Source organism: Lycium barbarum, chromosome 1 (assembly GCF_019175385.1).
Source record: "Lycium barbarum isolate Lr01 chromosome 1, ASM1917538v2, whole genome shotgun sequence".
Lineage (NCBI taxonomy): Eukaryota > Viridiplantae > Streptophyta > Magnoliopsida > Solanales > Solanaceae > Lycium > Lycium barbarum.
The window spans coordinates 132,073,956-132,146,044 of NC_083337.1; the positions used below are offsets into that span (position 1 = coordinate 132,073,956).

The window sequence follows — 72,089 nt, forward strand, 5'->3', positions numbered from 1 at the left end:
GAAATCTTAAAACTGGCCTACTTTTCATTGTATTGTTTGTTTGCTCGCTTATTTTTTCTCTTAAAGTTTATTTAGTTGTTGCTCCTAATGGAAAAACCATATATTCTTAAGCATCAGGATGAGACAGATTCTTACGTTTTCAGTGCTAAGCTCTCGTGTGCAAAGTTTTTTTTTTTTATATATATTTTTTTTATGCTCTATATGGTACAAGGAACACATCTAGTCCACAATTCTTTTTTTTTCCTTACTTCAATGGAGGAGCATGAGTATCATGAGACAACTTTGGAATGGAAAGGAAAAAGTTTATCATGCGTATTGATAAGAAGAAAATAAAGTACACAGAGATGCTTCAGCTGTCAGTAGGCGTTTGGCCACGAAAATCAACATATAGCAAAATGTAGCAGAAAACTCAGCTCTACATATAGCCAAAAACTCAGCCTTTTATGCTTGGCAATTACAGATCAAATACATGACATCAGGGACTTCAAAAGTAACAGCATCAAACCAACAGTCTTGTATAAACGTGCAGCCACAAGTTGGCTCAATGTGGCACCAGTATCTTAAAGTCATATGTTGCAGCAACCAGCAACCAAGTAGCAGTACTAGTTTAACTAAAAAAAATGGCTATGATGCAACATAATCTAGAAGTTTCAAAGTGTGGCATCTCAAAGGCAGTGGAAACTTTGCCCCAATTGTAGTAGACTCATGCCAATACATCAACAAATAGCAGTGGCAATCCTTCTTAGTTCAAGTGCAGCAACCACTGGATCAAAATACAACAATAGCAAACCAATCATAGCACTAGCCTTAACTTCCCAAATGCAGCCAACAGGTAGCTCAAATTCAGCCATATGCTTTACCTAAAGTAAGGCAACAATGACCTCTCATAATGATAATCACAAACCAAGCAGCAATAAAATATATCTTGAAAAGAAACATCAGCAGATTCTCAGATAAAACAGCAACAAACAGTAGCCTCAACTCAAAGGTGCATTGGCATTTATATGCCTTATCTGCTTCTCAGAGAACCATGGCAGCAGCAGTTGCCTCAAGGGATATGAGATCATTTGAGTTTTGAGATATCCCCTCGGGTCATGCAAAGAAAGAGGGGTGAAGAATGAGCATCCACAGATGGATTCCCAGCAAAACAGTAGCAAAATCAAATAAAAGTATAATTGCCTAGTCTTGGTTCAAAATAGGGCAGAATGACAAAGAGCTTGAGTTCCCAGGAAAAGATAAGCGCTTGAAAATTTAGTTTTAGCTTAACAAACATTATCTCAATCATGTTTTAAATCAAATCAGTGGGATTTTCACCAAGTATAGCAGTCTGTTCACTTTAAACTTAAAGGCCTCAAATACGCAATAAATAGTAGCAATAAGCAGCCATAGTGCGTAGCAGAACAACAATATTTCAAAAACAACTCAGCTCATTTGAGGAGAAGCAGAACAACAACAATATTTCAAAAACACCCACACACAGCCGTAGTTGTTTTCCTCGAAATGTCTCATGAATGCTACTCTTTTAAACCTCAAAAGTTCAGCAGCTTATCCTTTGAAAGGTCGAGAGACTTTCATCTTTTAGCCCTAAAAAATGCAGCAACCATTTGCCAATAGTGCAGCAGTTCAACAAAAAATAAATATTAGCAGTTCACCCTCAAAAGAGGCAGCAGAAACACAACAGGCAATAGCTAAAGTGTGACAGCAAACTGTCTCTGAAATAGCAGCTCAAGTTCAGTATTTGTTCACTTCTTTTTCATTTCTGCCTCAAGCCCAAATCTCAACATACTGCAAAACAACTCGTTAAGATTGCAGTAGCAAATCGAGTGCAGTACTGTTCTTTGCACCGCACCTGCATTGCTTTATCATTTTCAAATGCCCTGCATATGCTCGCAGACGCATTGCACCGCATCTGCATTGCTTTATTATTTTCAAATGCCCTGCGTATGCTCGCAGACGCATTGCACCGCACCTGCATTGCTTTATTATTTTCAAATGCTCTGCGTATGCTCACAGACGCATTGCACCGCACCTGCATTGCTTTATTATTTTCAAATGCCCTGCGTATGCTGACAGACGCACTGCACTGCACCGCACCTGCATTGCTTGACTATTTTCAAATACCTTGCGAATGCTCGCATGTACATTGCACTATTACTTTCAACTGCCCTACAAACGCATCACATCATGCCGGCTTAGAAAGCCCCATTTCTCATAAATCACTCGGCTTAAATAGCCCATCCGATTTAAGGCCTCATTAATCATCACCCAAAAGGCCATCATTCTCTTGAATCATCGGCCTAGAACATCATTTGCGTTAGCCTCAGCAAAGGCTATCATTTATTTTAATCATTGCAGTTTTATGGGTTTATTTTACACCGCTTTATTTCGATATTTATTTTACTGACTATTTTTATCTAGTTTAAAGTTTCGCAGGAGCTTTAGCGCAACGTGGAACTATTTTTTCGACAGCGAACTGGGGCAATGCGTCGGGAAGGAAAGCAGACTTTCCGACAAGGGTCAAAGATCTACCTCGAACACTCGGCTCCAACTCCAAACATCCCGCTCACATTCCAGCAGAATTTTCAAGTTGTACCATAATACCCAGTGTCATCATAATTCGACACTGGGACAATATTTTGCAAAGATTCGCACCAATCGGGATTTGTTATTCATAGGGGTCGTAGTCATCCCAGAACTACACACGGCCTGATTCTTGTGCAGCCTGAGATATGTACGCGACTCGGAGACCGGAGTTCGGCCGTAATTTTCTTTACCCTTAGTCCTCCAAAATCCTTTAGCCGGGACAAAATAGGCTACTAAGTCAACGTCTTTGCCCAAAAATTCTTTCATCATTACCGGGCAAAGAGGGACAAGTTGTTGACACCCAATTTTGTCCCACCTTTCCTCCGAAATACCTATTTTCGCTTCCAATATTTTGGCAACTTTAAAAAAAAAAATCATTTTTTTTACTATAATTATTAGCTTTTATTAATACCGGCATTTCATTATCCTGTCATTATCTTTTACTACCATTATTATTATTACTATTATTATTATTATTATTATTATTATTATTATTTGTTATTATTATTATTATTACCAGTATTATCATAATTTGCGCTTCAACATTTTTACCACCTTATGCATACGCATCGCATTTATTTCGCACAATTAAATAATAGCGTTTATTTATTTTTCAAAATATTATTGCACGGCTATTACAACGTCATATAATTTTATTACCTGAGCACTAATAATTACATATTTCATTAAGTAGCACACTTAGTATACAATTAATTAAAATGAGTCTTTTATTTGAAATTTAACCCAAAACAATTTTTCATAGCCCACTACCCATTTTAATTCACCCCAGCCCACATTTAAAATCGACCCAGTCCATTAAATCATTTGACCCGACCCAATTCTAATTAAACAAAAAGGAACCACTAGGGTTCCTTTCATATTTTCCTTCTCATCCGCCGCACACCCCCATCCCCATCTCCCCTGTTCTCTCTCTTTCCCTTCCTCTCCTTCTCTCTCTCGTCTCTCCCTCACTCGCCCCATCCTTCCTATTCCCCATGCCTCTGCCACATCCACTCCTCATGTTCCCCACGTTGTCACCGCACACCCCCATTCCCTTTGTCCCCCCGCTCCTCTCTCTCTTCTTCACAAACGAAAAACCTATAAATCTTGGTTCTCTATAATAGAAATGGGTCCTCTTTTTTTAGCCGCCGGAAAACTCCATAGAATTTAGAAGCTTTTTTTTTGTTTTAGCCGCATAAAATTCCAAAAAGTTTTAATGCTCCGTGGTGGTAGCAGTTTCTGAATCGAGTGAAAAAAATCCGAGCATCGCAAGCTCATATTTAATGGTCTTCGAGTGTAGATCGGAGATTCGAGGCACCTACTTCGCTGCGCCCGAAGAAGCAAACGGAGTCTTAATTCGGGACTTTATCAAAACAAAGTCTCAAGATGAGACTCGGCATACCCGTCCATAGAGTCATCTCATTTCGCAATTCTTAAATCACCTCGGGCAGGCGAAACTCGCTAGAGATCTCCTATAACATTTTATTCTTTTTTTCCGTTATCATTCATTTCCTCTCATCCATCTTTTACGATTGCTAATTTGTCTGTTTTTTGGATTGTGTGTGGTTTAAAATTAGGTGCAGAACCTATGATTCATGTGGGATTAGAAAGGGGTAGATTTCATCATTTAGGATTACCGCTCTGAACATTAAGTACTTATTTTCACCATATAGAGTGCATCATTCATATAATAACATTTTAAACTTTGTTAGTTATAAGTCATTATTTTTTTTTCAAAGCTATTTTCTTAAATTTTAAACCTTAATTAATTAACCTAAGCTTGGCCGGATAACCGTAGTTAACGGATTCTAAATGATGCCTAATCCCTTCCCTTTAGGATAATATAGAACCCTTTCCTAGAATCACTGATTAAGCAGACTATTAACGGAGGTTTAGTTAGCTTTACCTTAGTTAATAATTAGGTGCCCTAATTCACCTTAAAATAAATTAGGTGGCAACTCCTTAAAATAAAACAAATAGGAATCACCAAAATGTTGTACTCCGCTTTAACCCGGTTAAAATGCGGTATGACATCATACAGGAGCAATGGGGCACGGCATAGAAGAGTGCCACATATTCAAGCTCAAACTTGAACACAAGATCAGTACATGAGAGATCTTGGTCATCTTACCACCACAGTACAGAGAAGGAAGGAGAACGAGAAAGAGCGAGTTCGTAAGGACAGCGACTCGCAGAACTATATTATTGGGTAGATAATAGGTGTCCCCATTTTTGTATATAAAAAGTTACCCCCTTTCCCCATAAATATTGTAAGGAACTGCGCCGACATGATGTCCCTATGGGGGGATACGCAGGAAGCCCTAGCCGAGCCTGGTCTGGGGATGTCTTTAGTTAGGTTTAGCTTAAAGGATATTTAAGAAAGATATATGTCCTTCTTTTGTAAAACGAACTACCATAGGGCCTGATTTCTCCTGGTAGGATACGTAGGCAATCTACGTAAGACTCGGCCCCTACATAATATAAATTACAATCTCCTCCCCCCATTTGGTTAACAAGGAAGGTTTGCTAGAGTAAGTCAGTCATAAAGCCCATTGAATCAATATCTACCCAAACATCAAAAGCCCATAAACACTTGAACCTTTAGAACAAAGGATCAAGAGTGTTCAAGCTTAATATATGACTTTATGTGCTATGTGCGCTTTGAATATCAATATGTGATATCTTGTTTTTATACTTTATGTCAAGTAACTAACTTTGTCTACCGTTGAGTTATTCTTGTCTTATAGAACGAGGCCGATTAGTGCAGTACTGAAAGCTGACATACTTCACAAGATCCAAAGTCTCGTGAGCATCCTTAGCAGACAAAGGCAAAGAGAAGATGACTGGTACCCCCGAGAACGGAACTGAGCTCGTTCTCCGTGATGGAGATGCCCAAGACCCACAAAAGGTATCATCTCAAGAAGATATGATTGCGACACTACTGACTGCCGTTACGGCTCTATAAGAAAAGGTAGCCAGGAATGAGGCAACAAATATGGGCAAGGATGCCTCAACATAGGAAAGAAGGCCTCCCCCTCCATTCCCTTCCCTGAGCTCACCAATGCCCTATCACTTACCTATATACCCACCAGGAACCATCCCACCTCCTTTAAGATCTACCAACCCAATCCACGTTAGTCCCTCTTACTGCACTCCTCCTCCAACAAAGTACACTTAAATCCCAGGGACCACTCACTCAGTTCCTTCTTACTAGGTTCCTCATCCCGTTATCATTAACTCGGCAAGCCAATTACGTGGTCCAGCTCCACCAGCTGGGCAAATCACCACTGCCCCGCTCAACCATACCACCCACCAAGTCTCGTTCTTCACTTCTAACGCCCCCAGCGAATGCTTTCTGAGGCATAAGGAACTAGACCATTATAAAGAAATGGAAAGGGCCTAAAGAGTCGAACAGGATAAGCGGGAAAGAGATATGGAGAAAAAGATGGAGGAATAATTGGAGAAATCTAAAAGATTTGCAACAAAGGCTACAGGCCTGAGATATGATGATCGGTGCATGCATCCGTATCTGGACCTACCTGAAGGGTTCAAGATCCCACAATTTGAGATGTTCAATAGAGCAGGGAATCGCAAGGCACACCTCTAATCCTACTGTGACCAATTGGTCGAAGTAAAGAAAATGAACCTCTAATCATGCGATTATTCAGTTGTAGCCTGACCGAAGAAGCCGTTGAATGGTTCGCAACTCAAGATATGCGTCAATGGCACACCTGGGAAGACATGGCAGAGTCCTTCATGGAAAGATTCCCGCTTTAATAACGAAATAGTACCAAACTACAGGAAGTTTACCAGTAGGTGAAGGGCCGAGGTAGCCCGCGTGCAGCCACCAATGTGTGAAAGAGAACTAGCCTCTGTGTTCATCAGATCCCAGGAGGCTGATTTTTACGATAGGATGCTATCTATGGCTGGAAAACCGTTTGTTGAGTTGGTCAAAATAGGAGAGGAAATAGAAGATGGTCTCAAATCCGGGAAAATAGTTAGTGTCTTTAACAAGGCATCAGGACAAGCTACTGTGGGAATCTTCCGCAAGAAGAAAGAGGACGTAGCAAGCATATCCCACATTCCACACCCAAGCCCAAAAGAACCACAATCCACCCACATAACTACACCCCTCATGAATTATCCAACATCGGTGTATTATGCACAACCAAGCTTTAGCACCACTGTACCAGCTTACACGGCTCCGTCTAGTGTCCATGTGTCCGCTCCCACTTACCAAGCATCACCCCAACAAAATTAACACCTAAATAACCCACCACAAGCATATCAACCACCCCAGAATTACATAAATCAACCACCGCCCCCAACATATAATGCTTCACATCCTGATTTCGAGACGAGGCCAGTAAGGGAATTCACCACGCTCCTCGAGCCTAGGGCTTGGTTCTTCGAAAGGCTATTGGCCGCAGGCTTGATTTAGAATCTCCCGCGAAAACCAACACAATCGGGAAATAGATTTTACAGGGCTGATCAGACTTATGCCTATCATTCAGGAGGAAATGGGCACAGCACAAAGGACTGCATAAATCTCAAGCACAAAATTCAAGATCTGATTGACAAAAGAGAAATCATTTTGGAAACTGCAGCTCCCAATGTGAACACAAACCCGTTGCCTAACCATGGAAACTATGGAGTCCACATGATTGAGAGGAATGAGGACTGGAAAGCTTGCAGAGCATTGATCCCCAGAGTAGTCAAATCCCTGGAACACACAGTCACCTCTCTCATACTCTAGAAGAATCCAAATTTCAAGGTTCTGGTCCCAGCACCAGGAGCCACGAAAGCAACATCGAGATTCAAAACCTCGACTCCAGCACCCAGGGTAGCCAGGTGGCACAACAAATTACGCCCAACAAGCCAGTCATTGCACAAGCAGCCATGACACAGGGCATGACCCGCTCAGGGAGGTGTTACACTCCCGAAGAGTTAGCTCAGAATTCTATAAGAAAAGAAATCACCCAAAAGAGGGCAATAACTGAAGGAGAAGCTGAGGATTTCTGGCGGCGCATGCAGCCGAAAGACTACTCCATCATTGAGCATTTGAAGAAAACATTGGCGTAAATATCGGTGTTGTCCTTACAAGCCAGCTTCCTATCACACAGGCAGGCCCTCATGAGAGTGTTGGATGATGTGCACGTACAAGATAGTACAAGTAGCGAGGATTTAGCTGGATTGGTAACCCATATCATCGGAGAATACAAAATATATTTCTCGAATAAAGATTTGCCAGCAGAAGTAACTTCCCACAACAGAGCCCTTAACATCACCGTGGAATGCCATGGTAAAGCAATAGGGAGGGTGCTGGTGGACAATGGATCAAGCATTAATATTTGCCCTATCACCACATTAACCGAGCTTGGCTGCGACATAGGAAAGATTCGCAAAATGGAACAAACGTCATAGGATTTGATGGATCTCTAAGTGATTCCCTTGGGGAGATAGACCTACAGATCTAGGTTGGGCCTGCCACTTTCACAGCAGAATTCCAGGTCATGGCAATGGCCGCCAACTATAATATGCTCTTGGGAAGACCCTGGATATACTCCGCCGGTGCAATCAAGTCAGCTCTGCGCCAAGCCATGAAATTTGAATAGGAAGGAGAGGAAATTGTGGTGGCAGCTGAGAAGGATATTCAGAACTATCCTTACAACATCGTTCCTGTGATCGAAGGGAGCCCTCACTTACAAAACTTTCATGTAGTGGAATACGTTTGGGCCACTCATGTGGAGGAAGAGGTTAGTAAGCCTATGCTATCAGTCTACAGAATGATTGCCTCCACTATGCTGAGGAATGGTTTTGAAATAGGAAAAGGTCTACGAAGAGACCTCGGAGGGATAACAGAGCTTGTCTTAATCCCGAAGAAAAATTACCACATCATTCTAGGGTATACTTCTAGCAAAGAAGTGCTCACAAGGGCGATAAAGAGAGAGCCCAGAAAAGGGAACTTGTTTCATCCAATTCCGGGTCTGCACCAGTCATTCCCAAGAAAGATGCCGATGCTGAACGAAGAAGAAACTGATGGGAGTCTCGAGTCGCTATTCCAAGGAGAGGGGTGCTACGTGGTCATTAAAGTAAATCAGGAGACACCCAACATACGTAGTTTGAGGCCAGGAGAGCGCCTGAGCAATTGGACATCCACCCCTCTCTTGGCTCGTCGGTATAGAGATGGATTTTCCTTAAAACCTTTTGCTACAAACAGCGACATCGACTGAGGCCCGAATGATCGCCTTTTCTAAATTACTTCGTAATGTTTAAAAATGGAAATGGTCTGACGTTGTTCCGAACCATGACCACAGTTGCATTCAATTGTTCTTGAATTAATGAAAAGCCTCGATATATGTAACAACCCGTTTGGTCGTTATAGTCTTTCCAGCATTTTTGTCCTTCTTCGAGCTTGGTTAGCTCACTTTTGACTTGAGAAAATAGTTTTCACGCTTTTCGAGATGTTTAGATTTGATTCAGGTGACTTTATGTGGAAATTGAGCTTAAAGCGAAAAATAGGTTACTCAAAGTTGACTTTTGGGTAAACGGACCTTTTCGAAAATCGCCGATTCTGAGAGATTCGGATGGTCGTTGGAACTTATGTGCATATTTGGTTCGGTTCCTAATGCACTCGGATGCATTTTGGGACTTGGGTTGGAAAATTAAAATTAAGGTATAGGGGGTTGACTCGGTCAACGAGACCTCCGTTAGGAATTCTGAGGCCACGGGCTCGTTCGTAGCATGTTTTTATGTGTGTCTATGTGTGTGGTGTGTGAGCAGATGACCTCGAAAATTAGTCGAAAAATCGGATTGAATTGTGAAACTTGGGTGGAATTCTGGTGTCTGGTGCCCACTTTGGCGGCACCAGCACCGCGGCAGCGGTACCGCTGGAGTGGTCCAAGCCAACTAAGCTTGAGTGTTGTAGTGGTCAAGGAACCTCTGGGGCGGCACCGCTGAAGCGGTCTGGGTGACCGCGGAAACGGTGATCGGGCAGTAACTAGGATATTTAAATGATATAAAACCCCAAGTCTTTTCATTCATTGTTGTTCTGAAGGTGGTTCATATTGGGAGCATTTCTAGAGGATTCTTAGAGGAGGTTCTCGGTGGTAAGTTCTCTTAATCCTTGTGCTATATCATTAATCCTAATCATCTTACGATTCCTCTTCCCTTATCAATTCCTTAGTTATGGAAGATAAAAAGTTGGTTTTGATGAATTTTCTATATAGGCTTATTAATAATGAAATTGATGGAGTTTATGCTAGATTTTGATGATCTAAGGTTGTTAATCATTTATCTTCCATTATTAGAGTTGAATTCTTGAATCAAAGAGTTAGGGTTTATACCCAAAATTGGGGGTTTTGCTTTAATTTCGAAATTAGGGGAATCCATGAGTTAAATTAGCAATTAGTTGTTGGGTTATGATCATCTAGTGCTTAATTTGACATTTTACTCTTGAATTTTCTGTTTTGACCTTGTGGGGCCCGTTTTCCAAAATTCTAGGGCGGGATTTGACCTAAATTGAATGATAGCGATATTTGTATCGATCTTCATGATTTCTAATCTAGATTTCGAATATGCCTAGACTTCTTTGATCTTGAGGCTCAACAGAAGGGGAAAGAGAATGAGTGATTGTTGGTGTTTGATATTCGGCCATCTAGGTAGGTTATGGCTTACCCTTGGTGCGACATCGTATAGCGAAACATATATTTAGATTATATCATCAGATAAAGCATGTAAACCTTCGGGTATGTAGTTGGGTTGGATATTGTCTTAGGTTGGGCCATGTTGCGTGATTGCGGCTAGCCACCCCGTTGTGTTATCACTTGATTGTTATTATGGTGGTTTGATGCCACGTGATGTTAGTATTTATTAGAACTTGTTGTTCCATATTGATTGTGACATTGTTCGCATACCCACCGTGGTACTTGTGAGTTCTTCATATTGTTGGCGTACCCACCATAGTACTTGTGAGTTCTACATGTTGTTGGTGTACCCATGTTAGTACTTGTGACACTTATATATTCTTGGCGTACCCATGTTGGTACTTGTAACATTGATATATTATTGGCGTACCCATGTTGGTACTTGTGATATTGATTAGATTATTGATGTTGACACATGCATTGCACGTATTCTCACCAATTCATGATACACTATTGATACCTTGATGATACTTGATGAAACAAGGTGATGAGCTGGGATCGATTTTAACTTGAGTGATGTGAGAGTTCGATAACTGATGTTCGTCCCGGAATCGTGGATTGAGTGAATTGATACTTGGTGAAAACTCTTTTTACTTGAGTGACGTGAGAGTCCGATATCTGATTTTCATTCCAGAATCGTTAATTGAGTGAGTACATGGACTTCGCGGGTCCCCCAGGGTGGTGCCCGTGAGAACCCCCCGTTGGCAAAGATCCGGGGTCTCGTCTGTCTGTTGGGCAAAGATCTGGGATGAGTGTCACTTAGACTTCGCGAGTCACCTTGGGTTGTGCTACCGAGATCGATATTTTCATCCAGAGTACATATTTACACAGCATTTGCATGGCATTGCATTGCATTCATACATTATCGCATTGCATTGCATTGCCTTTGGCTTATATTGTGATGATTTAGTGTTGTTCTTCTGTTATTTGATTTTCGGATTATATATATACTGAGACTTGACATACTTGGGTTTAGATGCTTCGACGTAGGTGATGATGGATACTTGATTTTGATTGTGTTTTGACTAATACTTGTTGATTTATCTGCTTATCCTGCTTTATTGTCTAAATTATGTTATCTATACTTAATCAGCCGATCATACCTACCAGTATTGTTGTTTTGGAGTGACTTACGCTTGTTGTATTCTTTTTTGGATACAGAGTATTAGACAAGTTCCACTCTTTTCCCTCGTGGTTGATTGGCGAGGCTGCTGTAGAGTCATTCCACGGTGAGCATGATGACGGCACTGCTCAGATGTTGTTTCCTTTATTTACTTGTCTTACTCTTATTTCGAGATAGTTGTATTACGAGACTTTATCATCTTTCAGATTTGTAGTATTTAGTTAGTGCTCTTGTATGAAATAGACCAGATCTATGGGGTTGTATCTAGTATTTTTGCATTGTATCTTATATGGATGATTTGAGATTTATTGTTTATTTATTTCTTCTGTCTTTACTTAAATTGGTTATATTGGGTTAAGGGTTCGCCGATCGCGGCGGGAATGATAGGTGCCCGCACGTCAGCCGTGACAAGTTACTATCAGAGCCCTAGGTTATCCGGTCTATAATACAAGAGTGTGTCTAGTAGATTCTTGTGGATCGGTACGATAAGCTTTATACTTATCTGCGAGAGGCTATAAGACATTTAGGAAACTTTGAATTCTTTCATTCTCTAATGCGACTTTATTCAATTTGGTATCTATTTGATTCCAATTGGAATCTGAATTTTCTTATCTTAATCACCCGCGGAGGATGGACACTCGTTCTTAAATTTTTATGCGAATGGTTGATCTATGACGTGTGGTGGCTGGGTGCGAGATGTGTTATTCTGATTCGGGAAGGTGGTCAAGTTCAGTCTCTAGTTATGGCCTGAGTTTTCGATTGTGTGGAGTCGTTATTAGACTCCGTTACTAGGTGGAGTCGCGATTAATCTCGTTTATTGTGAGAGTTCATGAGAAATGGGAAGATAGTTCAGAGGGTTACAGGTCATTATGTTTCAGCGTTTGGTTGCTCGGGAGTGACAAAGTGCAATTATGGCTTAACAATAGTGGGTTGTTCGATGATATGATCAGTTTGACTTCAGCTTCATCAGGGCCTTATGATGGTGTGTGTGACACTGGTGAACCAATGGCGGGTCAACGATTTAACAATGGTAGAGTATTAGACTTCGGTGTGTGAGAACGAGTGTAAGTTTAGTGATGACCAACGAATGTTGACAACGGATTATGATCGCGTGTAATAGAGAAAGGAAGTTGACAATAAGGACATGAAAGAAGGCTTTAGTGGAAAACGCGTAGCAAGGTAAGACTTCATAGAATATCTTGGATATGGGTACTTTTGAGAGATTGGGAAGGGAAAAAATGGTGTATGGCATGGTTGTCAGGATAAGGTTGCCACTGGTGCTAAAGGTTATTTTTGATATGAGTTAGTTGATATTAAAAGACTACTCTGTTAGTAAGTGAATGCTATGGTCACATCGTTTGGTTGGTAAATTTTACTGGGTTGTAGGCTTCTGAGAGGCTGGTGAACGACTAATGAAAATGATTTCAAATATGGGCGTATGCGATAAGTTAATGACTTGAGGAGTTATGTGATGCTCACTTAGATGGGAGGAGAAGTATTGATTTTGTTTTATGGTTCGTCGGGCTTAAATGGTGATTGATTTAGAGGATCGAGTGGATTTGAGCGTTTATGGGTGGATAGTGATAAAAGTGATTTGAACAAAATACGAGAATTAAATGATTACAATGAGACACCCTGCTATCGGATTTAGGGGATTAAGGCTCGTAAGACTTGAGGTGAGATAATATGGGTACTTGAGCAGTGTTGGATTGCAGGAATATTATATCATGATGTACAGCAAGGGGTGTGACCGAAGAGGTTGATGGGTGTCCACGAGGTTAAGGGCAGTAAGGAAATCGTTGAAGCAAGAGTTAGAGATGTGGGAGTTTAGTTGCAGTGTACAGTGTAGAGTGGGCTTAAGAGTTTATGGATGGGTTCTGTGTTCGGCTATGTCATAGACTAATAGAGATTAGTGGTCGACTGAGGTTGGGAACCTTATATTCATTGTGTTTTTGGCTAAATCCCTCTACTAGTGTGTTATCACTCGGCTTGGGTGATTGAAGAAAAAGGGATAGTCGTGTAAGTGGTTAGAGGTATTCAGATTCGATAACTGAGGTAAGAGGTGATTCTTTGAGGACTAGTAACGTTAAGGGATTAGTGAATGTGGATACTTAAATTGTAAATCGATAATGGGTTAACTGAGTTAAGTTCAGTATACAATTCGGAAATTGAGTAAGGAAATTCGGGCAAAGACGATTCAGTGGGATACATAAGGATATTAGTGATACTGTTATGTGATACGCCGGATTTAGAGAGCATTTAGTTCAGAGTGGTAAGCATTAAGGAAACGCTAATGTGCAGAGTGTGTGGTACGATCCTATCTACAGGATTAATTCGGCTAGTTTGCAAGATTTATGATTATGTGGTCTTCGATGAAGTGGATTCGAAGATTGATTACGGTATCGATGATCGTGAAATGATTAGAAAATTGGGAATTGACGAGCAAAGAAAAGGTATAGATGATTGTGAACCAATAAGAAAAAGGTACATCTTGGGGATTTCTTGGGTCAGTCTGGATTGTGGTGTCGTTTTCTGCATATTCTAGTTGAGATGTGATTGTTGCGTGAGCTTAAGAAGGAAATCTACAGGAATGAACTATATGGTAAGACAAAGTTTCGTGAGGTTCGTGATCAGTGACTAGTAATAAGCATATTCAATGAACCAACATGTTGAGATTTACAAGAAGTGTCGTGGCGATACACCATTAGAAAAGTTCGTAACCTTTTACAGTGAATGAGTCAGTATGTTTTAAGAGAAAGGATTGTGGAATCCCTATCAGGTGAGGACCAAAATTATATTTTCGGGAGGAGCCTTGCTCGTGGTAATACAGTGTGATTGCAAGTAATATTGACTGGATAGTTTGGGTAAGAGCTTTTGGTTATTAAAAACTTGGGCGTAATTGAGTGAAATTTTGAGAGGCAGTGTAAGATTGGATACTTTCGGAGAATCTACGGGCATATCGAGGTGATACTATGAGAGGTTCGATGGTTATATAATTACTGTATTAGGCGTCAGGTTTTGCGTCGAAAGTTCGGGTATATATCGGATTTGCGTATCAGGTAAAGGTTGAGAAATATGAAGTTTGAATTTGTAAGGTATAGTTCTTCATTACTAAATTGATAACTGGGATAGGACTCTACTTGTGGAGTCGAAAGTGATGGACATGATTTGTTATGCGTGGTATGACTGTGATTGTTTTCGAAACTCGGAGTCGGTTCTAACGATTATTGGTGGTTTTCGAGAGTTGTGCATTCATTCAAGGTCAGCATGGTTCAAGTTAAGCTTAACAGTCTACAGTTATATTTCTAGGAAGATATTTAAAGATTTGATGCGTTTCGGCTCATATTCGAGGTAAGATAGACTTACCGAGCTTTGTTAGGATTTCCTAGTGGAATTGATGATATTTTCTAAGAACAGTTACTTGGACAGAATAATGGTATACAATGAGCCTAGTACAGATCTAAGGAGGAACTGTTGTTCGAGAGGTCTTTATAGTGACTAGTTGAGTTCCGACGGACTTGCTCGGCGAGATATTCAACGGTATGGTTCTTGTATTGTGATTTGAAGGTTTGGAAGACTTGGAAGTAGCCAAGTTAGCTGTCAGTAAGACTAGTTTTTGATGGAATTGTGTAAAGATCACAGATGAATCAAGGATTCTTTCCATTAAGAGTAAGCTATGGGTTCAGAATTTTGGTATGTGTGCTCTTATGTTCTATGGAATCACGGTACGAGAAAATGACTCTAGCAAGTGTGAAGGAAAGATTAGCGAAATCAGAGTATTTCATCGGTTCAGATGGGCTATGGTTGTGACCATATGTTAGAGGATTGCATTAATTGGGGAAGTAGTTGTGGGGCTTTGTGATTGCATTCAGAGTTGCAGTGTTATCAAATTAGAGAATTCGAGTAAGGCGATTCGTTCATTCGAGGATCAGTGTCACGACCAAACCGGAAGGCCGCGACGGGCACCTGGCGCTAGCCCACCCGGGCACCTCTTAACATACCTTTACATCTATATCTAGGTGAGCCACATATTAAATCATACATTTCTATTCATCAATTGAGCTAATCCCCTTGGACAACAATACCTTTATATCATCATTGGCATATATGCCCATATCAATGTATATAAGCCGACAAGGCTAACAAAATGATGTACAAAATATAGGCCGACAAGGCCAACACATCTAACTATATATACACATGTCTACGAGCCTCTAAGGAGAGTATGTCATATCATATAGGCGGGACAGGACCCCGCTATGCCCATAATTATATACACAAAAGAATCAATACCAAAAGCTATAGCTCCGAATGAAATGGAGCTCTGCTATGTAGTCCCTGAGAATGTAGATATGGATCAAGTCTGTCTCCCTGGGCACCTGCGGGCATGACGCAGCATCCACAAACAAAAGGACGTCAGTACGAAGAATGTACTAAGTATGTAAAGCATGATCAATATCAACATAGAAGCATAATAAGCAACATAAGGAATAGCATAAGATGGGAGATAGTAATATCGTCGTCATAAGCACTTACTTGCCTTTCATAGGAACTTTCCATTTCTAGTGCGTGATTGTGTACATACATCCGTATCCGTATCCATATTCATATCCGTACTCATTTACATTCATATCCATAATCGTATTCATATACATATACTTATTCATGTACATATCCATATCATATACATATCATTTACATAGCATACCCGACCACGAAGGTTCGGTGTTTCACGTACCCGACCATGGTTAGGCTCGATGATCATACATCCCTGGCCAACCAAGGCTCAGTGTTACACATACATGGCCCTACCGAGGCTCAGTGATATCCGTACCCAACTGCAGTGGTGCGCGCGCGTCGTCATATACATATATATACCTATACATCTATATATTCTACCCGGCCATATAAACTCGGGGTTTCATAATAGCCATACATAGGCACACATACATATAAGCTCATAGGCATCTTTAGCATTATCACCACTATCATCGTCATCATTATCGTTATCGCTATTATCGTCGTCATCATTATCATTATTACCATTATCGTCATTCATTACATCTATCCTTATAGGATTATTCGTCATATGAGGAATTTAGTACAATCGTAACACATATCAATGATTATAAGCTTTGTAGCTTTTGGAGGTAGAGTCATTTGGAGGACATCATAGACTTATAAAATATTTAGATGATTGGCCAAAGAACCATGCCTTATGAAAGAAGGGTTAGCCTTACATACCTTTCCGTTCAACTATTCTACCACTTGCATGTTCTCCTCCAACACTCACGTTTCTACTTTCATTAAAGTCATACTATCATTAGAAATCGATAGCTAGCATACATGACTAAAGCTAGAGAAAATTGGACAGCATCTCCTTTATTTATACGACATTCCTCTATATCGTATATCAACTCCCAAACATCACTAATACATTCAAAATATCATAACAATAGTCTTTATTCATCCACATTATCTATATTTCTCAATTCGCTTCCAATCACCCATATCCATAGTCATAACACACGACTACGTTCATTCATATACAATGTCTATCCCATGTTCTTAACATCATTTATATCATATCCATAACACAACACAACAAGAATTATAACTCAATTCAAACTATTACTCAAAATGGCACTATTCCACATTCAAGACCCATTTCATATATCCTTTTACAATCCAAGTGTCTCAACTTTCAAATATCTTAAACAACATGTAAATACCATAAATCTTACCTTAGATGTTGTAGTAAAAAGCTTTGGGTGGAAATACTTCACTTGAGCCAAAACCCTAGTTCATCTCCAATGAGATTTCTTGGCTTGGATGACCTTTAATGGGTTTCTCACACTTGATTCACTTAGTTTATGTTGTTGATCACTAATATCTCTTGAATTCTTGTGGAATAAATGTAGAGAGATATTTTATAGAGAAGGGGTGTGATGGGGAAATGAAATGAAATAAGACTTGATCCCGCATTTAATACACCAAATTCTGTCCCGATCGGATCTACGGACCAACATACGGTCCGTATAAATTATACTGACCGTATGTCTGGCCGTAGATTTGGTCCAGAGAATGGTGACAATCTGGGCTGATTATACGGTCCAACATACGACCGTATGTTTTATACGGCCAGTATGTTTGGCCGTATAATCCCCAGTTTTCCGAGGTTCGTTTTCGTCGACTCGTTTGATCTCCAATCCTTATGGATCCTTCTTAGCACTTATTTATCACCTCATTAACAATCTAAGGGACATTATAACTCTTCTCCAAAGCATTATTAAATCCTCGTTAACTCGCTACTCGTAATTCCTTTTCGATACCTATCGTATGCCTTGCCTTCTGATGGCAAACTTTCTTCCCCTATCTTAAACATCTTTGAAATCTTAACTAGGTCATCGAATGTCATTTCTTAGTTATCGAAATACCGTATACTTTGTGCTCTTCGTTAGTCTATTCACTATGCACCGATGGAAAATTTTCCGAGGTGTAACAATCAGTTGCGAAGGAAATCCGAATATAGAGATATGAGAATTAAAGCTTGAGTTCGTTAAGAGAGTTGTGACTGGTAAGTGAGCTGAGGTGCTTGGGCCGTTTGAGACTACCCGTTGTGGACCCTTGTTCTATGAGTTAGTTTTCCACCAGATCTGTCGAATGCTAGTTCGGTTTCCCATGTTTCTGTGTTGGAGAAGTACAGTTCTGGTGGTTTCTGTATCATTCGTTGGGATTCAGTTTTGTTCGATTAGAATCTTTCCTGTAAGGAGAAGTCCGACATGCGTAGCCAATATCCCTAGTTGTTTACTGATTCAGATATTTCCCGCTTCTTTCTCTTCTTTGCTCGAGGACGAGCGATGGTTCAATTGGTATATGATGTAAGGACCTGTTTGGTCGTTATAGTCTTTCCAGCATTTTCTCCCTTTTCCGAGCTTTGTTAGCTCACTTTTGACTCGAGGGAACAGTTAGCATGCTTCTCGAGGTGTTTAGATTTGATTCGGGTGACTTTTTGTGAAAATTGGGCTTAAAGCCAAAAATAGTTAACTCAAAGTTGAATTTTGGGTAAACGGACCTTTTCGAAAATCCGCCAATTCTGAGAGGTCCGGATGATCGTTGGAACTTATGTGCATATTTGATTCGGTTCCCAATGCACTTGAATGCATTTTGGGACTTAGGTTGGAAAATTAGAATTAAGGTATAGGGGGTTGACTCGGTCAACGACACCCCCGTTAGGAATTCTGAGGCCACAGGCGCGTTCGTAGCGTGTTTTTATGTGTGTCTATGTGTGTGGTGTGTGAGCAGATGACCTCGGAAATTAGTCGAAAAATCGGATTGAATTGTGAAACTTGGGTGGAGTTCTGGTGTCTGGTGCCCGCTTTGGCGGTAGCGGTACTGCTAGAGCGGTCACCCTGCTGCTGGAGCGGTCCAAGCCAACTGGGCTTGACCGCTGTAGCAGTCAAAGAACCTCTGGGGCTACGCCGCTGAAGCGGTCTGAGTGACCGCGGAAGCGGTGATCGGGCAGTAACTAGGATATTTAAATGATATAAAACCCCAAGTCTTTTCATTCATTGTTATTCCAAAGGTGGTTCATATTGGGAGCATTTCTAGAGGATTCTTATATGAGGTTCTTGGTGGTAAGTTCTCTTAATCCTTGTGCTATTTCATTAATCCTAATCAGCTTAGGATTCATCTTCCCTTATCAATTCTTTAGTTATGCAAGATTAAAAGTGGGTTTTGATGAATGTTCTATTTAGGCTTATTAATGTTGAAATTGATGGAGTTTTTGCTAGATTTTGATGAATCTAAGATTGTTAATCATTTATCTTCCATTATTAGAGTTGAATTATTGAATCAAAGAGTTAGGGTTTATACCCAAAATTGGGGGTTTTGCTTTAATTTCAAAATTAGGAGAATCCATGAGTTAAATTAGCAATTAGTTGTTGGGTTATGATCAGCTAGTGCTTAATTTGACATTTTACTCCCGAATTCCCGTTTTGACCTTGTGAGCCCCGTTTCCCCAACTTCTAGGGCGAGATTTGACCTAAATTGAATGATAGCGATATTAGTATCGATCTTCATGATTTCTAATCTAGATTTCAAATACGCCTAGACTTCTTTGGTGTTGAGTCTCAACGGAAGGGGAAAGCGAAGGAGTGATTGTTGGTGTTTGATGTTCGGCCATCCAGATAGGTTATGACCCTTGGTGCGACATCGTATAGCGAAGCATATATTTAGATTATATCGTCGGAGAAATCATGTCAACCTTCGGGTATGAAGTTGGGTTGGATATTGTCTTAGGTTGGGCCCTGTTGCGTGATTGCAGCTAGCCACCCCGTTGTGTTATGACTTGATTGTTATTATGTTGGTTTGATGCCACGTGATGTTAGTAGTTATTGGAACTTGTTGTTCCATCTTAATTGTGATATTGTTGGTGTACCCAGTGTGGTACTTGTGAGTTCTACATATTGTTGGCATACCCACCGTGGTACTTGTGAGTTCTACATGTTGTTGGCGTACCCACGCTGGTACTTGTGACATTGATATATTCTTGGCGTACCCATATTGGTACTTGTGACATTGATATGTTGTTGGCGTACCCATGTTGGTACTTGTGATATTGATCAGATTATTGATGTTGACACATGTATTACACGCATTCTCATCCATTCATGATACACTGTTGATACCTTGATGAAACACTGTGATGAGTTGGGCTCGATTTTTACTTGAGTGATGTGAGAGTTCGATATCTAATGTTCGTCCTGGAATCGTGGATTGAGTGAATTGATACTTGGTGAAAACTCTTTTTAGTTGAATGACGTAAGAGTCCGATATCCGATGTCCATCCCGGAACCGTGGATTGAGTGAGTGCATAGACTCTGCAGGTCCCCCAGTGTAGTGCCGGTGAGAACCCCCTATGGGCAAAAATCTGGGATCTCGTATGTCTGTTGGGCAAAGATCCGGGACGAGTGCCACTTAGACTTTGCGAGTCACCTTGGGTTGTGCTACCGAGATGTCGATATTTCCGTCCGGAGTACATGTGTACACATCATTTGCATGACATTGCATTCATACATTATCGCATTGCATTGCATTGCCTTTGGCTTATATTGTGATGATTTAGTGTTGTTCTTCTGTTATTTGATTTTCGAATTGTATATATACTGAGAATTGACATACTTAGGTTTAGATGCTTCGACCTAGGTGATGACGGATACTTGATTTTGATTGTGTTTTGACTGATACTTGTTGATTTATCTTCCTATCCTGCTTTATTGTCTGAATTATGTTATTTATACTTAGTCGGCCGATGATACCTACCAGTACCGTTGTTTTGTACTGACTTACGCTTGCTGCATTCTTTTATGGATGTAGAGTATTAGACAGGTTCCACTCTTTTCCCTCGTGGTTGATTGGCGAGGCTGTTGTAGAGTCATTCCAGGGTGAGCACGATGACGGCCACTGCCCGGATGTTCTTTCCTTTACTTACTTTTAATTGTAAAGCTGTTGTATTTATACTTGTAAAAATCTGTTAAAAAAAAAAACACTCATGTATATTATTGGAATCATTATGATTATGAACTAGTCGTCTTAGGACAACCGTGCCTACGCCGTTTAGTTTGACTTTAGGTCCCCACACGATTTTCAGACCCGAGCTTAGTATAAATTATTTCTGAAAGTAACAATGGCTAAGTAAATAAATCATACAAGTTAAATAAAGAGGATAAAAAGGGATTACATCATTATGGAACATTATCACAGTTTTCTTGAATAAACCAGATTAACGTTCCAAACCAAAAGAACATTTCCTTTAAACTCAGTTTTTTCCTAAAACAAAATTTTCGGATCAAGCCCAATAGGAAAAACGAGGATTTTTGGCTAAGGCCCAACTAAAACCACATCTTTTTGAACTAAACAAATTTTCAGAAAAAGAATGACTGTTTTAGGCCGAGCCCAGTAGCAAAAAGCAAAAACTTTGGGGCTGAGGCCCAACTGAAAAACCAACACATCTTCCAAGACTGCACTTAATTAATTTTCAGAAACGAGAAATAAATGAAAATTTGGGCAAAGCCACGTGAAAAAATGCAACCTCTTTTATTACAAATATTGGGCCTTAAGTTTAAATTCAAGGACAAAGAAAAGATCAGTTTTTATGTATATTTATAATAAAAACAAAACCTCTCACATATATATACAAGTTAAAACCCGTGTAGATCATTCATAAAAATGTGAAAATTTTAGATAGGATGTTGTAAAACGGATTGACCCGAGCCACGTATGAGTCAAGCATGAACGAAACATATTTATATTCCACACTTAAATATTAAAAACTCTTCATATCTTTTACAATCCATTATCCTTATATATAAAAGGAAACTATTTATATCCGGATATTATAAGTCGGAATCTAAATACCATAAATATAAAGGGGATATATTCAATTCACTTTCAAAAAAATGATATGCAAATGACAGATTTCATAAACGCGGGAATCAACAATAAATAAACAGTTCATGCAAATACTCATACATTGGAATTCGAAAGTCAACCGTATAGTACGGATCCTTAATACTAGGGTGCCTAACACCTTCCCTAGGGAATCACCAGAACCCTTACCTAGAACTTTGGATTATAAAGGATTTTTCACGGTGTATGAATAAACCCTTCAAAATTGGTTTTCCAAATTTCCTAAAACTTAGGTGGCGACTCTTTTAAAACAAAGTCCAAAAGAGCACCAACAAGTTCGTAGTAGCTTTCCGAGCGCTAACCCTGCCCGCGAAATGCGAACCGTTACAGTAATGACTTTAGCCCAAGAACTTGCTTTATGTTACAATAAGGATCTCCAATATGTAAATGTGGAATCTGCTTCTCAAGTGATCATGAACATACGTATGCCAGCGTAGGATAAGGATCGATCTGCCCAATTAGGACGATTCCTTCATGTTACCCATTGCGGGTTATTGGATCCATTCATGTCATGTTCTTGTCTCGAACCCCGACAAGGTATGAGATGGCTTAGCTGGTCGGGCAGAGATCAGACGCCACGTACTCACATGGTGGTTACATGTCAGTTATACCAAGGCTCTCCCACTTAAAATGTTTAACTCATGTTATATATATATATATATATATATATATTCATGTCAGATGATGCTCAAGTTCACGTTCAGCTTACAGTTTCAGTTTCAGTTTCAATTTTATTATTTCATGCGTCATGTTTATTTCATTCAGTTGCTTTACACACTAGTACAATTCAAATGTAATGACGTCCCCTTTTATTGTCCGGGGGCCTGCATTTCACGATGCAGGTATTGATTTACAGGACGACAGGTCAGCTCGTTAGAACATTGCTTGTATCAGCTGGTTGGTGAGCCCCAGTTCCCTCGAGGCATTATCATACTTTCAGTCTTTATTGTAATTCAGTCAGTGAGATCTGCCTTAAAGTTTTCTGTTTTAGTTTCATGCAATACAAACTCATCAGATCAAAATTCAAGAAACCTAATACAAAATTCTACGATCTGAATTACTACTATATACATTAGTAGTTCATTTTCTTTATAATAAAAGATAAATAGATCAAGAGTGTGATCTAATGATCAATGAAGAGGGATGAAAGTGATCATAATAGACTAACAAAGCCGAAAATACTATTAGTTGGTTTATTTCACCTAAGTCTTTGCTTATAAAGTTATTCATATGTGAAATAGTTGAAGAGCACATGGTTGAAAGTTCTCACAAAAAGCTCATAGATGAAAGAGATAAACAAGATCAAATTTCAACATATGGAACGCGCACAAAAGAGAGAGGAAGATGGAAGAACTTACATGGAGGAGGAAGAGGACGGCAGCGAGAGAGCAACGAATGGGATCGTCAACACCAGTGCTCCATTGGTGGTCACCTGAACCAAGCAAGCCAACAAGAAAAGGAAATGACCGAGAAATTAGGGCTTGGACAAGTTTTAGTTACTTTCACATTATAGTCCTTTTGCTTTTTATTTCCGTGGATTTAATTTTCGGCTGGACCTTTATTTCAATTAATAGAAAATAGTCCCATAGGACTAAAATTAAAATAAAAAAATAAAAAAACTATTGCTATCAAAAATAAAAAATAATAATAAAATAAAACTTTGAACATTTAGAATGGCGGGATGGACAAGGGAGTTGGGAGCATTGCATGCAGGCGTTAGAACCGCTGTTGTCTTCTTTCTAAATTTATTTATTTTCTTATTTTTTCTTTATATTATAAACGTTGTCTTCAACACATCACCTTCCTATACTCCTCAATTTTTGCTCCAACACTCCTTCAATGTCTTCCTCCTTTTTTCTTGTAATTGTTAAAAAAAAAAAAAAAAAACTTTTGCTTCTCTCTCCTCAGAAAAGACACGAACAAATATGATCAAGAACAGAAACTTTCAACAACAATTCAACCACATTACATTAAAAATCAAACATATCAATCCTCAATAATTAACCACTCTCATTTTAATGAAATGGGGAGTTACAATTATTACAAAGTGTTGGGTTGTTTTAACAGGAAGTTTAAGATTAGCGAAACGGGCCCACCACCGGACGTTAATGATGCCTTTTCCTTGTACACACAAAAAGGGACCCACATGACTGCAGATCAATTGGCTAGGTTCTTGGTAGAGTATCAGGGTGAAAATGGATGCAATATTAATGATGCTGAAGGAATTATACAGGAAGTTGTGAATAGAAGGCATCATCTTACAAAGTATACTAGGAATGCACATTCTCTTGAACTAGATGATTTCTTCTATTATTTATTTCAGGATGATCTCAATGGCCCTATCAAATCTCAGGTTTCTCCTCTTCCTTCTTAATTTTTAATTTTGTCTTCTTTAATTGATGAAAATCCATTGTGGCTTAAAACACTACTAAAGAAAATACACGCTTTGTCCCAATTTATGTGATATAGTTTGAATTTTGAGAATCAGACTTCTTTATTTTGACTTCGGACATACAACTTTTGAAAAATTATTTAGTAACTACAGAAAAAATACTATAAGTCACAATAAATAACAATTTAAAATATTTAAAGGCATACGAATAAATCGCGGTCAAAGATATTGTTGTTTGGCTCTCGAAATCTGAACTGTATCACATAAAACAAGATAGAGGGAGTAGGAATTAGCGCGGAAATATTCTGTAGCTAAACAGCAAAATCCATCTGTAATCTCATTTAGCGTCGCATTAGCAACAGATTATCAAAAAAATATGTTAGCTACGAGTAATTTAGCGACGGATTAGCGTCAAAGTTCATAGTTAATTCCATTTTTTTTTTTGTAGTGAAAAAAGATGCTTTGGTTGAGTTATGTAGTGATTCCATTTAGGCAGGTAAAATTGTACTAATAATTCAACTCCTGTGTGATAATTTAACGAAGAATGTGCCTTTCTTCCAGAAAATGGGGGAACTTAGACTCTAGAAGAGAAGGGCTAATGATTTGAGATGGTCATCACTTAGTAATGCCATGAAAGATTCCAGTCCCCTTACAAGGGAGTGTTGAAGTGCAATGCCAGACAAATGAGTCTCCCAATGGACGAAATGCTGGTATTTGCTTAGCTCGATTGTATCAAGTGGTCAAAGCAACTGCTCAAGGAGCTGCTCTCAGGCTCGGTCAAGAGGAAGATTCTTGCACGGGTGGTGATCAAATTCTGATACTTAAGCATTACTCGGTAGAATAGAATCGGAAAATGTAACTTGAAAGCTTTACAGAATGGCTCTCCAAGATATCCCCCCTCTCTGCTCGATTGTGCTTATTGTCCCTACTTACCCCAAGCGACATGGTTGTCCTAGGTTAGGTGTGGTTGATGGTCAAATAATGAATAGAGAGTAATGGAAGTACTTGTCTTTCTCGTGTTTTTCTCCACTTGATCAAAGGGATAGATGCTTGCATTCAATACTTCGTTGGTCATTCTGTTTTTACCTGTCCACGTACTGTGGCTTGAGAGTTAATCTCAGGAGAGAGTAAGTAAGAGATTGATAAGAGGACTGGACTTTGACACCAGTCCCAGAGGTTGAGGCCATTTCCTTTTTCAAGGGGACAAGAGGGAATACAATTATTAAACAACAGAAACCATATCTTGAGAAAAAAATATAAACAATTAGTGAGCTAAGTTCATAGGCGGTATTACAGAAGGGAAAGCAAGGGCATTTCTACGTACTTTTGGGAGAAATTGTAGAACACCTTAGACACTTATTATTTTAGGACTCTTTGCAGACCTAGCCCTGCATAGATCTCCTAGCCTAAGTTTCTTTCTCTACATGGATCAAGGTCTTAATTCGAGAGGACTATCCCGACGAGGACCAATAATAGATCTATTATAATGCTTTCTTTTGTTCTTTTGTCTTATTTCTAATCAAAAACCTTTAGTGGAAACATTATGTTGACTCACTCCAAGAGTAAAATCGGTAATTCACCTCATGTTTGGGAACCATATGAGTAATCACACATAGACGAACCTGAGCATTCTCCAATTCTCTGGAGCCCTTCGGAGCTAGAGTTGGGTTGCTTTAAGTTGTTCTCCTTTTGAGCGAAGTGTGGTTTAGTAGCAGTGGCGGAGCCACATAGAGCCGAGGGTGTTCATCCGAACCCCCTCGGCTGAAAAAATCACTGTTTTTACAAGGTTAATTTTTTTTTTTATGTATATATAGTAGATGTTGAACCCCCTTAAGCTTCTTCGTATGTTTACTTTTTTATATTTTGAACCCCCCCCCCCCCTCCCGACGGAAATCCCGGCTCCGCCACTGTTTAGTAGTAAGAATTTCTAGGTTTTTGGTACTGCAGACCCTCCATAATCTATTGCAGCAAATTCGTTTCACGAGAGGGAGGGGCTAGGGGTAAGTGTACTTCTTTGAATCAAATGTTGAATGATATCCAGGGGCGGATGTACCAAGAGCCCAGGGTGTTCACCCGAACACCCTGGACAAAAAATTACAGTGTATATTTAGGGTAAATTTTATGTGTTTATGTATATATATTAACTTTTGAACACCCTGAACATATATTACAGTGTATATTTAGGTTCAATTATTTTTCCGAATACCCTGAGTGAAAATCCTGAATCCGCCACTAATGATATCAATTCTTTTTTTGATATCAAAAGCTAAACTGTGTAGATAGATTGATGGATTTATCTTTCTATTCATATATGTTACTTATCAAAGGGACAACCCTCAACCCGATCATCCAATACAAATAAACATGGTTCTGTAGCCAAAGAAACTTAGTCAGTTTCACGTACCCATAAGATGGTAAATATTGGGGATTCCTTACGGACAAACACTATTTGCGTAGATTGATTTAACGCAGAAAACCTTCCAAGGTGATCGTGTCTTCCATAGAATGGTTTTTTACTCATATCAAAAATGTTCTCACTTTTGATATCTCCAGGTGTTGCCATCAAAAATTTCCACGCCCACCTTCTGGTTGTCATAGCTTGATCACTTTCTTTTTGCCTAAGTGATTACTTTGGGACCGTAGCTTACGAGCTAGATTGTTTCCCTCTCAACTTTGGATTTCCAACCCCAAAGTGGATTTGCTGTGGCATTCATATGGATGGATGCTTTCTAGGCGGCTAGCATGCACATCCATGGATGTTGTATTGATGGGCGGCGTCTGCAGGGCAGCTCGTGCATGAGAGTGTTCGTTCTAAGGAATTTCAGCTCAGAGTGCTGATCTTTTCTGCAACCAATAGACGAGCCTATTTCCGGTCCATGTGATAGTACTATCACTGTCCAAAATCTGTATTTCAAAGAGGAGAGACCAACAAGGAGGAATTTTCTCTTAGGTGTAGAAATGAAAGGGGTTGAAATTAAAGGTGTACAAATTTTGCAGTATTGCACATGAACCTTATTAACACCCTTCTCTTTAACTTATTAATCATTGGGGTTAGTGATTCAAGTTTTGAATTCTTTGTGCCATGTATATTTATTGCTTGGAAATGACTAGAAAATTACATGTAGAGACATCTAGATTTACTTTGACAACTTATGTCATTCCAGGTACACCATGATATGAATGCTCCATTGCAACATTATTTCATTTATACAGGTCACAATTCCTACCTTACTGGAAATCAACTGAGCAGCGATTGTAGTGAAATTCCAATTATTAGAGCTCTCGAAAGAGGTGTGCGGGGAATAGAGCTGGATTTATGGCCAAATTCAGCAAAAGATAACGTGCATGTTCTTCATGGAAGGTAAAATATGCTCCTGGATTTAAACTGGATTCTTCACTAATTTTTAATATTAATCAAGAGATTTATGACTTTATAGGAGAAAAAAGTGTGGTAAAACCTGTGGAGATCTTCATACTCTTCCACAAATCCTTAAGTCTAGATATTAGTGTGATCCATTTGCCTCAACTTAATTGAGACCTACATAGAATAAAAGGTTTAAGATGAGGGGAAGTTAATTATCAATCAGATGAATGTGGATGGAACAGTTTATCTTCTTTATATATGTTTCTGCCTGACAAGATTTCGTCTATCGATTATTAAGTTCGTCAAAGTCATCTTACCACAGATGAAAAGCAAATATATAGATTTTTCCAATACCAAATCCTTTGAAGTACTTATTAATGTTAAGAGTAATTCGTCCATGATCACCTGTTGTCATTAGAGTATTAATATAGGATATGATGTCTGACTAACACTTGAAACTTTACGACTTCTTAATGAGTTTGTGCTGAGAATTCCAATTATGATCATTTCCAGGACCCTGACCACGCCTGTGCCGCTCTTTACATGCTTAAAGTCCATTAGGGACCATGCATTTATTAAATCTCCTTATCCTGTCATAATTACGTTGGAAGACCACTTGACACCAGATCTTCAAGCAAAAGTTGCAGAGGTTAGAGTTAGTTGCCCTTTTTTGAGATTTATGCATAATGTTTACTCTTCTATTAACTCTTTCCCACTCATGCACCCCATTTTCTTCCTCTAGTTGGTTATCCAAGTGTTTGGGGAGATGCTATATTATCCTCGGTCAGAATGCTTAGAGGAATTTCCTTCACCTGAAGAGCTTAAGCATCGGATTATTCTTTCTACCAAACCACCCAAAGAATATCTTGAATCGAAGCATCACCAAGACATAGAAAGTGCATCTCCTGCGAAGAAAGATTCAGTTGAAGGTGACATTTTGGTCAAGGAGACTTCAGAAGTTACAACAGAAGGACATGAAGCTGATTTCAGGGTAAAACAATGTTAAAATTGTCTCTCAGTCTCTTTCTTTCAAAAAAAAAAACTGTCTTTTAGTCTCTTTCTTTCAGCAGGATAATCTCCTTTTCTTCACTGACATATTTTCAGAGTGATACTGATCAAGATGATGAAGATGGTGATAACTCCAACTACCAATCATCCCAGCAAGGAGCACCTCATTACAAGCGTCTGACAGCAATTCATGCTGGTAAGGCCAAATGTGAATTGAAGCATGAACTAATAACAGAAGAGCTTAAGCATCAAACGGTTCATGCTACCAAATCTCCCAGAGAAGATCTGAAGCATGCCAGAGACAAAGAAAATGCAACTCCAGTGAAGAAAGATTCACATGAAAAGAACCTTGTGGCCAAGGATACTTCAGAAATTACAGTCGAAGAACATGAAGCTGATGGGAGGGTAAAAGTCATAAAACAATGTTAAAACTGTTTCGTCAGTGTCTTTCTTTTGGAATGCTAATCTACATTTTTATGGCATTTCCAGAAAGTTATGGATCAAGATAACAAAGTTACTGATCCCTCAAACCATCGATTCCCCCAGCTAGGAGGACCTCAGTACAAGCGCATGGTAGCAATGCATGCTGGAAAGGGGAAACATGCGCAAATACCTGAAGAGCTTAAGAATGGGAATCCTCTTTCTTCCAAGCCGCCCAATGACTATATTGAGTCAAAGCATCAGAGAGACAGAGAAAGTGCATCTTCAGTGAGAAAAGATTCAGTTGGAAAGGACCTTGTGGTCAAGGAGACTTCAGAAATTAAAGCAAAACATGAAGCTCATGAGAGGGTAAATTAAACAACTCGAAACTTTCTCTGATATCTTTTTTTAGTAATCTAATCTTCTTATGTCTGGTATTTTTCAGAGTGATACAGATCAAGATGACCTAGGAAGTGATCCCTCTAACTGCCGGTCATCCCATCAAGGAGCACCTCAGTACAAGCGCATGGTAGCAATTAATGCTGGGAAGGCAGAATGTAGCTTGAGGCATCCACCAACTCCTCAAGACCTTAAGACCCACAGAGATAGAGAAAGTGAGTCTTCAGCGAGGAAAGGTTCACTTCAAGACTTTCTGGTCAAGGAGAATTCAGAAATCATAGCAGAAGGACATGAAACTGATGATAGGGTAAAACAGCATTGGAACAGTCTCTCTCCAATATCTTTCTTTTGGAATGCTAATCTTTTTTCCTGGAATTTTTCAGAGTGATACTGATCAAGACGATGAAGATAATGATACCTCCAACAACCAATCATCCCAGCTAGCAGCACCTCAGTACAAGCGTTTGATAGCAATTCATGCTGGGAAGGCAAAACATGGGGTGAAGCAAGCACTAACAGATGAGATTATTAAATTCAATCGTCTAAGTTTGGATGAACAAGCACTTGAAAAAGCTGCGACGAATCATGGAAAGGATTTGGTCAGGTATTTAGTTCTAACCAAATAAAATTCAACCATTGACGAAATTACTCTATCGGTCTACCCTATTCCTTATTTGTGTTTTCCTCTTCTTCTTCCATTTTCTAGGTTCACTCAAAGGAATATCCTGAGGGTTTTTCCCAAGGGAACACGAGTTACCTCCTCGAATTTTAAGCCTATGACTGGCTGGATGCATGGAGCTCAGATGGTTGCATTTAACATGCAGGTAACTAGTACATCCATGTTCTTCTCCCGGAATTTATTTCTGCCCTTGAGTGTGATCATTTTTTTTTCCTTTCATCATCTATATATCTCCTTATGCCACAATATTTAGGAATCCCAGTGCCATCATTCACTCTACCTTGTACCAAAATGTTAAATAATCCATGTTATCATTTTCTTCTCTTCTACAACTTTTGGCATTTTCTATCTTTTCTTCCCTTATTCTCTCTTTTGGAAGTTTGTTTCTGGTTACTTTTGTAAACAAATTTACTCAAACTATAAGATGATAAATCAAATACATAGGGTTAAATGAGGAAGTCTTCATACAGACAAGGATTACATGGACATATTTTCATATGCACAAATATCAGGGATCAGTATGTGTCTCTGTTGGCTGTTATTGGACGGGCTGGTCTATCATGGATCATCACAAAATTGGCATCAAATTGAGAAAATACATTTTGATCTGACCAACGGCCTTTGACTCTGCAAATGACCTTTAACACAAAAATATTCTGGATTGATTCTCTAGCTCTGGCAATTTGATCCAATGTGACAAACATTACATTTAAATGCATTCATGCCTTATTTGACCTTTCTGATTATTCTCCATTTCTCTGCAGCCCATTGATCAAACTTCAAAAAGAAATAGAAAACAATGAATTGGAATATGATGTAACAGATAATTCTGCCCATGTTGATTCCTGTTAATAATTTTTAGATCAATTTGATTCCTTATTTTCTGTCTAATTGCTATTTTAACTGCATATAATAGGGATATGGAAAATCACTCTGGATTATGCATGGGATGTTTAGGTCTAATGGGGGCTGTGGTTATGTAAGAAAGCCTGGTTTTCTCATGGACAAAGCACCACGTAATGAAGTATTTGATCCCAAAGTGACATTGCCGGTGAAGAAAACTTTACGGGTAATTGAAATATGTGATGTGGAGATTATAGCACACATTCAAGTTTATCTGATGATAATTCCTAAGGAGTATGATCTTCTTTTCAGGTGAGAGTATACTTGGGAGATGGATGGCGCATGGATTTCAGCCACACACACTTTGATGCGTTTTCTCCCCCAGACTTCTACACAAAGGTTAGCGAGGCTATGTTGATGGCTCTATTTGGTGTGATTCATCTTATTGCCTAATTAAGTACACAACATGGCAGACCATGTTTTGGATGGTCAGATGCTGGTTAGATCGAACCAGATCTTTCCTTGAGCTTCTTGAAGTGATATGTTGGTAAAAATCAAGTAATGTTGTCACGCAATGTGGGAGTTGTGGCCTTAATCAATAGTTCGTTGAATTGGATAGTTGCTACCTTACTTAATATTAACTAGAAAAATGTAGCACATTACCAACTTATCAAGATCTAAGAACGCATCTGGTAAATGACATATTACTAGTTTTTACTTTAAAAGGAAAAAACAAATGTGCTTATCACTTAAGTAAAAGCAAGAACAACTTTTTACTTAAAATTTGGAAGACAACGCATTTCGCAATAAGCAGTGGCCATTGTATTAGTTTTTGGTTTGAGGCCAACATAATAGTCATGACTGAAGTGATTTGGGTAGCAGTCCTGTAGTTAATTCTCAAGAGGTGATCTGAAGAGAAATTGGTTAATATATATGCCTGATCTTGTCGCCTCTTCTGATCATCCTTCTCTCTTGGTGTATAGCCTGCTTGTATTCTTACTCTCTTCTCAACTTTGCTCTATGTGAAAATGAGTTCGTCTTTCTGCTTAATGCTTAATGTAGTTTAGGAAATTCTCGAAAGTTTTGTTGACCGTTGGATGAATGTGAATGGCAGCTATATATAATAGGAGTTCCAGTAGATGCTGCAAAGAGAAAGACGAGGATAATAGAGGATGATTGGGGTCCCATATGGGGTGAAGAGTTTAAATTCCCCTTGACAGTGCCAGAGCTGGCTTTGCTTCGGATTGAAGTACGAGAATATGACATGTCAGATAAGGATGATTTTGGAGGCCAGACATGTTTGCCTGTCTCAGAGTTGAGACCTGGGATACGAGCAGTCCCTCTCTATGACAAGAAGGGTGAAAAGCTTAATCATGTTAGACTGCTTATGCAATTTCGATTTGTCTGAGCTGCAAAAATTTTGTTCTTTTTCTTGGTAGGATTTTTTGTCAAAAACAAAAGCTCAATTCGATTGTTTTTCTTGTATATCCTTCGTGTGATTCTCGCACATCCACTTCTCTTTTTGTATAATGGATGTGAAGTTTATTAGCAAAGGAAAGAAAACTTCAAGGATGAAGTTGTTGATTGAGTACTTGTCCTTTTAAAATTTGTATGGATTGTGTTTAATAACACCAAGGATATGCACTTTAACTCTTTAAAGTAGAATGAGCTAACCAGCCAGGTGTAAACTCTCAAAAGGATACACTCAGAATTGTACATAGATTTTAGGTTAATCATTTCAATTTTCTAGGCATTTCTCATAAACTATTTAATACTTGAAAATAGTTCAGTGTACAATTTGCATGAAATCGATTTTTCAACTTCAAACTAGTAAGTGAGGTTCCATAAATCTGTAGCCAGAAAAATATTTCCTACATCAAGTTCCTTATAAGATACTAGTCAATTTGCAGCATAGAATTCCTATGATCGCATTCACTATTAACAAGTCAAATTATTATTTACCACATAACAATCTCTATACCTTTACCATATAACAATCACTATATTAAAATCTCAGATAACTAAGAATCAAATGACCTGTTAGACAATATGAATACATGAAAATAAAAACAATCACTCAGGATAGTTGGTTTGAGGGATAAAGAAATAAGTTTCGGTATAAAGCTATGCATTTCTTATTCAATATTTGGTTTTCCACATAGAACTATATATTACTGATGTATCACTGCATAACTAAGGCAGTAGTTCCTTGGTAGGAAGCGCTTACCCCGAATGGGCCCTACGCGGGACGAATCTGAATTAGTCGGGCTTCAATGCAGGTATTGGACATTGAATGAGATACTAAAAAAACTAAGGCATTGGTTGATTTCTAGTATTAAACTATGGGCTACTTTGGACATGATTTCAAATCATGATTTGAAATCACGTTGATTTGAAGTTGAAATTTTGTTTGGACAAGTAATTTGGATTTCTTATGTTATATTTTTCTCATAAACATGAAAACCCCACAATTTGTAAAAACTATCGGAACTTCACCAACTCTTATACCATATTACCAAATGAACAAACAATAGTTCATATACAAGATATCAGAATTCCTAAGGCACCGCATTAATAAATTGCATATCTCCATATTCCTTTTATAAAAATGCTTGCAATTGCATGCTATTACAAACTTTCAAATACACATAATTTGACAAAAATTCATTGGTCCAAAGAATCAACAATAGTAGTAACTAGCTATTCTTCAATATAATCCTTCCATATGGTATAGATAAAAAATTTACGTCCAACATGAGTCTTTTTTTACAAAATATAAACCTATGGGTCAAGTTTTACATTTTGAAATTTTGAAATCATGATTTGGAATCCCAAATTCTACTTTTTGGTGAATTTGGAGTCCCAAATTCTACTTTTTGGTGAATTCGGAATTTGAAATCATGATATAAAGTTGAAGTTGAAATTTTGTGCAAATTCGGAATAAGGTACTATTACCCCCTGAACTTTGGCCGAAGTTGCTACGACACACCTAACCTTTTCAGAGGTCCTATTACCCCCCTGAACTTTTTTAATACGGAACAATTACCACCCTAACCACTGATATCTACTCTCTTATGAGAGAGTGACATACACTCTCCTTGCCACATGTATATATATTTATTTTCTATTTTTTTTTAAATTCTTTTCACTAATGTGGCAATTTTTTTTTTTAAATTGAAAAACTAAATTTTCTTTAAAAATAATGAAAAATGGACATTTAAAAAAAAAAAACTGAAAATTTTGATTGTTTTAAAATCCGTTTTTATAAATTTAAAAAAAAATTGAAAAAGGGATTTTTTTAAAAAAATGGATTTTTTTGTAAAATATGAAAAATTAGATTTTTTTTTAAAATGTCTTAAAAAATCTAGATTTTTATGATTTCATTTTTTAGGACACTTTTATTTTTCAAATAAAATCTGGATTATTTTTTAAAAAATCTAGAAAAACTGTTTTTTCTAGTCAAAATGTGAAAAAACTGAATTTTATAAAAAATTAATGGAGAAACTAATTATTATTTTTAAAATGTGGAAAACCCGTTTCTTTAAACTAAATCTGGAAAACTAGATTTTATATATATATATATATATATATATATATATATATATATATAGAAAAAAATAACCAGTTTTCCACATTTTTCTTTAAAAAAATCAGTTTTCCAGAATTATTTTCTAAAAAAATGAATTTTTCATATTTTCTAAAAATAATTCAGTTTTTCATATTTTAAGAAAATATAAATTTTTAATAAAAAAAATTAAGTTTTCCGCATTTTTTTTAAATCAGTTTGGAAAAAACTTTAATATTTTCCACTCTCCTTGCCACGTCAGCGCTTAGGGTGGTAATTATTCCCTTTTAAAAAAAATCAGTGGGCTAATAGGACCCTTGAAATGGTAAGGTGTGTCGCAGAAACTTTAGCCAAAGTTCAGAGGGGTAACAGTGTCTTATCCCTGCAAATTTCAGAAACACAACGCTGATTTGAAATCAAAAAATAATCATGATTTCAAATCGCATGTCCAAACGCCTCCTAAGAATCTATGTTTAAAATCGAGTCAAAGATTAACTACTTTAACCTTCGTACTTCGAACCCCCTTATATAAATTGGGACAGAGGGAGTATATAAAAAGGAAAGATAATCCCTAGGATCTCTTCCTATTATTCTCTCCGATCTTGTAATCCAGATCTTCCATATCTTGTTAATATCCCTTATTTTATGTAATCTTCTGATTCTTTGATTTAGTTCCTTTATGTTATTGAGCAATCTCTGCTCATCCTTATGTATTTAAAGATGATTAATGTAATGCACAAACAGTAGCCTTTTGCAAAATCCTTCTGCCTATTTATGGTATCGGAGCTCCTTACGCTCGAACGAGTTTTTGATCCTTATTCTTTTTTGTTAGCCCATCACGTCCAACAACTTGAACGACACATTACGACTATGCAAACTCCCCCTCTCAAATAATCATGAATTCGTTTAGTCAAGGAGGTCAACTTGTTTCGATCAATCAACCCACCTAGCTGCCTATACGGCTTGCTGGTAGCACCAATTACGTTACTTGGAAGGCTCAATTAGATACTCTCTGCCTTGGCTATGATCTGTTTTCCTACATTTATGCTACCCTTCCCTCTCCATCTCCAATTGATCTAAACTATCAAACATGGAGGCGACAAGACAACCTTCTTCGTCATGCTCTTATGACGTATGTCGATCCTACCATAGCCCCTTTGATTACCTCTGCAGCTTCTGCGCACATCGCTTGGATAAAACTAGCGCAACAGTATGCCGACAAAAGTCAAACTCGTATTATAAGTCTTCATAACTCTCTCAGCCGCCCAAAGTCCGTTGCTCAATATCTCAATGAGATCGTGCTATCTCTTAAGAACTTGCCATTGCTGGCTCTCCCATTAACAATGGAACTTGTAATAAAAGTGCTCAGTGGCCTTGGACCAGAATTTGATGCCATTGGCTCTACCATCCGTGCTCGTGAAAACCCCATCACCTATGAAGAGATTTTTGAAAAACTCAGCAGCCGAGGATTGTTCCTTCTTCACACACCCAAGCTTGAGATGCCACCTCTTACTACTCAGTTTAATCAATGTTCGACACAAGTTAATCGGCAACACCAGAACAATTATCGAAACAACCAATCTGGTGGTAATTGGTCAGGTCCTCAAAACGACCCCTATTCGGACAGAAACAACAATACCAACCAAAAGTCCCAGTCGAAATTCTAACAACAATTGGCGCTCTCTAAACTTCAACAATAGAACCAGTGTTCAGTGCCAATTGTGTGACAAGTACGGACATATTGCTCGTGTTTGCCACTCTCGGAGTCACAATAAGGATGAACCACAAGTTAATTTCTCATCCACTACTGCATCCATCAATCCAAATTGGGTTATGGATACTGGTGCATCACATCGCATTACCTCAAATGCTCAGAATTTGCAAGCTTACTCGGAGTAAAAGGGACGGATGATTTCATAGTTGGTGATGATAAAGGTATTAAAATAAAGCACATAGGCCATACTAATCTTCCCACTCCCTCGTAGTTTTGTCCTAAAGATGTTTATGTGCTCCAAATTTTTATTGCAATCTTATTTCTGTTCCTCAATTTTGTGAGAAAAACAAAACATCTATTGAATTCTTTCCTACTTTATTTGTTGTGATGGATTTGAGAACGGGAGCACCTCTGGCTCAAGTCCGGTTTCCAGCTATAAGTTACCTGTTACTTGCTCCTCTCAAGAGAATTGTAATTCTTGTCTTTGCAATAAAAGCCATCGTTTACCATTTTCTACACCTACCTTAACTAGCTCTCGTCCATTAGAACTTTTATATACTGATGTTTGGGGACCTTCTCCAGCTCCTTCTCATAATGGTACTCATTTTTATGTCATATTTGTTGATCATTTTACAAAGTATATATGGCTTTTCCCACTCAAGCACAAATCTAATGTCACTGCCATATTTATTAATTTCAAACTATTGGTCGAGAAGTAATTTAACTCCACAATTTTCATTGTATATTCAGATGGCGGTGGTGAGTATGAAGGTCTAACTAAGAGGCTGACTAACATGGGCATTCAACATCTGTTCTCACCCCCCCCCCCCCCCCCCTCCTCCATACACCCCAAAGAGTAGTACTGCTAAACGTCATCACCGGCATATAATGGAGACAGCTTTAACTTTGTTGCATCAAGCCTCTATGCCTCTTCAATACTTGGTCTTATGCCTGTCAAACTGCCGTTTACAATCGTTTGTCCAAACCTATCCTTCAAGGCAGGTCTCCATTTGAATCCCTCTTTCATGTTAACCCAATTATTCCTCTCTTCGTACCTTTGGTTGCTTATGTTATCCATGGTTAAAACCCTATAATAACCATAAATTGAAACCCAAGTCTCGCCCTTGTGTCTTTCTTGGTTACTCTGTCACCCATCACTTTTATCAATGCCTTGATCCATCTACTTCCAAAATATTTCTATCTCGTCATGTAATATTCCAGGAAAACAGTTTTCCTTTTGCTTCTGTTCCTCACGGGTTACCTCAGATTACACCATAAGAAATACATTTCTGGCTTGATAACTCAACCACCAATCAGTCATGTCACCCTGAGTTCGTTTCTTCTCCTATGCCTCTAATAGATGTTCCATCAGTGCCCATGCTAGCTCGTGTTTTACCGACAGAAAACACACTGTCATCATCTCCTTCATCCCCATTGCAACCACCTCCACATTCCACATCTCCTTTTGGTTCCCATAATGAAGAGACAAGTCCCTCGTCCTCTGTGGCCGTTCCTGCCTTGAGTGAAGATGTTTCTACCTCTCATTTGCAACAGGTAAGTTCTATCTCCCCCTCCCCCCCCCCCCCCCCCCCCCCCAAACCACCAACTCATGTTGCTACTCACTTTCAGCATAATATTTGTAAACCCAAAAATCTTATAGACTATTATGCTTTAGTTATTTCTATAGACACATCAGTGGTTCCCCGAACTTACAAACAAGCAATTCAAACATGCTCCTTGACGTGATGCAATGTGTGAGGAGATTGTCGCTCTTCTTAAAAACAATACTTGGACTTTAGTTCCTAAATCTCAAGCACATAATGTAATTGGGTGCAAGTGGGTTTTTCGTATTAAGAAAAAACAAGATGGTTCGATAGATAGATAGATACAAAGGAAGATTGGCAGCCAAGGTTTTCATCAGCGTCCAGGTGTTGATTTTACTTCTACTTCCAGCCCGATGGTCAACCAACTACAATTCGTCTACTATTGAGGTTTGATATGTACTTCAACTGGTCGCTCTATACATGTTAATAATGCCTTCTTCAAGGAACTATAGCCGAAGAGGTTTATATGGATCAACCGCCTGGGTTCATTGATAAAAGCCTTCCTGATAATGTGTGGAAACTTCATAAAGCAATTTATGGACTCCGTCAAGCTCCCTGTGCTTGGTACACAGAGTTCATGCAACTTTATTACTTCTATTAGTTTTGTATGCTCAAAATCAGATCCTTCTCTGTTCATTCTCCATGGCACAGACTTTGTGGTATTTCTTCTCCTATATGTGGATGATATCATACTCACCTGATCTTCAAAATCCAAGACTTTCCATGTTATTAATGCATTGGCTCGCCATTTTTCACTCAAGGACTTATCTCTTTTGACATACTTTCTCGGTGTTGAGATTTGTCATCGATCAACAAGTCTGTATCTCTCTCAGAAAAAATATATCACTGATCTTCTCCAGCGTTTCAATGTGATAGAGGCCAAAGGAGTCCATACTCCCCTTGCTTCCTCGGCCATTTTGACATTAGATAATGAATATCCGCCTACAGATTGTAAAATTTATAGGACACTTATTGGTTCCCTTCAATATCTATCTATCACACGGCCCGACATTGATTTTGTTGTCAACCGTTTATCTCAGTTCATGCACAAGCCCTCCTATCAGCATTTGCAAGCTGCAAAAGGGAAGTTGCGGTATCTGAAAGCTACCAATCACTTTTGCTTACTCATTCGACCTGTTGCACCATTGAATCTAATCACTTATTCAAATTTTGATTGGGGTGAAAATCCTAATGATCTATGCTCTACTGGTGCATATGTTGTCTTGCTTGGTGGCTCTTCTATCAGTTGGTCATCTAAGAAGCAACGCGCAGTGGGTCGCTCTTCCACTGAAGCCGAGTACAGAGCCATTGCCAATGCTGCTGCTGAACCTCTGGATTGTCAATCTCCTCAAAGAACTCCACTTCTCCATTCCAAACACTCCAACAATTTGTTGTGACAACCTTGGTGCCACTTTCCTGTTAATATCCCTTATTTTATATAATCTTCTGATTCTTTGATTTAGTTTCCTTTATGTTAATGTTACACCCCGTAGTTTTGTACGTTGAGATTATTGAGTGTTGATTGTTTTAAGTATAGACGCTGGAGTTACCTTCAAGAATATATGAGATTATATGCGTCAATCTTATGATTATGAGGGTTTAAGTTCATATAATAAGCTATGGAAGGATTGAAGGGCAAGTGAATCAAGGAAATTAAATTTGTTGGAACTTTGAAGAAAATATGAGGGGTAATTTTGGCCCAACTTGGAGGAAGAATATCTTTTAGTAAATGAGGAGTTTTGAAGCAAAACAAGAGCCTAAATTGAAGTTTAGGAAGTGTAGTTTCCAACGCAACAAACCGCTCGTCGATACGATCTCGGAGTAGAGAATTATGGACATTACAAGTTAGGCGGGTAGAGCATGGGACTGCACTGCGCGGACGCACAGTGTCCTACGCTGCTATATTGCTACAGTGCCACCGAGTTCAACCCACTATATAAGGGTTAAAACCCCCATTTTTCTCCATAATAATTCCCTAAAAAGCTCTAGAAAGTTCAGCAAGCATATGAGAGCTCATATATCACATAAAAATGAGAATTTTGAGTAAATTTCAAGTTACAGAGTATTAATCGAGGTCCGAACAGTGTGTAGTCGCGATTATAGTTTCGTTTTGTGTTGGAGTTGGCTTGGAAACAAAGTAAATATTGAAGATCCTCTTATTCTAGCAAGGATAAGGTATGAATCTCTCTTTCTTAATATTGATTTAGGAATAATTACGAGAATAAGGGTTATAGATTGTTGTGTTGGCGTTGTTGGAGTATGGATTGAGATTTGAAGATAGTTTGGATGTAATTGTACATATTTATCTCGTAGTATCTTGATAATATTATTGTTGATGTTGTTGGTATTGTTTGGGAGTTGTTTTGGTATTTGAAGGAAGTAGATAATATAGGGGAGATGCTGTCCAAATTTTTGTGACCCAAACTAGTATTTGATAACTAGTACGAGTGAGTTAATGGAAAGTATGATGAAAGTATGATTAAAGATGTACTTCTTGCCATATAGGTTCAAGTGAAGGGCGAACATTGGAATAAAGGATCCCTTAAGTGGTGGCTTGACGAATAAGGTATGTAAGGTGTTCATTTCTCTCCCTTCCCTTGGCACGAATCCAACTAGAGCATGGACACGAACGTTCCATAATGAATCACTGCATTCTTGTGTCATGTAGCTTAAATCTTAATGTCTTAGTTATTTGATGATTCTTGGTATGTTATCATGTTTATCGTCATTAAGTTACTTTTTTGGATTCGATACGAATTTTCATAATTTATTCGGAGGTTACCGACCTTATGTCACTCCAACTGAGTAATGGCTTCTAATGGGCTCTCATGCATGCTAGTTATATTATGCATTTATACATATGATGATTATGGATCGGGTCGTACGTTCCTCGGCACTAACATATGATTATTATAGATCGGGCCATGCGTTCCTCGGCCCTAACACATATGGATCGGGCTGCACCTTCCGCAGCAATATACTACAATATACTATATTTATGGATCGGGTTGTACGCTCCACAACACTAACTTTATGGATCGAGTTGCACGTTCCGCAACACTAACAATTATAATATTAACATATATATATATGTGTGTCCTCATTTACATATGATTCTGGAATATGCATGCATTCCATAACGCACGTTCTCTGATGACAGGTTACTTTTATTTTCTTTGTACTTCCACCTTACTCATGCTATTGCATCCCGCCTTACATACTCAGTATTTTTATCCGTACTGACGTCCCCTTGCACGGGACGCCGTATTTCGTGCTGCAGGCCCTGACAGAGTTATTGGAGAGCAACCGCAGTAGGACTCTCAGCTTCAGCGGTGTCAGCAAGTGCCACTACTCTGGACTTGCTATCTTTTGGTACTTTTCTGCTAGTGTAATACATGTTCTTATGTACACTCTTAGAGGCTCATAGACATAGTGGGGTATGTAAATATTATGTATGGCCTTGTCGGCCTTATTTTAAGCTCTTGATACTTTTCTGATAGCCTAGCCGGCTTTGTGATACTCGTGATGTCGTAGCGACCTTGTCGGTTCGCATATGAATATATATGTTGGATTATTGGATATTTCTATGTTGGGCCTTTTCTGCGTGCAGGTGTTCTTTGAATTAGGGTATATGATGCTCAAAGTAACTATTAAGTTAGGTGGTCACGGCCTATGGGTCGGAGCCCGTCATACCCCTCGATGCGGTGTGACAATGTTATTGAGCAAACTCTGCTCATCCTTATGTAGTTAAAGATGATCAATGTAATACACAAACAATAGCCTTTTGCAAAATCCTTCTACCTCTTTAGTATATATATATAGACACGCACATTATTTTAGACGGAATGTATAATAACTTGTATTTGAATACTTTATTGCTTTTACATCTTTTATAATTGGTTGTCAAATGTGAAATGAACACTCTTCCTCTGACTTCCATGGTCGATTACATATAAGTATTTCTTTATCATGTCGACAAGAAGGATGCATGTTAATCCTGAAACAGGGTCATGGTGGAACAAATATTCACATCCAAGTGGTACTAAAGAAAGCTTAGATAGCATGAGACTCATTAGACTTCCCTGAGCTATTTATCTTAGCTTAATTTTGAATTAAAATTGGCGACTTGTAAGTTGTAGTCTTTACCTACGACTCCTTGAAAATAATTCCTAACAGAAATGATCGGATCCACAAATGCATAATTGTGGTAATCTTTGATTGATTTCTACGTGTGGCCATTGCCAGTGATATCAATCAAGAAAAAGTTACCCATAGAGAAGAGGGATTTATGTCGTATAAAGTGTAGAAATTCAGCGTAATTGAATTTGTTACTCCCTCCGAGAGTTCACTTAGCCATTTGCACACCCCTTAAGAAAATACTAGCTCTTAGAAAAAAAAAAGGTAATTTAACTAAACTACCCTAATTAAATAGGTATTGGGACTTGATCACATAACACTTAATAGGGGCAAATCTGAAAAAATAAGATTGATTCTTTCTTGATTTGATAAGTGAACACTCTTTTTAATCGGAGGGAGTATAACATGTTACACCCTCAATTCACTTTTAGAGTTTTAGTACTTGTCCAGAATGGATTTAATTTGCACTCCCTTTAAAAAATAATAAATGAAGTGTATAATTTACTATAATACTCATATTAATTGGTATATAGTCTTAATAGACTTGGATAATGATTTGGGGAATGAGTAGTTAATACAACAACAACAACAACAACATACCCAGTGAAATCCTACAATGTGGGGTCTGGGGAGGGTAAAGTGTACGCAGACCTTACCCCTATCTCGGAAGATAGGGAGGCTATTTCCGAAAGACCCTCGGCTCAAGAGAAAATACAAAAATTAAGGGTAGTTAATATTAAGGGTAAAACAAGCACAAAAATTGTCTTTTGCTTAGTATGCGAAAGTGGACAAATAAAGAGAATATTTATTTTTAGTAAAGTAGATAAGTAAAAGTGGATGGAGGGAGTACTTACTCTTTATTCTAGGCAACTAATTAATTGTTATCAAATAAAATTACTTTCAATTACCTAAATGATATGATCACATGTAAATATTTATTACACTATAAGTGTATTAAATTAACTCAAACTCATTAAAACAAAGGCAGATTTTCTTAGTGCCTTCAAACAACTAGCGAGGGCATTTAAAAATTGTTGTTGATGGAAAGAGTTGTAGCACCACTGTACTCACTTTTTCTTCTTGAATAGAAACTAACCACCATATGATGCTTTGTGTCATTTCAATTATTGTTGGATGAATACTAAATTTTGAAAGTCTACGCTAGAATTACTTCCATGATAATTGAATATAGTCTGATGAAGGTAGCAAATGATTTGTGCATTAAGAATTTTCTAAGCATGATCTCCACCATTAATTGCACCATCCAAATTATCGTAATTATTACAGGTAACTATATAAATTTCATGACATATTGAGCTAGTATTATTTATTATTTCAAGTGGTTTGATTTGATAGATCATGAAGAGGTGTTTGAAACCAAAAAAAAAAAAATGATACTCCCTCCATCTCAAAATATTTATCGCATTTTTCATTTACACGCCCATTAAGAAAGCATTTATATGGATAGTATTTTGACTATTTTACCCTTAACATATTTCATCATGTAATCTCTCCTCAATAAATGTTTACTCTATCAATGATGAGAACCTCTTAAATATTGTTAATTAATATAAGGGTAAAATAAGAAAAAGCTACTTAATTTTATTTTGATTAAATAAAACGACAAATATTTTGAGACAAGTATGTTTAGAAAGGACGACAAATATTTTGAGACGGAGGGAGTAAAAAAGAGGCGGCGAATTCAAAACATAGATACAAACATAAGTTACTCCCTCTGTCCGATATTAGTTGTCCACATTACTATAAATATTTGTCCCAAAATACTTGATCCATTTACCAAATCAATATAAAATTAATTAAGTTTTTCCTACTTTGCTCTTAACATTAATTGTTTTTTGAAGCAATCACTATTGATTAGAGGTCAATTAATTGGAGAGAAATAAGGGTAATGTAATAAAAATACACTTTTATTTATGAGTTCTTAAAAGGCGTGTAAAAGAAAAAATAGACAAGTAATATGGGACGGAGGAGTATGAGGATATTCAAAGGCAAATATATGAGTAGATCTTAAGTTAACTACAAATTGTTTTCACGAAAAAAATCTCTATAAATACAAGTGAAATTAAGTTTAATCATATGTATATTATTTATTGTATATAGATGGAATGCAATGTAACTAGTTTTAGTATATATTGATGTCTTGCGTTCAAAAGCTTTTCACGAAACTCCAGCCTCCAGGATTACATATATCGATGTGTTAAAGAGTATTTCACCTTACTTTTGGTTCATCAAAGATAAAACTGGATGAATAATTCAAACGAGTGATTTTGATATTACTAATCAATTGGATAACTCGTTGTTACATAAGCTTTATCCCATGCAAAACATGTTTAGAGCCCGTTTGGATTGGCTTATAAGTTGCTTATAAGTTGTTTTCAGTTTTTTTGAGTGTTTGGCTGGCCAGCTTAAAGTCATTTTGTGCTTAAAATAAGCTCAAAAAAATAATTGAGTCCATTTGACTTGGCTTATCTAAAGCAGCTTATAAGCTGAAAGCAGCTTATAAGCCAAAAAAAATAAGTTAGACTACCCTAACTTATTTTTTTTAACTTATAAGCTGCAAACAGCTTATAGGCATAAGTCCATCCAAACAGGCTCTTAGTATCAATTTAAAATAAACTTAAAGGTGGAAAAGTAGTTGAAAGGCACTCACAAATTTCAAAAGTCAAAAAGAGAGACCTGCCAATATTCTTCCTCTTTCTTTCCAAAAATGGTTTGTGAAACTCCTCGAAAAATTAGTTAAACTCAGTTATTCCAATTATATATACGCACTGTATAATTTATTTATTTTTTACTGTATGTCAATCTGTTTTATAGAGTTACCTACCTTGTTTTAATTTATTTATTGTGGGCACGCGATAACCTTTACTTATCTTTCAGGTGATATAACAGTGTAGAAATTCTTTTACACTTCAGCGTGCAAGATTTAAATGCTCATTTTATTATATTGAGTAAAATGGTTCCACCATCACTTTTAGTTTTGTAGCAAAATACAAAATAAAAGAAAACAAGTCATATTTTTCGTGTCACTTGTAAAATTAAATTTGCAGTGAAAAAAAATGATTTTAATATAATTATAAATGGGGCATATATATATATATATATATATATATATATATATATATGTGTGTGTGTGTGTGTGTGTGGATGATCTTCTATTCATATATAGAGTCTAGGTGACCCAGTCAAACCCAAATCAAATTGAACTGGACAAAATTTTGAACCAAAGCCAGCCCTGCAGATATAAGCATGGGTCATAGGGAAAAAATCATCGGAGATTAAGGTTCATTTATTAACTAGGACAAAAATGGTAGGTGATTTATCTTTATCTACCTAACCTTTGATAGCAAGAATTCAGTAAAATAATCGAAATTCATGCGAGCTAACCTGATGGTACTATTATCATATGTTTTTAAAAGAAAAAAGACATTAATTTATTTTTCATCTTGGGATTTGTCTGATTCTCCTAACTGAGATTTTCCCTGAGGTCCTTTAGTCCTCATGTAGAGTCTATACTCATCAAAGGTCCTTGGTGGATACAATGGAGGATTTTGCTTGGTAACCAGCTCCTTTACCGGTTCTATCAGCAAATCACTTTTAGGATTGTAGAAAAATGCAAGGGAAACACGCTCTTCCGCTGAATTCACGATCACTCTATGCTCAACACTCTTGTATATGGCATTGCTTAATACCTACATAAATAACAGACAAGTTAATTAATTGTTGAGTTCAATGTACTAATTATGCAATTTTCAATCTTCAAGTCTTACGCGGTAACGCACTTGTTCTTCTTTCAATGATCAAAGGCTATATTTTGGAAAATCGACTAATAATAAATTGAAGTAATTAGATCTCAGTCATTTGAGGCATCCAATATTTAATTTGAAGTACCCTTACCCCTAAAAAGCAATTTACAAAATAAAACAGTATGATAGAAAACATTGATTCTATCATTTTCAAAATGAAATAAGAAAATAAAAGCATCTCAGTCATCTGAAATATACAATTTTTTTGTTATAGAATATTCAATAGGTGAGAATGTGAGATACCATCGCAATCGGGAAAAAAAAAAGAGAGAGAGAGAGAGAGAAAATGAAAAGCAAGAACGATACTGGGTTGTAACTTTTGATTTGAAATTCAGGTACAATTTTGGTAGGTTGGTCCAACGTAACATTTCATTTCGTACTTTATCTTCAGATGTGAGGTTCATGTAATAGGATAAGGTGTTTATATTTACCAAATATGGGGTCTGCGAAATGAGTGATTAAAAGGACAAATGTAGTAAAGAGATATTAGGTTGATACATTTCATTTCATTTTGCCAAATGAAAAAGATTGGGGTGTGTTTGGTACGACGGAGGAAGTTATTTTCTACGAAAAATACTTTTTTAAAAAAATATTTTTCTGACATTTGATTGGTGTGTGAAAAGTATTTTTTTTTTAAATTATATATTAAAGATAATAATATTAATAAATTGGAGAAAATTTTGAGAACTAAAAATTAATAATAATGTCTAAATGTTAGTTGAAGCAAGTAATATAAAAAATAACTTCCGTTCATAAGTTAGGGAAGCCATTCTTCTCCTTTTGATGAATAATAATTTTCATGGAAAATGACTTCATTATACCAAACACAAGAAGATGACTACCTCATGAAAAATATCTTCCCGAAAGCCAATTTCCATCGTACCAAACATACCATTAAATACCACATGTTTTATTACACGTTCGCCTTTTTGGAACATTGGTATTAAACTATTGATGATAGTAGTAGTACTGAACAGGTTGTAACAACTACGGTGTTAATTGTTTTCAGAGATATTCTCAAACAATATGCGTAAATCAAGAGTCTTTAGAAAAGTATACGTGTCAAAGTCACAATATTTCTCTGAAAAATTTAAGTAAAATTGTGAAAACATTTATGTCATTATAAAGGAATGATTAGAGATTGTAAGTCAATTTGGTTTTGGTATAGTGTTGCATGTGCTAAAGCCCTTTTCTTTAGAAGGTGGTAACTTGCTAATTCTAACTTTATAGAAGTTATAATTTTCCAAAACATTTCTATATGCAGAATAATGTATGTACTGGGCAAAAACTTGATAGTCTATAGAAAACCAAATTGACGTATAATTCTTTATAATTTTGCTTCTTAAACTTTCGTTGTGTTTAAACAAAGCAAAGCGGACGCGGGGACGCTGTTTTCACTCCCTCCCATGTGACTATTTTTGGTCAATTTCCAGCCAAACACTCTCTTTAAAGATAATTTACAAATACGAACTACTACTGCTACTACTAAACAAAAAATAAACATCAAGTTGTGTTTGGTAGTATAATAGCTAGAAGCCATTTTTAGAAAAGATTTTTTTTTCTATGAGGAGTCATTTTTAGAAAAGATATTTTGTATGAGAAGTTATAATTTTCTCACGTTTTTCATTAAATTAAGGGGGATAAAGTGACTACCAATCACTTATAGGTAGAAGTCAGTTTACATATAATTTTGTTAACTTTTAACTTTAACTTTATATTATTTAATCTAATTAACACTTAGACATTATATTAATCTTTACTACTCCTATTAAGAAACTTTCATAAAATACCACTCCTAGTATTTGATTTGTTAATATTTTAATTGAACACAAAATATATTTTCCAGAAAAATATTTGCCATCGTACTAAAACACATTTAAAGATGAACAAACTATACCTACTACTAAACAAAAACAGAGAAAGACGAGAAGTAAGATACTCCCTCCGTTTCAAGATGTTTGTCAGGATTTTTTTGACACGACGTTTAAGAAAGTAGAGAAGATTTTGAATCTTGTGATCTTAAATTAAAGATGTGTATAATGTACCAAAACATTGTTTAGTCTTGTGGCATTAAACACTGTCATGTGGACTCTTGAAATTACAGAGTATGTTACCAAAAAAGGAAAGAGACAAACATTTTGAGACGGAGGGAGTAATATGTATTCACCTGAATCTGATCACCTATATTGACAATGAAAGCATGTGAAGCTGGCTTTACAGTGATCCAATGGCCGTCTCGCCGGACCTGAAGGCCAGCAACGTGCTGATCAGGGAGGAGAATGGTCATACCACCAGGATCAGAATGTGGTGAAAGGCCTAAGGTCAAGTCTGGCTGTGGACATTTTGGATAAAAGTTCACCCTTAGACATGCTCCTATATCTCTGTCTCCTCCAAATGCATTTTGCAAAACATCCTCTTTTAATCCAAGATTTGATGATAATATCTTCATTAAACGCCCACAAAACTTCACCACTTGTTTTGAATATTCTTCAATCACTTTCCTGCATTTGTTATGTCTTAATTTCCATCAAAGTCTAACAACCATATCTTATAATGCCAGCAAATAACCAGCTAGCTAGCCCATCTCCCTCACAAAGCAAAATGAAACAAAAAAGGGCGAGAAAAAAGTATTGCAATGGAACAATACTAGAGTACAACTTCATTATTCAAAAAACGATTATATATCATACTATAGTAAAAAATGTAGTTACGCTATTCAAATCGAGAAAAAACAACGTCATAAGCTTCTATGATGGTGTGAGGTATTAAAAAAGGAGTTTAGGGTCTATACATTGATACTAGTTGCATGTGGCCGTGCTAAGTCCGGACCCAAACTCATGCTACGAACGTAGTAAATTACATTTAAAAATACTCCAATTTATGTCATATTTTTTATTGCATAATTAATTTAATCTAGCAACACGTTAATCATGTTTTGTTGGTAAGTCTTCATAATTATCAAAAAAAATTAGTCACATAATTGAATAATTTTAAAGAATAAATTATTTATGATGAAGGACGTTTGGAAGGACAATTAGCAAATACAAAAGGACACAAGATTCAATATTCACTAAAGAAGCAAAACATTGGAGGTTTAAATAAATAAAGGGTTTGTTCGGTATGAAGGGAAATATTTTTCAAAAAATGTTTTTCAATTTTTCATGTTTGGTTGGTCTGAATTTTTTAAAAACATTTTCTCTAGCAAAATAAGTTCCTTAAAATGAAGAAAATGACTTCGCTAGTAGAAATAGGAAAATCGAGTTCCACAATTGGTTTTCACATTCATTGTTCCCTCCCGACGTCCTTCCAATACAACTTATGTTCACTCCCACCATTGTAGTTCCCATCCGCACCAACCACCACCCCACATCCCCAACCCCAACCCCACCTCCCATTGTACTTGTCTAGGCTATAGACAAATAATTTTAGCATAATATTTTTGCTTACATACCGAAGATAAGAAATTAAGTAAGCAACACACTTGTTTTCCTGAAAAATATTTTTAAAACAATAATTTTCGTGAAAAATATTTCCTTCATACCAACACACCCAAAGAGAATAATTGGGGGTACTAATTAGTAGGACCTAATAAATGTTCTAATTGGAAATGAAATTGTGACTCCAACTTTACATGAATTTTATCGAAATGTATAATAATTAGATATAATGGTAAAAAAAAATACACCTGAACTATCACTTTTTTTGTGAGCTTTCTACATGAACTATCAGGTGTGCGAGTTTCCTACCTGAACTATCACCAACTATTTAACAAAACACACGTCAGCTATCAGTTGTTCAATTTTTCTACCTCAGTTATTCAGATAAGTTGAGGTAATTAAGTTTGACTACTACTCCCTCCCTTTCAAATTATCTGTCGCTTTTTTGTTGTACAAGACCCTTAAGAAATTATAATTAGGAGAGGTATTTAACTACTTTACCCTTAGTTATGTCTAAGTTATATACTCCCTCTGTCTCAAATTATCTGTCTTTTTTTTGCTTTACAAGCCCCTTAAGAAATTATAAGTAGGGGGGGGGGGGTATTTGACTACTTTACCCTTAGCTATGTCTAAGTTATAATCTCTCTCCATTGAATGTTTATCTATTAATGTGTCATCTTTATTAATGACAAAATTCTACTAAGTGTAAAATGAGGAAAAATAATTAATTGTGCCTTGAAATTCTAAAACGATAAATAATTTGAGATAACTATTTTTAGTAACCCCGACAGATAATTTGAGACCGAAGTAATAATAGTTATGTAGTTACTTAATGATAAGAGTAGTATAGGAAGAAATTAATAAATCTTTCGTGATTTGCTAAAATAGATAAATAAAAAAAATATTTTTAATATAAGGAACAAGTGAAAAGAAACGAAAGGAGTAATCCAATAAGGAACAAGAAGATATCCACAAAAAGTTACTATATTTGGTGTCAATCTAGTCCAATTACAAAGTCCCAAGTGAAAATGGTCATTAGAAAAATGAAAATATGTAAACAAAAAGCAACCACCACATGTAGTAACTTCATTGCTCAAAGAATAGTGTGATGACTACAAAAACTTGAGATTCTCCCTTATATATAGTAATAAAATTATGAAGTAAGTCTTATAAGATAACTACATGTAAATATCAAACAATAAACATCAATTGGTAACCTATCTAAACGGTAACTAACATACACTTGCCAGCCAATATTCATTAAAATCATTACAGTGTCAGTGTATATAATTAGTTGTAACTTGTACGTACCTGAGGGAAAGCGGGAAGGCAGGCCACTTGTTATGGACCTTCAAAGAACAAGGAAGATAGTGAAGAAAATAATAATCACTCCAATCAAGAATGGCACCTTTCTCAACTCCAAGACGGCTCCCATAGCCCTCATAAGTCTTAGGCGTATTAGCATATGTTTGCTTAACATCCATGGGATGGTGAAAGAATTCCCTCCAAACTTCTCGTGCTTCATCCATTAGCTCTGGAGGAACACCATGATTCACAACCTGAAAGAATCCCCAGTTTCTACAAGCCTCTGAAATTTGTTCATAAATAATGGATTTATTTGCATAATTGTTTCCATCACTAGTAAAAAGTCCCAGAAAATCAATGGTGGGGATGTTAATATCGTTGTTGAAGGAATTACTCAACGATGGTCTCTCTATTGGCGGCTTGACATATTTGTTGGGAATTGTAGAGATGCCACTATCAGATAAAGATTGGACACGGACTATAGGTTCTGGCCAATCTTGTGGAGATTTCATAATGTTGCTGCTTATTCACTTTACTGTTTATTTCAAGATTTCTGACTATTCCAATATGGGGAGTACGATGATGAAACAAAAGTGCAAGTAAGAAAGACCCTAGCTTATATTATATATATATATATATACATATATATATATATACACTAGATGATGAAAGTCCGTGCTACACAAAAAATAGTAGCACACTTTTTTTTAGTTTGTCTTAAAAAGAATGATATATTTTTATGTTTAGAAATCATTTAACGTGAAACTTCCCCTTTTACCTTTAATGAAATGATTTAAATTCACACAAATATCTATGACTTGTTTTAGACCACAAGTTTTAAAGATCTTTTCTTTATTTTTTAAACTTCGTGCCTAGTCAAACTATGTCACATAAATTAGGACAGAGAGAGTAACTTTTGGTAATATAATTATGGAATTTTTATTATAGAAAGTATAATAATTCAATTAATTGAAAATATCAATAAATTATTTTACTTAGTCCGTTTCTCCATATATGACTTTCCTGGTTTGGTTCTCCAATTGAAAGAATTGAAATATACCATCTCCTACCGAATTTCATGCCATCATTTCTTTCTACTCAACAACACTGAAAAGCGCTTTCATGTGTTAACATATGTTGTAGTCTTAAATTTTTAAGTATAGACCATCTTCATCATTTTAAGAAAATATGTGTATACGCTTCTTGATCGTTTATATTTCGTCTTCTTGATGTTATTCCTCATTATTTGTGTGAGACGTATGTGTCTAAACCGATACCCAAAGGTATAAGTTTTAAATTTTTTGGTTTTATGACTTCTTTAGCGGTTTCTGTGTTCAATTTAAATTGTTATTTCTTTTTTCTTGAATTTCTCTTCTTTAAATTTTCTCTAAGCGTACCTTTACCATTTTCTAAACTTATTATCATTAAAATGTCTTTTTTTCCCTTTTTTTTTTTTACAATTGTCTCCTACTTCTTCACATGGACCACACCTTAATTATTATTATTTTGCAATTGTCTCCTACTTCTTCACGTGGACCCCACCTTATTTTTTTTAATTTTTTACAATTGTCTTCTAACTATTCACATGGACCACACCTTAATTATTATTATTTTGCAATTGTCTCCTACTTCTTCACGTGGACCCCACCTTATTTTTTTTAATTTTTTACAATTGTCTTCTAACTATTCACATGGACCCCACCTTAATTGTTTTTAAAAATTTTAACTATATTAAAAGAGTGGGTGGACGACGATCTAACCCACTCTTCCAATATACTAGAAATAGAAATACATGATACACAATATCCGCGGCCACCCACCCCCACAAAAAATTAAACAAATCTCTGCACACACATAGATCTACATACTAAAAAAGTATATCGAAAGCGACGAGAATACGAAATTGAGGGAGTCGGCAACTTGCCACTGAATTCTTAACAAAGATATATTCCCTCCATCCAAATTTATGTGACATTTTTTATTTTTTAGTCAATCCCGACCCAATAAGAACGACATATTTCTATATTTGGTACTACTTCAGTTTTAATTTGTTTGTCTTAGTTTGATTCAATACGGTGTTTAAGAAAATCACAAAGACTTTTGAATCTTGTGATTTTAGATAAAAAATGTGTATAATGTATCGAATTGTCCTTTAAATTTTGTGATCTTAATAAATATGTCATGTAGGATGTTAAGCGTATAGGATGTTAACCGTAACGAGTTACTAAATATGAAAAATGATATTTTTTTTAAACAAAATAAAAAAGAAAGTAAGATAAACAAACTGAAACAGTGGGAGTAAAAAATTTGGCTTTAAACTTCTCATTTTACCCTTAATAAGATGATTTATAGTCTCCTGAAGATGGCTCCTTCGAGCGCATAAAGCTCTGAAGATCCAAACTGGACGGAAGCCCTGAGATCTTCTAAGGGGCAGGGATAGACTTCATAAAGGGATAGCACATCCATACAATATTCTATGACTTACTTAAGACCACAAGTTTAAAAAAAACTCCTTCATTTTTATATTTCGTGGAACGGAAAAAGTATATAACAAGTGGAGAAAGGAGTGGGGCAAAGGAATATATATATAGTGGTCTAGAATAGGCCTCGTAACGTATATAACTACTAAGAAAAGTGGGGGGTTGGCTGTTGTGTAGTGAAATGGAGTGATGGACGTAAGGAAAACGTGATATATATCATGAGTTAATTAACTAACACACGCTATTGTTATAACGTGCGATTTGATGTCTTGGTGGGTGGGCAAGGATATTATTTCATAAATATCTGTACTAAATTGCGAGGACAGCTCACCGCACAAATGACGAACAATCATAGTATGTCTTATTTAATAAAAAATACGTACGACTCCAACCTGATATATGCAAATGCCCCTTCCATTGTAGAAAGTGATTTCTAACACTTCAATTATTTTTAAATTAAAATGAAGAAGAGTGGTGTAACGAGCCCAACAACAATGCGTGCTTTTAACAAATAGATAGGTACTTCTCAATTCTCATTGGAACGTGTTGGACCACTTGGCCACACAAAAGTAGGAATGACTAGGATTGAAAACGGAAGTATAACATGGAGGGACCTTTTCTTCATATTCGTCTTCTGTGGCCTGTGGGTACTATAGTTTTTCGGCCCAATTTATCTTTTTCGGGATTAAAATATTTAAATATTAATTATTATTATTATTATTATTATTATTATTATTATTATTATTATTATTATTATTATTATTAAAGTATCATTTTTTAAAACTAAAAGCACTAGATAACAAAAAATTTCAGTGGCATCGAATTTCAGTCACAAACTGACCGAACAGGCTTAAGGTTAGATTAACCTAACAAGGATAATTATAAGACTCCATTTATATTTTTCAAGATTAAGATAACTAAAATTATTTATATTTTCAATATCTGAATATGTGAACTTTCATACTTAAATAAACAATACTTACTACATCCGTAAAATACTAGAACTATCTTATTATATGGTGTTGTTTGTTGATTTGATGAAGTTTGTTCCAAAAATTATCGGCGATGGTTACCCCACAATGATGGTAGTTAGTGTAGTAATGATGGTTGTGTAGTAGCAGTTTATGGTGGTGATTGGCGGTGCTAAGCTATGATGGTAGTGAATGTTCAATGGTGGTGGTTTCAGAAGATGACTAGAGTTGTAACGATTGTGTCATTTTTGTTGTGCTACGGTGACGGGTGGTGATCATGACTGGTATTAGAGGACGCTAATGGTGGTAACTAGTGGTGGTAGTTATGCAGTGTAGGTTGATGGTGATAATGAATGACAGTAGTAACTGGCAATAACAATTGTGAAAGCTAATGATAGTTGTTGCGAGTGGTGGAAAAGTTCATCTTCGTAAATCTAACTAATTGGGACTTATTTATTCTAAACAAGTAAGTAATCCTAAAAGAAAAAAAGCACTTCATAAATCTAGCTAGTTCTAAACAATTCAAATTTAGATCCTGTTGAGTGGAAAGACGTGGAAATTCACAAACACTGACTAAGGCGCAATCATTTAACGAGAAATTTTATTTTTAGTCTCACATATTAAGTCACACTTGTGTGAGACTCTTCAAAGTTGGACATTTGGATCAGTGGGTCCCACTCCTACCACTCTTTTAATTCGTCTTCCACATCCCAAACAACCTTTTCTAATAAAGTTTTCTTTTTTGACAACTAGAAAATTCTCCTTCGCTTTCCCAAACTAATACTCTCTCTTTCCTTAGCCTAAAAATTGTCATGTGATTGTTCTATTTCCTCAACACTTTTTGAGTTTTCTTTCAACACGGATTATTCACTTTATTTTCAGAAATCCGAAGATTATAGATCTATATTATTTTACATTATTGTTTCCTAGGTAAAAGAAACGACAACTTGGGCGAATAAATATGGGTTGACAATGGAAAAAGGGATTTAAGGGGAATGATTTTAATACTTGTGAATGGGATTATGATAGAAATTCGGGTGAAAAAGTTAATTTAAAGTATTTTTCCTCCCCTATCAACTTCGGTTCTCATTTTTTTCTCCATTCAAAATCGATTTTCTAATTACAATATTAATTAACTATTTGTAAATTCTAGGAGTATCTTTTTAAGCATGTGAATTTTTTTATTTTTTTTAAGATTCTTTTTCATTGCTTGAAAACCCCACCATGAAGCAGCCGGAGGGACTCAATATTCATGAAAAACTGTGCGTACAAAATATGTTAAAGAGTTAGAATCTGCTTTTTTTCTGGTATCCTTAAACAGAATCTTCATGTTTCTTGCTTTTCATTTTTTTCCAGATAATGATGAATAATCTTATGGGGTATCAATTTTATTGCAAAATAATCTGATTAAATTGTTAATTTTGGATGAAAAGCTTTGTGATTTCATGAAATGTTTTTATCTCTTTCTGAAAATGAGTGAGGGAAGAATTAAAAGAGAGAGCAAATGAGTTTTGGGCTAAGGCAGGAGAGAGTAATATGTTGAAATTTTGATGTGGAGAGTGAAGTAGAATTTTCTGGTATAGGAGGCTGTTTAAAATGAGGAAGATGGATTAAAAGAGAGAAAATGGTGGTAGAAGTGGGACCCACTCGGTCCAAATGTCCAACTTTAAGTCTCGCACAAGTATGACTTGACATTAGAGGTGGGCGTTCGGTTTTTCGGTTCGATTTCGGTTTGATAAAATCGGATTCGGTTTTTTGAAGGTGGACACCAAACACCGAACCAAACTAGTTCAGTTCGGTTCGGTTTCAGTTTTTTCAATTCGGTTTTTTTAATATAATATTAGAAGCGATTCCATTGACATTAATTCATATTCTCAAAAGCAATAAAACATAAAATTGATAAATTGAAATCAAAATCAAACAAACAGGATACACAAGAACATAAAACTATAATCATGACATAGGATTACTAGGTGTTATATACATACCGTAAGAATAATTAAGAAAATACATAAAGGACATACATTAATCCTAAAGAGACATCCTAGTTACCTTTCTTTGTTAAGGATATTTGATTTTTTCAATTGAAGTGAAAAATTAGGGATACAAATGCAAAAGAGGACTTATTACAATTGGGTTTTTTTTGCTTTAAACTTAATGGGCCTGGACTATTTTAATTTTTTGGGGTAATGTATTAAATTTCGGTGCCCGTTTGGTTTTTCGGTTCGGTTTTATCAAACTTCGGTTCGGCTATTTCGGTTTCGGTTTTTTGACGATGGACACCAAACACCGAACCAAACTAGTTCGGTTCGGTTCGGTTTGTTGAAGTTTCGATTCAGTTCGATTTTTCAATTTTCGGTATTTATGTCCAGCCCTACTTGACATGTGACACTCAAAATAAAATTTCTCATCATTTAACCAAACATCTCACAAGTAACTAGCTGCTCAGTCGAGAAATTTTATCATGGGCGAGTCACACCTATTGGGAAGACATTAGTTGTGTTATATTCCTCTCAAAATTTGCCATGTGGAATATAGTGGGTCCTCCGTCAGCACTCTCTCTTACCTACATTTCCTTTGGTTTTCTATTTTACTCCCTCTGTTTACTTTTACTTGTCCACTATTTCATAAATACAACGGAATAATTGAAATTATTTTGAGTTGTAAATTTCTTTTAGATTAAAATTACATAAAGATGATTGTTAATCTCATATAATGAGCATGAAATGATGAAGCAAAATTCCAGTGAGAAATTTAGAAACTCTAGGATTACTTAGAGACTTCACTTTTTCTAATTTTGCTTTTGGTTCTATATTCAGTAGGCGTTTGGCCATAAAAACAAAAAATTATTAATTTTATTTGGAATTTTGAAGTTGGAGTTAAGATGGAATTGTGTTTGGTTATAGTTTTTGCAAGGAATATTTGGTTGTTTTAAATATACTGAAAGTAAAAAAAGTGAAAACAAGATTTTTGATGTTTTTCAAATTCCAAATACAATTTCTTCAAGTTGTATTTGAAATTTTTATGGTCAAACACTAATTTTCAAATAAAGTGACAAAAAAATTCAGGAAAAGATGAAAAAGTCTCATGGCCAAACGGGCCCTTGTCAAATCTAGAACCCCATTTAATTTTTCAAAAATAAAAAGAAAGTTCAGTCTTTTGCATATATTGGGAACACAACCGGTGAAAACACTGGGAAAAGTAAGAGAGAAATCAAAAGAGTTGACTAGTATCAATCATTGTTTTAAAAGGCAGTGTCAGGACTCGCCCCGAAGCTCGCCTCGAGGCAGGGCAGTGACAAAATGCTCTGGGGCTAACGTGCGAGGCTTAGTTCCTATGAGGCTTACGCCCTAAGCGCCCAACCGTACGCCCTAAACACGCCTAACGCCCAACGCCCAGGGCTCGCCTAACAGTTCTTACACAAATTATATTTTAAATTCCTTAATTAAAATCATTCACCCTCATAATTGTTTAACAAAATAATGATACTTAATAGTTTTTCATCTATAGAAATAGAAGATTGGGTGTAACTCATATAACAAGTCGTAGTATTGGATATTTATTATTTGAAAACGTCATGAAGGTGAATATCACTAAATATTTTTAAAAAAAACACATAGCGGAATTGTACATTTTCACTTGTCATTGGTCATAAGTCCTATGTATCAGAATTATCATATAATTTTATTTTTTGTTCATGAAGAAGTTATGTTTTAATTGTAATATTGATAAATTTTATTGATTATTTGCTTATAGGGAGATAAAATGAATAGTATGATAGTAATATTGTTTTAAGAAACTGTGTTTTTTTCCGTGTTTGAAAGTTAAAATGTTAGAATTGTTTTGCATTTCATAATAGCTTTTATTTCATTGTATTGTTTATACTTGTAAAATTATGTTATATATAATTACAAGTTATAAGCGATGTACAATGGATTGCTTTGATCATTTTTTTGTGAGGATGCGCGCGCTCACACACACACACACATACATACATATATACATACATACATATATATATATATATATATATATATATATATATATATATATTCATTTATTTACAGTTTTCTTTTATTTTTTTTTATGTAATTTTACCTATTTAAAAATATTTATTGTAATTATATTATTTTTAGAAATACTAAAAATTAAATACCCATGGGGCTTACGCCCCGTGCCTTGAGGCTTACGCCTCGTCGAGGAGTATGTAAAACGCCACGTCTTATGCCCCCGTCTTTTAAAACACTGGTATCAATATCAATATAATTTTACAAATAGAAGATAAGATCATAAAAAATAAAAAAATAAAAAAATAAAAGAAGAAGAGAACCATAAAAGTGATAAGTACAAAAGAAGGAAAATAAGTGAAAGAGAGTGTGATGACAGTGGACCCACCGTATTCCATCTTGTCATGTTTATATTTTTCCTTCACACAAGTAATTATGTAGGGATGAGTCCTTGGCCAATTTTTGCTGAGGTGGGACCTAAAATCCACTTGGCAAAATATGAAAGGAGACTAACACAAGTTTTGTCTTCCACATCATACTTGTGCCTCGCACATAATAAAAATTTCCCTGCTCAGTCATATATAGCTTATGAATCACTTACATCAATTTATTTAGTATGCTATGTTCGTTACACAACTTTGTCTATATTCATAAATAATAAATTAGAAAGATGATGAAAACATAAAAATAATAATATTAAAACGTGCAGTGTGAAAACATAAAAATAATAATATGGGAAGTGTGAACGTATGACATTTCAGTACGCAAAATAATTCTTTGATTCGCTTTGCTCCAAAACTTGCTTGTCGTGTGTGCTTTTAAGCATTTATTTATAGGTTGGATTAGCATACGCTGACGTTGCGATTGAATTAGTTATTCATTTTTTTTTTTTCATTTCATATGTGAAAGTTGTATTGGGCTAAATGCGGAGGGTACAGCTGTATCAATACCGTTAGGACACGTGACATAAAGGACGAGTCATACTACCACCGGTGGTAGCAACATGGTACCGGAAGAGTGCCCAGACGTGGTGGAGCGTAACAGCTCTGGAAGAGACTCCAATGGTCTTATGTTATAAGTCAGTCCAAGCGTTACAGATTTGGTGCAATCGTGCTTTATGGCCCTCATCATTGTTCATTATTGTCGTGTATTTAAAGCGCATTATGAGCAGCGTAATACATGGAATATGCGCCCCTAGCTCTTAGTATAAATAGGGATTGTCACTCCCATTGTAAAGGTCACGGAATACAAGATAATATACTCAGTTCTACTACAAATTCTTTGCTTAGCTTTTTACTTTATTGTGTTCATATTAAGTTCCAGTGCCACGTCGAGATCGGAATAGAGAAAGCTACGTCCGAGACAATTGATTACTGCCCAGGATTTCCCTTTATTTCTTGCTTATTCACACGTGTTTACATTATTTCTATATGAACAGTCTAATCTTACTAGTCACTCTGATCTACGTGTCCTTGACCACGTCTATAAATTCAACTAAACCGTTTTATGGGTAAACAGTTTGGCGCCCACCCGTGGGGCCGGGACAATTGTGGTTATCATTGTGACCATTATTTGGTTTACTAATCTCTCTTAAGTTTCTTGTTTCGTCTAAGCATCAATTTCAGGTATGACAGGAGCTAACGATAACCCCAACGTTGCAAACCAACAGGGCCATCTCCCACTGGGACCAGATGGACATCCCCTTGAAACAGGTTTGCAACAACTTAACTTAACGTAGGTAATGGAACGACAGAAGGAGAGCACAATCTCAACACTGAAACGGACAAAGTGCTCAATGACGAACCGATGGCGGAAACCATCCAGATTCTGAGGGGGCAAAATCACGAGAAGATGGCAGAAGTAGAGCGGCTAAAGCGGATCGTCGAGGCCCTCACGGGAGTACTGGTGGACAGGGTCGCAGCTTCCACCGGCACGCCTGCGATTGCTGATGTAAATGCCACCGATGGAAGCAGGCAAAGTGCGAGAAGGAACGGAGACGCTTCCGGAAGCGAGTATGCTCCCGATGATCCCTTCCAAGCCGAAGTCAGGCGATTCATGAGAGAGAACACGAGGAAGATGGATCAAACCGCCAAGGAAGCTAAGAAGAACGCAAAGGAGTTTAAGAGGCGCCTCAGTCAAATCCCCGGGGCACCCCTGGTCGTAGAGGGCCTTGATTAAAAAAAGTACAGTCAGCAGGCTACACGCCGGAGTCATCACCAGAACCAATCCCGAAGTAGTTCAAGATGCCCGATATTCCCAAATATGAGGGGACCACAGACCCGCAGGAGCACATTACGGCCTACACTATGGCGGTAAAGGGTCATGATTTGCAAGAAAAGGAGATCGAGTCGGTGTTGATTAAAAACTTCAGCGAGACTCTCACCCGAGGGTCCTTGACATGGTGTTCCCAGCTTTCGGAACACTCAATCACTTTGTTTCCCATGTTGGCCGACATCTTCATCAAAGCTCATGCCGGCACGAGGAAGGTAAAAACCAAAAAGGCGGACATCTTCCGCATTGCTCAGGGAGCCGTATGTTATTGCCTGTCATGCCAGACGAGTGGGCAGTAGAGGCTTTTACTAAGGGTCTAAAACCTTTGAGTTCGGATGCTTCCCGAAGGCTATACATATATATACACTAAAGCTTGATGAAAAGGCGATTGTGGCTATGGCTACAACGGTAGTTTCAAGTTTTAAAAATTATCATCGGGGACTGCCCGGATGTAACCAGACTAACCACACTAGATGGCAGTCGGATTTTTGCAACTCAAGTTAAAGTTAAGGAAATAAACGAATTTTTCCTTTATTCAATATATTTGCCATGTTAAGCGAATGATTTTTCCATGATAAGCAAGTACTTTTGTCATGTTAAACATTAAACTGATGCAACTAAAGTCATACCGAAAAAATCTTCCTGCCAAAGCGAATAGGAGATGTCATTTTCTAAGCACTGAAACATAAGGGCCCTCTCTTATCAAAAATAAAAACTTCTAATAAAGAAGGTTTAAAGTTCGAAAACTGGTACCAAGTACGGTTCGGACATCCCGGTAAGGTAACCGGAATTATCAAAGTCCAAGCCTTTCAGGGGACTGAGATCGAAATATTGGGTACTTCCCATCCGAAGGCTCGGGGGGAAAGAGCTATAGGAAAACCCGACCTTCGGAGTTAAAGAAGCTGCAAACTTATTCTTCTTGTTCTTCAAGAAGATAAAAGGAATGCGAGAAGTATAGCATAAGTAAAAAGTCTTTAAAACACTGGAATATCTATTATAAAATCTCTTTGGGCTCGTAAGTCCCAGAGGAAAAAGACAAATGCAAGGCCTGCTAGAGAAGCTATAAAAACCAGACTTCGCGGAAACCTTGATGTAAAACTCAAAACGACAAACACAATTGTTCAAAACAAATTAAAACAAGGGCATGCAAGCCCTGAAATCAATAGAGCATAAGCTTACAGCCCGACATAATTATCTGGATTAAAAATTTAAGGGGAGGCGGGATCACCCTCAGCAAGAGGAGCCGTTGTCCTCCGACGATCTCAGGTTCGCCATAGCAGACTCCGCGGCCACAAAATCTATGTCTGCATATAGCAAGGCCTTTGACAGGTTCAACTTCTTATCCAATGCCTCTTGAAAGGCATCCCGGCAAGACTTCAGGACAACAAGGTAGCGTATCAGGCTGGCCTTATGCTCTTGGGTGGCCCTGCGTCACTGTAAGATCTCCCACCTTTCTCGAAGACGGTCCCGGGAAGCTTCTGAACATCTCTGCGGGCCCCGGACGGTTTCCAGTTCACTTGTCAGGTGGCGGACGCGAATCTCCAGACTTTGGAGCTCGGGATTCTTTTCCTGCACGGATCTCTTCTCTTTATCCAGCTGATGCTTGGCTTCATCATAGCTCAGCCACAGGGAATGCTTCAGGGATTCAGATTCACGGCATTTTATTCGTAGTGCTTTAGCTTCCCGGAGCAGTTGGCGGTTTTCAGTGGTAACGGAGTCTGGCACTTGCACCCTCCCGCCTCAGTGATTATGGAGGTGGTGGAGGTATGGCATGCGATGATCTGGTTGGCAAGCCGATATAGCATGACCTTCAGGTTTGAAACGGAAGGCCCAGGGTGAGTGGAAGGCTCTCCAATTTCATTGGTGCTGAAGTGCACTGATAAGGGCTCGAGGCCTACATGCTCCGAAGGGTCCTGGTCCTTCCAGCTCAGAGGGGGCTTCTGGTCCTGCCATTCTCGAGGCCGGAGGGTTTTTCTCTCCAACATCAAGGTTGATCACGCCCTGATTTTCTTGTAATCTCTCCATGCCTCCACGAGGCGGCACCGAGATCACTCTCGGGAGCCAATCCTATCGGTTGATAGCCTGGCAATTTGCAGAGGGCTCCGGTTCCTGCTTTTTTGAATTTCATATTGCCGAGTGGTGGCGGGCATAATGTTGGAAAGGGCGGTAGCGCTTAAGGGGATCCTTCGGGTCGATAACCTTCGGGTAGGGATTCCTGAGTAAAGACATGAGGTTCCGTCAGGAAAGGTAAAGCAAAGGAAAAACACGGGGAAATACATAAGAACAAGGGTCGAAGTCTCACCGTGGTTTTTGTCTTTCCACCACTCCGCGATCAAGCTCTTCCAAGTCATGGTTACCACTACAGTGGCTCTCAGCAGGTCTAGTACCCAATTGAACATTCCCGAAACGAAATCAAGGGACCCAGGGTGTCACACCCCAAAACCCACCCCAGACGTGACCGGCATCCGACGTCATGAACAACCTCGGAAGAACCTAAAAGATGAAATGACAGACGTGACCGGCATCCGACGGTATGAACAACCTCGGAAGAACCTAAAAGATGCAATGATAACACTTGAACCCGCCAGGTTTAATATTTACCTCCAACAGTTTATAAAATTAATTTAATCAAAGCATGATATATATGAATTAAATCAGCGGAAGTCTTTAATGTCATAAAACTTAATCAAAACGTATCACATGCCCAAGAGTTAAACAACCCAACAACTTCCCACAAGAATGTATATTATGGAGCTTCTAAGATAAGGAATAATTGTCTAACACATCGGGACGTAACCGGCTAAAAACTAAAATAGTAAATAAACATAATAAGGGTGTCCCACGAATGAATATGTGGGCTCACCAAGTCAGCAGCAACAACAAGTCCTTCCTAAGTGCCTGGAGTATCAAGAACCCGCTCTTCTCTGTTACCTAACATACCATAAAAAACAACAATGGTATGCCTGAGTACTTCATACTCAGTGAGTGCCTCGGGGACAAAAAGTAATACGAAAATAGAGTACAATATTACGTAAAGAAATCAATTTTGAAAACCATATGAACTCAATGTAAAAACAGTTATTCAACTTGTGTATCTCAGTAAGCATTATCAAAACCGATTAAGAAGCCTTTTGTCAAGTTACGACTTTCAAATATGCCTTTCAAATCGATCATGATTGTCAACAACAGTTCCATGAATGATTAAGAATACCACATGCCAATACAGGCCCAAGAATCAATCACATCGAAGGGATGACCCTAGAGGTTCCCTAAACACAGCGAACAACACCAAAATATATAATTCTGGGTGGCTATCCTTCCTCTCGAATAGCTAGGCATAAACCGTACTCTGAGTAATGAACCCGGTAGTGGCCACTCTTTCCCCCGAATGGCTAGGCAATTATCACACTAGGATCCATAGTGACTACCCTTCCTTTGGAGGAGCTAGGCCAAACACAACAACCAAATTCATAGCATAAAAGCTGATTCACAATTTATCTCAAGGTAGTCACATCATCAATTGGCATTAAAGTTCATTATGCCATATCGTAAAGATAAATCATTACAAAGAATGTATTGAAAACATTTACACTTCTTTAACCAAGATTTCAATATCATAACTCAACATGAAACATTATTACAAACCCTTAGCCATCATCATTGATCATCTCTTATAGGGAAAAACCTTTATAACCTTATATACGTACTTAGGATATGACACAAACTAGGTTTTATGTGGGCTTGTCCCCTCTCCCACGTTAACCATAATTAAAACAAGACATAAAGTTTCAATTCATGAAAAGTTCACCTTTTATTCAATAAGCAACTTTTTAAAAGAGACCTACATCCAAAACCAGTTTTCAAAAGAGAGACATACCTTAATTACGTTATACGTAGTTCAACAAGTTACTTTCCTAGAGGATAATCACCCAAACCCTAGCTTGAATTCTCTTGAAATAGATTATCTTGTTTCTCCCTTGAGTTAAGAGGTTTAGAGAAGTAATTTTCGTGCTTAGGTTTTTTGAATAGATGAAAAAGTGACAAAATTAACTGGACCCACGCTTTTATAGTTTCTGATGGACACGGGAGAAGTACGTCCAAGAAGGACGGGACATACTTCTAAGTACGAGCCGTTCTTTTAGGCCGTACTTCCCAGAAATTTCCAGTGAGCAATTTATAAGACACAGGGAAAGGACGGGTAGAAAGGACGTCTCGTCCTTTGAAGTACGGGTCGTACTTCTAGGCCGTACTTCCCCTAAAATTTCTAGAGAGTTCAGATTTACAAAGTCCAAAGAACGCCCACAGAGTACGGGCCGTACTTTTGTCGTAAAATCTCCCAGTTTCTGTTGAAATGGGACTCTTCATCCCAACACTCCCCGTTTTGGTTTATAAGTCCCGAATTGTGAACATAACCTAACTTATAAGGTCCAAAACGACTTTCATATTCCATACGGATTTACGGGATGTTACATTATCCCCCCCCCCCTTTAGATCATTCATCTTGGAATGACAATTATAGCCTAGAAAGTATTCCCTAAACTACAAGTTGTTGCAAATGAACACAAACGATTCATCTAAGCATAATTAAAACGCTAGCTCATACCTGCCATAGGGAGCAAGTGAGGATATCTTTTCTTCATGTCTTCTTCTGCTTCCCAAGTAGCTTCCTCAGTATTATGGTTTCGCCACAACACTTTAACCGACGCCATGGGAAGGGTCAGGTTTGTATAACCTCAACATCGAAATATAAAACACCGGATGCACCATGGCCATATCGGATGGCAACTTCAATTCATAAGCCACCATCCCAATTTTCCTAACAATATCATAAGGGCCAATGAAACGAGGACTAAGTTTCCCCTTTTTAAGAAACTGCATTACTCCCTTCATCGGCGATACTTTTAAGAACACCTTGTCACTAACAGAAAACTCTAGCTCACGTCGCCTCATTTCCGTATAAGACTTCTTTCTATTCTGAGTTGTCTTGAGTCATTGTACAATAAGATTAACTTTCTCAATTGGTTCATGAACTGAGTCAGGACCCAACAATTCTACTTCAGTTGGTTCAAACCAACCAATTGAAGACCGACAATGCCTCCCATAAAGAGCTTCATAAGGAGCCATTTGAATACTTGCTTGGTAGCTGTTGTTGTACTCGAATTCCACAAGAAGTAAATGTTCATCCCAATTTCCTCCGAAATCTATCACACAGGCTCGCAGCATATCTTCCAAAGTCTGAATAGTTCTATCTACCTGCCCGTCAGTTTGAGGATGAAAGCCAGTGCTCAATTTTACTTTAGTTCCCAAACCTTCCTGAAAGGATGTCCGAAAATGAGCAGTGAATTGTGTAGCTCTGTCAGATATGATGGATGTCGGAATCCCATACAATCTAACTATCTCCTTTAGATATAGCTTGGCGTACCTCGCCGCGGTATATGACGTATTCACAGGGAGAAAATGGGTAAACTTTGTGAGTCTATCCACTATCACCCAAATCGAATCAAACTTGTCCTTTGTGCAGGGTAAACCCACAACGAAATCCATATTGATCTCCTCCCACTTCTACTGCAGAATATCGATATTCTGAGTCAGGCCTCCAGGCATTTGATGTTCAGCCTTAACCTGTTCACAGTTCAAACACTTAGCCACAAAGTTAGAAATATCAACCTTCATGCTCTTCCACTAATAGTGTTGTTTCAAATCCTTATACATCTTGGTGGATCCCCGATGAACCCAATACTTGGAACTGTGAACTTCTATCATTAATTCTTGTCGAAGACCATCGACATCAGGAACACACAATCGCCCTTGCAACCGCAGAACACTATCACCAGTCCCAACGGTAAATGAAGTGTACTCACCCCTTTCCACTTCATCTCTTTGCCAAAAGTTCATCATCATATTGCTTGGATTTAATCCTTTCCACAATGTCAGACCGTGATGGCGTGATTCCCACTAACTCTCCATCTTCAGTTTCATCAAGTCTGATCCCAAGACTAGCAAGTCTTCGAATGTCCTTCCACATGGGCATGTCATGTGCCCGCAAATAAGCCAATGTGCCCATAGATTTCCTACTCAAAGCATCAGCAACCACATTAGCCTTACCAGGAAGATACAAAATGTTCAAGTCGTATTCTTTTAACAACTCCAACCACCTCCTCTGCCTGAGGTTCAACTCTCGCGGCTTAAAAATGTATTGCAAGCTCTTATGGTCAATAAAAACATCGAAATGCTCACCATACAAATACTGGCGCCAAATTTTCAAGGCAAATACCACGGCAGCCAACTCCAAGTCATGAGTCGGTTAATTCTTCTCATGTTTCTTCAACTGTCGCGAAGCATAAGCAATCACCTTACCGCTCTGCATCAATACACAACCCAAACCAATTTTGGAAGAATCACAATACACCATATATCCACCAGACCCAGAAGGTAAAGTCAAAATAGGAGCCGAAGTCAACCTTGTCTTAAGCTCTTAGAAACTCTTTTCACAAGCTTCGGACCACTGGAACTTAGCAGTCTTCTGTGTCAATTTAATAAATGGAGAGGCTATTGACGAAAAACCTTCCACAAACTTTCGGTAATGATTTGCCAAACCCAAGAAACTACGAATTTCAGTCGCACTAGTTGGTCTAGGCGAATCCTTAACCGCTGAAATTTTCTGAGGGTCTACTTTAATGTCGTCACCAGTCACCACATGACCCAAGAAAGCCACAGACTGAAGCCAGAATTCTCACTTAGAGATTTTTGCATAAAGCTCGTTCTCCTCAAGTGTTGTTAAAGTTATTCTCAAATGATTAGCATGATCCTCACGACTTTTAGAGTACACCAAAATATCATCAATAAACATAATAATGAAGCGGTATAGATACGGTTTAAACACACGATTCATCAAATCCATGAATGCAGCAGGCGCATTAGTCAACCCAAAAGACATGACTAGAAAATCAAAGTGCCCATAACGAGTACGGAAAGCAATTTTCGGGATATCCTTCTCCTTTATCTTCAATTGGTGATACCCAGACCTCAGGTCAATCTTTGAAAAGAACTTAGCACCCTGAAGTTGGTCAAACAGATCAATATATCCTGGGCAAAGGATATTTATTCTTGATGGTCACTTTATTAAGCTGGCGGTAATCAACACACATTCTAAGAGAACCATCTTTCTTCCTAACAAATAAGACTGGAGCACCCCAAGGTAAGGAACTTGATCGGATGAAACCCTTATCCAGCAAGTCCTTTAACTGATCATTTAATTCCTTTAGCTCCGTTGAAGCCAACCGATAAGGTGGAATAGAAATAAGTTGGGTGTCAAGAATAACATCAATCCCAAAATCAATAACTCTATCAGGAGGAATACCAGGAAGATCTTCGGGAAATACTTTAGAATAATCACTAAATATGGGAACAGAAGAGAATTCGGGTACTATAACTTTTGTATCATTAACAGCAACCAAATGGTAAATACACCCCTTATTAATCATCTTATGAGCCTTAAGATAGAAATAAATCTACCCCTTGACTTAGCAATTTCACCCTCCCACACAATAACAGGCTCATCGGGAAAGGTGAAACGAACTAACTTATAGTGACTATCCACATTAGCATAACATGCGGATAACCAGTCCATCCCCATAATTACATCAAAATCCACAAACTCAAGTTCATACAAATCAGCCACGGTCTCACGACCTTTAATCACAATAACACAACTTATATACACTCTAGAAGCAATAACAGGAACACCAGAAGGTGTATCAACAGCAAAGGGTTCCAACAAAGATTCGGATTTCATACCCATATCAAGAGCAAAATAAGGGGTCAAATAGGATACATTTGAACTCAGATCGATCAATGAATAAGCATCATGAGAACAGATGGTAAGGATACCTGTAACCAAAACATCAAAAGCCTCAGCTGCCTCCTTACGAGTCAGCCCATAAAGTCAAGCTGTCCCTCCAACAAAAGTGTTAGCAACTTCCTTTCCTTTGCCATTATTACGAGCATTCTGATTGATATTGCTAGCATTACTAGCAGGCGGAGTTTTAGCAGATGCAGAAGCAGGCGAGTCATTTTTTTGGTTAGACATAGCATCCATCTCACGTAGCCACTTTCTGTATTCCCTCTTAAGATGCCCCCTAATACCACAGTGATGGCAGATGCGATCTTTCCATACAGCAGACCGACTACTACCCTGGTAGAACCTGCGTGCGTTATTATTATTTTGACCTTGCCTACCATAAGGAATACTGACATTTGAATATGCGCCAGACTGAGCAGGTACAGAGTACACATTAATCTGCCCTCCCTTATAGCTATTACCACTAAAGCCACCCGCCGATCGGGCCTTCTTGTTCTGATCTCGATCCACCCTCTCTTCATTTTTCCAACTTTCTTATTGTTCAGCAAACCCAACCAGAGATGAGAAAGTGCAAGTAGGAGACATAGCAACACCAGCACGTGCAGACTTGATACGTGGTACCAAGCCTTTCACAAAACGAGTCAACTTATGTTTTCAGTTGGAATCGTGTATAAAGCATACTTTGACAAACGGGTGAACTCCAAACTATACTCACAGACCGACTTGTTACCCTGTTCCAGTTTTTTAAATTTCGTAGCCATAGAAAATCTCTCATCATTAGACAAAAACCTTTCCATGAATGCCTCTTCAAATTCAGCCCACGTAGAAGCTAAGGAAACGTCACCCTTCTCAGACTCCGATATCTCAAACCATGCGTGAGCAACATCCTTAAACTGATAAGAAGAAAGCCTCACAGCTTCAGGATCATGGGCATCCATTTCCCTCAATGCCTTGAAAGTCTCATCTAAAAAGTGTTGGGGGTCATCCACCTCTCGTGACCCGAAGAACTCTGGTGACTTTAGGTCGAGGAATTGCTTAAGTCTGCTTCCACCATGAGGTCCCACACCTCCACGCTGCTACTGAGCCGCAACCAATGCAGTTAACATTTGGATAGCAGTTTGCATCGTATCAATCTCAGGCACACCAGCAACGGGAACAGTAGGAGCAGGCGGTGCTGGAGGTGGTGCTTCGTTTCTAACATCATTCCCGTTACAAGTATTCGCGCCTCCAAGATTACGGTTAGCTCTCACAAGTTGTCCTCGGTTACCATTTTTAGATCGCGTCAGAGCCATTTCAGCAAGGCACGAATTAATGAGCGAATTAGAACTATCCTAAAAGGACTTCAGCTCTACAGCACAATCTAGAATTAAGATGAATAGGAAACACCTATGAATGTCCTAGGAATTTCTCGGCCATGCAGGTGATGAGGCTGCACAAGGAAAACTCCACTGGACACAACTCCACAGACACCGACAATAATTCTGGGACGTATTTAAACCAGGGATCTGATACCAAGCTTGTCACGCCCCAAAACCCACCCCAGACGTGACCGGCATCCGACGTCATGAACAACCTCGGAAGAACCTAAAAGATGCAATGATAACACTTGAACCCGCCAGATTCAACATTTACCTCCAACAGTTTATAAAATAAATTTAATCAAAGCATGATATATATGAATTAAATCAGCGGAAGTCTTTAATGTCATAAAACTTAATCAAAACGTATCACATGCCCAAGAGTTAAAAAACTCAACAACTACCCACAAGAATGTATATTATGGAGCTTCTAAGATAAAGAATAATTGTCTGACACATCGGGACGCAACCCGCTAAAAACTAGAATAGTAAATAAACATAATAAGGGTGTCCCACGAATGAATATATGGGCTCACCAAGTCAGCAGCAACAACAAGTCCTTCCTAAGCGCCTGGAGTATCGAGAACCTTCTTTTCTCCGTTACCTAACATACCATCAAAAACAACAATGGTATGCCTGAGTACTTCATACTCAGTGAGTGCCTCGTGGACAATAAGTAATACAAAAATAGAGTACAACAATACGTAAAGAAATCAATTCTGAAAACCATATGAAATCAATGTAAAAACAGTTATTCAACTTGTGTATCTCAGTAAGCATTATCAAAACCGATTAAGAAGCCTTTTGTCCAGTTACAACTTTCAAATATGCCTTTCAAATCGATCATGATTGTCAACAACAGTTCCATGAATGAATAAGAATATCACACATGCCAATACAGGCCCAAGAACCAATCACGTCGAAGGGATGACCCTAGAGGTTCCCTAAACACTGCGCACCACACCGGAATATATAATTATCGGTGGCTATCCTTCCTCCCGAATAGCTAGGCACAAACCGCACTCTGGGTAGCGAACCCAGTAATGGCCACTCTTCCTCCCGAATGGCTAGGAAATTACTAAACTAGGATCCATAGTGACTACCCTTCCTTCCGAGTAGCTAGGCCAAATACAAAAACAAGATTCATAGCATAAAATCCTATTCACAATTTATCTCAAGGTAGTCACATCATCAATTGGAATTAAAGTTCATTATGCCATATCGTAAAGATAAATCATTACAAAGAATGTCTTGAAAACATTTACACTTCTTTAACCAAGATTTCAATGTCATAACTCAACATGAAAACATTATTACTAACCCTTAGCCATCATTATTGATCATCTCTTATAGGGGAAAAACCTTTATAACCTTATATACGTACTTAGGGTATGACACAAACTAGGTTTTATGTGGGCTTGTACCCTCACACACATTAACCACAATTAAAACAAGACATAAAGTTTCAATTCATGAAAAGTTCACCTTTAATAAGGAACTTTTTAAAAGAGACCTACACCTAAAACCAGATTTCAAAAGAGAGACATTCTACATCTAAAACCAGTTTTCAAAAGAGAGACATCCTATATCTAAAACCAGTTTTCAAAAGAGAGACATACCTTAATTACGTTATACGTAGTTCAACAAGTTACTTTAATAGAGGATAATCACCCAAACCCTAGCTTAAATTCCCTTGAAATAGATTATCTTGTTTCTCCCTTGAGTTAGGAGGTTTAGAGAAGTAATTTTCATGCTTAGGGTTTTTGAACAGATGAAAAAGTGACAAAAGGACGGGACATACTTCTAATTTTCCCCCACGCTTTTATAGTTTCTGATGGACGCGGGAGAAGTATGTCTAAGAAGGACGGGACGTACTTCTAAGTATGAGCCGTTCTTTCAGGCCGTACTTCCCAGAAATTTCCAGTGAGCAATTTATGAGACACGAGGAAAGGACGGGCAGAAAGGACGTCTCGTCCTTTGAAGTACGGGTCGTACTGCCCCTAAAATTTCCAGAGAGTTCAGATTTGCAAAGGCCAAAGAACGCCCACAGAGTACGAGCCGTACTTTTGTCGTAAAATCTCCCAGTTTCCGTTGAAATAACCTAACTTATAAGGTTCAAAATGACTCGTATAACACTTTCATATTCCATACGGATTTACGGGATGTTACACAGGGGCGACTACAGGTTTAGGGAAGGTTATACGGCAATAAAGGGAAATTCGGATTGACGAAGGGAAAGTTCTAGCAACTTACGAGTGTTGTTCCACGTCTCTGGGAAGGGCTCCGAGGAGGCTTGGTGGAGAAGATCTATTTGTATCATCAGAAACTGATCGCACCATCCCCGGTCAAAGTCATCTTCGGCGCTGGGAATTAGCCGCGAGAGCCGCGTGGGAGCAAATGGATCATTCCTCCCCGGAACAAGCGCGGAGAGTAAAGCTGCATCAGGTGATCAATGGAGAAGGCAAGTTCAGCGCGGTCGGTAAGTTCCTAGATAAAGTACACGGTCCTCCATAGCTGGGGAGCGAGTTGGCCTAAGCAAACTCGGTACCTGCGGCTGAAGGTCTCGAT

General features: G+C 37.7%; 2 protein-coding genes across 2 annotated transcripts; one reads left to right on the forward strand and one right to left on the reverse strand.

Annotated features, from left to right (window-relative positions):
• Positions 1-23,179: 23,179 nt before the first annotated feature.
• Positions 23,180-32,540, forward strand: LOC132603038 (phosphoinositide phospholipase C 6-like). The gene is made up of 12 exons (XM_060315930.1): positions 23,180-24,235; positions 27,439-27,635; positions 28,152-28,287; positions 28,381-28,629; positions 28,743-29,051; positions 29,136-29,435; positions 29,512-29,772; positions 29,849-30,069; positions 30,172-30,289; positions 31,061-31,213; positions 31,300-31,386; positions 32,102-32,540. Exons 1-12 carry the CDS (start codon positions 23,906-23,908, stop codon positions 32,393-32,395), a joined length of 2,655 nt encoding a protein of 884 aa, XP_060171913.1. The 5' UTR covers positions 23,180-23,905; the 3' UTR covers positions 32,396-32,540.
• A 12,756-nt stretch (positions 32,541-45,296) lies between these two features.
• LOC132637907 (jasmonate-induced oxygenase 2-like) lies at positions 45,297-51,193 on the reverse strand. Its single transcript, XM_060354925.1, has 3 exons — positions 50,580-51,193; positions 47,999-48,332; positions 45,297-45,717 (listed from the first exon to the last, which is right to left on the reverse strand). The coding sequence occupies exons 1-3, from the start codon at positions 51,083-51,085 to the stop codon at positions 45,460-45,462; spliced, it is 1,098 nt and encodes a 365-aa protein (XP_060210908.1). The 5' UTR covers positions 51,086-51,193; the 3' UTR covers positions 45,297-45,459.
• Between the last annotated feature and the right edge of the window lie 20,896 nt (positions 51,194-72,089).

Coding starts and splice junctions, on each gene's coding strand:
- LOC132603038 (XM_060315930.1), top strand. CDS start 23,906: ATGGGGAGTTACAATTATTACAAAGTGTTGGGTTGTTTTAACAGGAAG. Junction 24,236..27,438: donor ATGGCCCTATCAAATCTCAG/GTTTCTCCTCTT, acceptor ATGTCATTCCAG/GTACACCATGATATGAATGC. Junction 31,387..32,101: donor CCCCAGACTTCTACACAAAG/GTTAGCGAGGCT, acceptor TGTGAATGGCAG/CTATATATAATAGGAGTTCC.
- LOC132637907 (XM_060354925.1), bottom strand. CDS start 51,085: ATGAAATCTCCACAAGATTGGCCAGAACCTATAGTCCGTGTCCAATCT. Junction 48,333..50,579: donor GCCTTCCCGCTTTCCCTCAG/GTACGTACAAGT, acceptor TAACAAATGCAG/GAAAGTGATTGAAGAATATT. Junction 45,718..47,998: donor ATATAGGTGATCAGATTCAG/GTGAATACATAT, acceptor TTATTTATGTAG/GTATTAAGCAATGCCATATA.